This window comes from Amblyomma maculatum, chromosome 5, assembly GCF_055883805.1.
Source record: "Amblyomma maculatum isolate TAMU_Amacu chromosome 5, ASM5588380v1, whole genome shotgun sequence".
NCBI classification, from domain to species: Eukaryota; Metazoa; Arthropoda; class Arachnida; order Ixodida; family Ixodidae; genus Amblyomma; species Amblyomma maculatum.
The window spans coordinates 114,681,957-114,754,045 of NC_139348.1; the positions used below are offsets into that span (position 1 = coordinate 114,681,957).

At 43.1% G+C, this 72,089-nt stretch overlaps 1 long non-coding RNA gene across 1 annotated transcript; it reads right to left on the reverse strand.

Annotated features, from left to right (window-relative positions):
• Positions 1-226: 226 nt before the first annotated feature.
• On the reverse strand, positions 227-26,810 carry LOC146189266 (uncharacterized). Its single transcript, XR_014707279.1, has 4 exons — positions 26,771-26,810; positions 22,855-22,896; positions 11,150-11,191; positions 227-405 (listed from the first exon to the last, which is right to left on the reverse strand). It is a non-coding gene; the product is annotated as an uncharacterized LOC146189266 (long non-coding RNA).
• Between the last annotated feature and the right edge of the window lie 45,279 nt (positions 26,811-72,089).

Below are 72,089 nucleotides of genomic sequence, written 5' to 3' on the forward strand. Positions count from 1 at the left end.
TAAGAAATTGTATTTCACAAAATGGCATCTTTTTTTTTGGAGGACTGTGGATTCTAATGTTTTTGCAATTAACGATGTAGTGTTTCGTGGGCCAACCGAGAAAAACGCTTCTAGAATTTAATCTGTTCAAATTGTGAGTAGTTTCTCTGACATTTCGAGAAGTGCCCGCGGGAAGAATTTACAGACATTCTTCAGTTAATCACAATTTTTATTGTCTATTTATTTTTTATTCGTCAGGATCGTAAGGATCGCATTCGTCCCGAGTGACACAACGGCTTCCTCTACTCATTCGGACCATGTAGTGGCCTTTGGCGGAGCAGTAGCAGGAATTGTCTCCGTTCAAAACGCACTCGCGCTCGCCATTTGGGCACTCGCACTTTTCACAGTCATCCATATCCATCTCTCCTGAAAAAGCAAGGCACGTAAAAGAAGCAGTAAATGACAGCATAGTGTTCAATACTTTCACACTCCATTAACATGACGAGGTTCATAAAGTAGGTTGTCATTACTTGGGCGATATCTATACGGAACTGCTCGTAAAATGTAGAGAAGCAATGCGTAAAATATTCGTGCTTATCAGACACACTTAGCATTGCTCTTTTCATCTGCTGTGATCTGAAAATATTAGACCACAACTAGGATTCAGATAATATGACGCTTTTTGTCCTTTCAGCGCTTATACTTTTGCGCGCGATAAACATAGGAACCTTAGTAGCGGCACAATTTATAACCATTAAAAATAATTATTTGCCTCTTTAGGGAACATTATAAATGACGTTATGTGTCGCCTAAAGGATAAATGCATTTTGAACAACGAAATAGCCTTTGTATAAAAACAAAAATTCGATTAGACACCTCAAAATATTTCCTTTTTAAGACGACAATGTCGCATTGACATAATTTAGTGTAAGAGTCGGCACACCGCTGCGACTCAGTAGCCAGGGAGCTCATACGCTGTACCAGATGATATGGGTTCTATCTCTGCCATGACGACCGCGCCACGATGAAGTCGTGAAGCAAGACGCCTCTGCACTTAGTGATGTCAATGATCAGTAAACGATACCAAAATCCGCCTAAAGATTTGCAAAGCTTTACTAATGCGTCTATCATAGCCTGAGTTGCTTTGTGATGGTAACCTCGTGAAACAATAAGGCAAACCTTATTATATGCATTTGTAATGCTTACATTATACAGGGCACTTAATGCAAGCCCCGTGTAACTGGCGTCAAGAGTGGATACTATATAGGTGAGAAGAGGTCGAGAACGATAGAATACAGTACTACATGCAGCAGTTAGCTTCATGCAAAACCGTCTCTCACAGCTCTGCACAGACCTGAGCGCCAACCGGTATTAACACCTAGAAGCAAAAGGAACATCGCGGTTGATTCACACAACCCCAGTAACCCCCGTCCGGACGAGGGGAATTGAAGACACCACCAACTAAAACTGATCTTTCCGGATATTGCTTTCGAAAATTAAATACCTATACGAGTTTTCCGCGAGAGGTAGAGCCACTGCCTAGTCTAACTAAATTTCACTGACACTGCAAATATCTCCGGATATGGGTACACCAAATTTCCAGAGCAAGGTGTACCTGAACAAAGTGTGCATCAACATACCCCGCCGCCTTTCCCGCAGGGGTATCCTTGTGCACACGTCGGTTGATAATTGAAAGATACGTATCCGCTGAAACCTGGAACGGCTGTCAAAGCACTTGTCTCCTTCAGTAACAGGGCTAATACCTAGAACTTGTCCATACGAAGACGTCATTTGAGATCTCCATCCTTCGAGGAGAGCCATCTACAGTTCCCCTGAAGCGCACCGCTATAACATCTGTAGCCGCAAACTTGGTAATGAGCCCGGGTGTCAAAAAATATAGATGTCACGTTGGATAACTAAGTGACTATAAACTACAGTAAGAGCTTGGAAGATTTATAGGCAGGGCAGCAGAAGACTTGCGGGAATGAGGGAACAATATAAGAGTATGGGACGTAATTGAATGTGAGTTAGCTTTGATATTACTGGCCTGGGGTTTCGCTACTCGCCTGCGACAAGGAAACAGCTCAAAATGTTGGTGCTTCACATAGACCTTCGCTAAAATAGGGGTAAGCAATGCTGTGATGACGGCTAGTTGGTTTTCCATTATAAGTAGGCGCGCTAAACATTGACCCAAGACGGTTTACTAAAAGAAGTAATTTGGTTGTCAACTTCCGTCACGTCATCATGCGGAGCTTCCGTTATGTTCTTCATGTTTGTATACTGTTTGTGGCTATGTTTTGCACTCACCTAAACAGAGCAAGCCATGACATTGAGAGTGCCTCTGGTTTGTTTGGAACATATTTTCTGAACGAACCTTTTGCCTCAAACTATAATCTTCGTTATTATCGACTATTTCTTATATATAAAGTATAGGCGAAGGACATATTTCAATATAAAGTTGATATTGCTAGTAATGAAACCTATACAGCTAGAAGCATGGCGAAATGGCGGATATGTGCATACTTGAAGGCATTATGCTTTAATTCAAAAGGTACAAAAACTACCAGCACCATTTCTAATCAACGTTATTTCTCTCATCCACGAAATAAATGTCTGCTTTCATATTTTTTTGTTACGCAGGAAGTATAAGTAAAAAAAAAAGAATAAATATACTCTTGCCAACTTCATCAATTGTTTATTAAAATGAGATTGTGAATGTTTGACGATATACTTTTATGTTCATATTGTATTCTTTTTTGTTTGTTTTACAGCTGTAGCAGATACTCTTGGGTTTGTTGGCAAATTATGTGCTATTTTACAGCGGAGACGGGAATTAAAAGAATAACAGAAGATGAAGTTCATGTTTGGAGCTCTGCTGTTGTTGCGATTGAAATTCATGGCATTTCAATGCAATAAAATAAATTAGTTGATTTAGAAAATAGTCAAGCTTTCACATTTCTCACCTTCCATAATTGCGCGATAAAGGTAACGGTAACCATAAAATCTATGAATACCTCGAGCATAGCTATGCCAGCGATGGGAAAGGGAATTGTTTTCTTGCGTCAAACGATAATTGGAGATCACCATCATTTCACGATCAGAGAGTTAACGATAATAAACTGAGAATAGGCAAGACACCATTTAGACGGTGAGGCGAGAATAGTTAGGAAGCAAGGTAAATGGCAGTCACTTAAGGTGATAGAGGTAATAGCTGTTGGTGAGTGAGAGTTTAAATAAGCGGTTGTCGTGAACAATCTGTGCGGTATATATCTAGTAGCAGTCAAAATATACCCGCAGGTGCCACAGGGCAGTGCAAGTTGTAGGATATTAAATAAATCTTTGCCACGCGGTGGTTGTAGGTGCGCTAATATCGGAGAAAATTCATTAGCGCGAAGCAAAAAACATCAATTTCCCTCAACCAAGAAGAATTGTTTTCTTTCGAAACTCGAATATGCTTGAGTTGTTTGGGACCCGTTTACTAAACACAATATCACCCATTTAGAAAAGGTACAAAGAAAAGCTGTGAGATTCATTTACTCTAAATTTTCTCCGTATGACTCACCCTCTGAATTAATGCAGGTTAATGGTATTGAACGTCTTGAGCAACGAAGAAAAAATTTACGCTTGCAATTTCTTTCCGCGCTTTGGAATCGAGACCTAGCTATTAACCCTTCACCCTATCTGTCGCTTTTATCATCAAGGCATACGCGCCACCATCATCCTAATTCGCTGACGCCGTATTTCACACGAACTGATTTATTCAAGTTTCCATTTTTTCGTCGCACAGTAACCGACTGAAACGATTCATTATTGCCTTTCTCCACACTTTGATGTTTATTACTTTTGTTATTATTGTTTTTTGCTATCTTTCCACCCTGCTTGGACCGGTACAAGGTTGGCAGTATTGAATAAATAAATAAATAAATAAAAAGAGAAAGAAAGAAAGAAAGAAAGAAAGAGTGACGAAATTATTATATTGATGTTCGTGCCCGAAAAACATTAAGCAAAAACTGCACCGAAATATTTCGCCTTCGTAAACTTTGAAGACGTTTCTTAGTCAGCAAAATGTTCAGCACCAGTCCTAGCAATGAGTGCTAGCAACCATTGCTCTCAGGCTACCCTTAGGAGACCGAAGAGAGATATTAGGAGGAATGTCAGCTCGTGGCTATATATATTCATCCGCAGAATCTGGACTCACAATGAACAGTACAATGGTTAGATTTTCAACCAGCCACTATAAGGGTCATTGAAAAAGACACCTCAGGAAACCTATTGTTCATAAGTATTGGCTTAATTTCTGCGTTCAAAAAGGCCTGTGAATTTTGGTAATAAGCTTACATTGTAAATATTAATATTTCCCTTTCCCTTGCAATTTCAGTTTATTACCTTAAAGGCGGCCAAGAGTTGGGGTATTACATAAGGAGTGGGTAACACATAAGCCTACAGGAAAAATACTTAGAAAGTAAAAACGTTACAATTTATGCCGTTAATGATAACAGCTACACGACTGAAAATGTGGATGGACTAATGATTACGACAGCATGATGTGGAAGGGCGATCCGGTTCAGGCCTGATGGGGGGAATGATGCGGCAAATCTCGTAGTACGGGAACGTGGCCGGGCAACTTGTAGGGTATAACAGATGCGTAGCGAAATGCTTGCTGGAGGATTTGTGTAGCGTGTGAGATAAGGTGAACTTTAAAAGACATGTGAGACAAGTAAGCACTTGCGAATCGATGGCTACAAGCCAGGATTGGTAAACCGGACTCCCTTGTGAGGATAATATGCTGATGTTGTGCAAGGGTCACGAATGAATCAATCTCGTTCTCCGATTCTGAAAGCATTGTAAGGAATTCTTTAGCTACATATGCCTAGGGCACCAGATGGGCGAGGTATATTCCAGCTTAAACGACACAAATTATTTCATCATCATCATCATCATCAGCTTGATTATACCCACTGCAGGGCGAAGGCCTCTCCCATATTTCTCCACTTAACGCGGTTCTGTGCTAGCTGCATCCACTTGACCCCTGTGAACTTCTTAATCTCATCCACCCACCTAACTTTCTGCCGCCCCCTGCTACACTTTCCTTCCCTTGGAATCCAATTTGTTACCCTCAGCGACCATCGGTTATCCTCTCTTCGCACTACATGTCCTGCCCATGTCCATTTCTTCTTCTTAATTTCTACTAGATGTCGGTAACTAGTAAACAAATTATTTGCAATCTAGTAAATATAGATTTCGTCGTGAACGTCACAGATGGTGTTTTAAGAAGAGAAAACTTCTGTTAGGAGATCATATTTTTCTAGTGATATGCACGTTCCATGTTAGATCGTTTCTCAGTGTTACGTACAGATATTTTAAAATTCAGGTAAAGCAACCCTAACATATGTGTTTATATGGGGAAACAAGTAAGGGTGATGCTTGCGACTAAATGATACCAGTTTCATATTTTGGAGTTAAGTTCTATTACACATTTCTTGCACCACTCTTGTATATATTTAAGTCGTTTTCAAGAGGTATGTGATAACACAGGTTATGAATTGTGCGACAGATAACAGTCATTGGCAAACATAAAGATGTGATTGGAGACATACCTGGTTATCTCATTAGTACATATTAAGGATAGAAGAAAACCAATGACTGACATTTGGGGGGCGCCTCATGTTACTGGTAGAAACTAGAAGCTACTAGAGGCTGCGTTGTTACATCGCATACATCTTGGGTTTTTGTGGTTTATATTTTCAGATTAACTCTGATAGCTGGTCAATATTGCACACATCATTGCATACGATGAAAATATTTTCCTACCAATATAGATGGCCTTCACACATCGGCTATATCTTGGCGTAAATTGGTCAATGTCGTAGTATTGTACCCATGTTGTAATTATATCTCGATATTGCCTGACGAGCTACGACGGCTGGCCAACATGTACACATCATAGCATAGGTTGGCGAATATTATTCTCCCATCGGCGATGACGTGTGAACATAGAATAATACTGAATAGAATAATTCATAATGTCAAGCCAGAGGAGTTGGCTTCACAACATTGCATACATCATGCGATCTTTGTCTCATTTCTCTCACCCTCCTTCGAGCTCTATGCCTGCTCTTCCGACAAATATGGCAACTTCAAATTCAAATTCAAATGTGGCAAATCTAGGAAGACATCGCGATCAGGTGGCACCTTTGTTCTTGTTACTTTAACTTGTTTTTCTTTTGTGTTTATGTTTTAGATTTCCACTGGTATTCTTTCAAATGTATGAGACTGCTCTTGCTATGATTTACTGACTGCTATTGCTATGATTAGTCTATGATATTTTGTTACATTTGTTTCAAGAGTTTAGTCATATATGATTAGTCATGTTATTTGCTGCTTCCTGTTACCGCCAGGGTTGAGAGTGATTAAGGATTGTACACACGGCGGGTCGAGGAGTTTTGAATTTGTTCCTTTTCTTCCATTAACAGTTGGAAGCACGTGCCTGGGGTGTGGTATTCTTTATTTTGTTGTCGGCTTTGCTCCATGGTGCGTAATGGAGTTGGTTTCGCCACCAATGCTCTCCACAAGCCGCCACTATAAAACTCGAAAGCTATATTGTGTCCAATTGAAGTGACCAAAAAGAATGCGAAAAATAACGGTGATCTACGGTGCACGATCAGATAAAAGAGCCACGTCAATGATAGCCTGAAAAAGTTTTGCACAAAAGAAAATTATCTATCTTTTGCGTTTCGCTCAGTGACCTTAAATCGTGCTAATATACATGGCGAAGACAATCCAGAGCTGTCATTGCGTAGAGCTCAAGCGCCAAGAAGTGCGATGCTTAGAGCACATCTAACCACCAACCACTATTCTTCTATTTTGGTGAGGCTGGACACTTCTTCCGTCACTGTCCGTGCAGTCGTTTCGGTCTGCGTGGTTTCACCTGCAACGCCCCATGATCCCGGCCTTGCAAGCGACCAGAGGATATCGATCAGACCAGAAGACATATGTAACTCTCCCCCTCACCGTCCAACATCGATTTGCGCAACCGGGCCGCGCTTAAGTGCAAGGAAGGTCCCCAGCCCTCGCAGGGGAAACTACAGACATCAGTGCGTGCTGGTGGGGTTACTTAATGGCGAAAAGACAAAAATCCCCAGCCGACGCCAACGAGATACAGCACCGCTTTTACCATGACGCACCCTATAAAGACGACCGCAACGGTCACAGGTTTGGGTTTTAAACTGACACCGCTGCTGTGTATGGTGACAGCATCGATGACAACACGATCAGAGTTCAATCCGGCAACTCCGAACAGTGAATTGACAACGGTGTGCCATGGCCGTGACCTCAATAAACGACAGAGCCAAGATCGGGCACCAAGGCCCACGTGCAATGCTAGGACGCGAACAAACGGCCTTGAACATGCTGTTGACGGTCGCACAGTCAACGCTCTAGTAGACACCAGAGTCGACTATTCAGTCGTGAGTGGACAATTTCCTTCCAATCTAAGGAAAGTAACGACGGGATGGCCCGCTTGTTCACACCGCTGATGGTAACTTCATTACTCTGTTGGGACGATGCAAGACAAGAGTAACAGTGAGTAGACACACTCATCTTACGAGATTTGTGGTCCTGAAGCAGTGCTTCGGCGGCGTTATTTTGGGCATGGACTTTCTAAATGAACATATGACGATCATCAAACTCCGATTCAAGCTTATCAAGTGTTCAACGGGCAAAGGTATACCTTCTACACAACGACCTCAACTCGACGTAGCTTAAACGTTGACGTAGCTTAAAAGGCTTAAGTACCTTTAATTGGGAATCGTCGCATAATGCCGCTGTCAGAAACTCAACCGCCGCTTACTGTCCCATCCTCTACTTGGGAAAATAGAAAAAACGCAGAGACAGAAACATATATGACGGGAGCAGCGTTGGAAAACATAGATGGACAGGAAACAGCTACCGTATACGCTAGCCGTTCCCCTTCGAAAGCTGATGCAAACTATTCGACGACGGAGAAAGTATGTCTTGCCATTATTTGACAATATTAAAATTTCGCCCCTATTTGTACGGACGACCATACAAGATTGTAAGTGATCACCATGCTCTGTGTTGGCTCGCCAACTAAACCGATGCGTCCGGCCGCCTTGCGCAGTAGAGCGTGCGTGTTCAAGAATTCAATATCACAGTCGCCTGCATATCTGGCCGCAAGTATTCCGATGAAAATTCCTTGCACGAGCTCGCGTTGACGGGCTGCCGAAAGGCGACGACGAAGACCGTTTCTTTGACCGTTAAACGAAAGCAGGTTTGCACAGCTGCAGTGATTGCCTCTTCAGTTCAAAGATTTAGCTCATTGTCTCAAAGAAAACATCGCTTCTCCTCCTGTTGTGTTAACGCGTAATTTATCATTATTGATCATGAACAATGACGTCGTCGTGAAGACCTTCACAGGCAACAGACCCGCGAAGCTTCTTGTTGTGCACAAAAACCTCAGACAAGATTATGCAGGAACTGCACGATGAGCCGACAGCAGAGCATCTTAGGTTTGGCGCACATTGCACAAGATACGAGAGATATATTACTGGCTACAGTCACTTCCCGACATTGCTCATTGAGTGAAAACGTGCCACGGGTGTCAGCGACGCAAGGCGCAACCAGTAAGACCACTGGTCTACTGAGCCCAATACCGCTCACGAATAAGCTTTTTCAATAAGTTGAGATGGATCTGCTCGACCTCTTCCCAACTTCATCAGAGGGGAACAAAAAGATTATCGCGGTAACAGATTACATGACCCGCCACGCCGAAGCGAAAGCAGTGCCCAACGGTACCGCAGCAGAAGTTGCTAAGATTTGCGTCGTGCTAATTCTCCTGCGACACGGCTCTCCTGAAGTGCTCATCATGGACAGACGAACTGCATTTACTTCGTAGCCCAGGAACGCCATCTTGCCTTGCAGTCAAAGGAGCCACCGGAGGACAACTTCTTACCATCCCTAGACCAACATACTTAAGGAGCGCCTCAACAAAACGATCACCGACATCATCGTCATGTACGTACATTGACGCCGCACACAATCCCTGGGACTCCATGCTGTCGTACGTGATCTTCTCGTATGACACGGCAGAGCAGGATATAACCAGAGCAACCCCGCCCCCCCCCCCCTTAAAGCTGGTATACGGCTGGGAGCCTACGTCAACGCTCGATGCAAAGCCGCCGCAAACAACCGGCGACGAGAACCAGGACCTCGCCTCCATCATTCAGCGTGAGGAGGAAGTCCGATGGCTTGACCGGCTGCGAAAAAGAACCAGCAACACACTGACGCCCGACGATACACCTTGCGACAATGCGACCCAGAGTACAGGCCGGGTGACCAAGTGTAGGTTTGGATGCCATTGATACAACTTGTGACAATGCGACCCAGAGTACAGGCCGGGTGACCAAGTGTAGGTTTGGATGCCATTGATACAACTTGTGACAATGCGACCCAGAGTACAGGCCGGGTGACCAAGTGTAGGTTTGGATGCCATTGATACAACTTGTGACAATGCGACCCAGAGTACAGGCCGGGTGACCAAGTGTAGGTTTGGATGCCATTGATACAACTTGTGACAATGCGACCCAGAGTACAGGCCGGGTGACCAAGTGTAGGTTTGGATGCCATTGATACAACTTGTGACAATGCGACCCAGAGTACAGGCCGGGTGACCAAGTGTAGGTTTGGATGCCATTGATACAACTTGTGACAATGCGACCCAGAGTACAGGCCGGGTGACCAAGTGTAGGTTTGGATGCCATTGATACAACTTGTGACAATGCGACCCAGAGTACAGGCCGGGTGACCAAGTGTAGGTTTGGATGCCATTACGCCGCTGGGGATTGAGTTAAAAGGTCTTGTGGCGATACTTCGGACCATACCGTGTCCTTGGATGCAGCATCGGATAGCTTGGCTGCGAGGTAATCCTCGACGGCAAGTCTACATCCCAACTGCGCCGGATGCACCCAGAAGCCGTCCATGCAGTGCGCCTCAAACCTTATTACGCTCTCTAAAGTTATTTTAATATGTAATGTTTTGTTTACCTTGCGTAGTCATTGCATTGTTGCCTTTGTATGGGGGAGTAATGTCACAAAACATTCAAATCTTCATTGATTGTTTTTTGACAGCCGCCGGCACGCGGATTAATTCTTTATACCTTGTCTATTCCAGCTCGTTGTCGCGAGAGGCAGCTTTATAAAATATTTTGTCGCGCAAAATGCACCGAAATTTGTCTTCAATATTCCGGTCACTCCCGTCTTTTTTTTAAATGTTCTAGGTTCGGCTAGTCACCATCTGCTGCTTTGTCTAGATGTTTCCTCGCAGTCTTTGAATTGAATCTTTGTCGGTGGGACGGAAATAGTAATTCGACCACCAGCGAGGTAGTTTGCTGCAATACCCGCAGCCGAGTTGTTCAGTTATTTTGAGGGACAAGCCAGCCCAATATCGATTTGACTTCAGTGCGACTACGCCTGTCTTCTGTTTTACTGCTCACAGCACTGTCACCATCAACGTGACAATATTAGCCATGAAAAAAAATATTTATACACTTTTCAGTCCATTCAAGAAACTAAATGAGGCAATCGACATAGTAGAGTATAATTCATTACTAAAGAAGCTAACGCAAATAGGTACGAGAAGATGCATTTATATATTTTTTTTCAAATTAGTTTCTCTTCTCGTTTTTTCTCATACTCTGCTTTTATATTTTTTCATAATGATTTTATAATTTTTAAAAATCTATCTGGCCGAAAAACGGGCGCGCAGCTAGAGCATTGGTAATGAGAATTTCTGTTAAATAACGTCGATGTGCCCCAAGGAAGCATACAAAAACCAATACTTTTCAATATATAATCGTACATTTAGGATCTGGGCCAGACACTGCTTAACATTCTCCGCATTGATAAAGCTCCAATTTCGTCTGAATTAAATAAACATATATGGGGATGGCAAAGCTTCAAAGTGGCAATGTCAGTCACTATTCTGGTTTGCAAACTGTTCCTTTGTTCATAAACTGCCAGACCACTACACTAATATGCTTAAAATTCGTCGTGCGAGGCTTTCATATATTGAAACACAAATCTGTGCCTCAATTTCTGCTAAAATAATTTGCGAAACAGTGTTATTTAAAGCAGTGCTTAATTTTGTTACGCACCTTTTTCCATATCTGGAGGCTGTCGCTGCCGCGATGTGTCGACTGCGAGGAAAACGTTTCGTCAAATTTATAATAACAATATTGTAATCTATAATTACGTTTGATAACTACTTATCTGCGACATGTCACCATCAAAAAACATTTCAGAATACTGCGGCACCTGCATTGGAGGAATGCATAAGCATTGGACGTCGACCTTATCTCATTGGCTAATTAATTGATTGCGCCGCGTGTACCAATTTTTTTCCCAAGCAATATTTGTTCATCCTGTATCTAGTGCTATCTTTTATTTTCTTATAACTTGTTTCATACAAACGTAATACCACGGACACGCTTCTGGTCACATGACGTTGAAAACATAGCCACGTTACGCTTACACAGTAAAAGTGATTTACCACATAGTAGAGTTCATAAAATCATAACCTATGCCACCAAAACTTGAACGAACCGAGTTATAGGAACAACAGTGAATACTAGGACACTTCAGGTTATCAGTTATTGAAGGCAAAATTACTTGGAGAATTTTAAGGTATTGATAGCTACCATGCAATAAACTGAATAATGCAGAAAAAGAACATCGAGTCATTACAAACTCTGTAGAGAAACCAATGCTGACTAAGCAATAAGCACTTTAAATATCTTTCTGTTAAAACTAGGCTTTAAATTTGCCATCTAAAATGGGGCTTGTATGGAAGTAGTGTTCTTCTTGGCTTTCTAATATGAGATGTTTATTTCCTTTTTTTACACTGGTAAAACAAATTTATCTTTATGAGTATGTGTGGGTTATTTTTTTTTCTTTTACGTCATGTGATTTTATTTATTATATATATTCCTTTATATCATGCGCAAAATATGTATGCCTGGTCCAGAAACAAGTCCCGCGTGATTAGATAGACTTGTGTACAACTCTATACAAATTGCTGAAGAAATAATTGTTGATTGATTCATTGACTGACTGATTATTAGCCCGAATGTACCGCACGACTCTTATATAAAAAACAAGTGACAGAAAAATTAAGTACAGCTCAAGAAATGACATGAAAATAGCACGGATAATAGGCAGTGCGGTAACCTGTAGTAGTGCACGCAGTTTGTATTTCAGTCATGTTATGAAACGGCTAGCGAGGTTTCTACTCGAAACGAGTCATCTAAAGCAACTATGGCCATGCATTCTTCTGAATCCATTGGGGTACAAATAAAATGCATTTGTGGCCGAAGAGAGTAACAGATTTACTGAGACTGCAATGTGCGACCACAGAGTCCAAAAAAAAAAACACTGCCGATTGTTATTTGAAAGAACACCCGCCTTAAACTAATATAATATGCAGAGTCAAGCTCTTCGCATTTTTTTGTTTGTGAGGCAATCCATATAGTTCAAAATTATCCGATTTTATGGTAGGTTATAAAATTGAAGCGGTTTCGTGTACAGGTCACAAAAAAATACGGGAACATGCATTTAAGAATTCTCTTACAGCATAATTAAATACCACCTGCCACATGATGATTGAGGAGCCAAACAAACGCTCTCCCGCATTCTATGCTCAGAATTAACGCTAGAAGAAATTTATGACAGAAAGCTGCTGCCCCGGCAATACACAATATTAGGATAACATCTTGTTGCTAGCTTACTCGTCGATTCGCATTTGCAGCTTCTGCACCTTAACACTTCTTCGTCAACTTTTGCATGCCGCAGGTTTGTGAACTGCGCAATTGCACTGTATGATTGCAAGGCAAGCTGTTACGGCAAAGCGTGGTTTTTTGTATACATATGTGATCCATTGACAATAACGGCTATATTTGTATCTATTTGCCATAAAGGTGATACCCAACGAAGCATCTAGTGATGTGAAGATGCTCTATAAGACCTTGAGGTGGATTTATATCTGGTCATGGCATTTTGATGGCTCTTCCGAATTTCAAAAAAGCACGTAGTTACTCGCATGCCTGTTTTCTTTGCTACGAAAGTGACTTGGCGGCGCGCGATATAGACTTACAGGAGTTCGCAATCTGAGGCGGCAGGATCACAGCAATGCATATAGTTGCCCAGGTATCGAAAATAATCATGACATCCAATCGTTCTTTATGAAACTGTTCAGTAACTATTTTATGCAAATAAGGACACCACCGAAGTGAGTGTCCAGTAGGCGATAGCGTTTGCAATGCTTCAGACGGCATTCTTAGCGCAAAAAAAAAAAAAAACACACACCCACACGAGAGAAAAGAAGGGACACGGGACAAGCGCTTGTCCCGTGTCCCTCCTTTCTCTCGTGTGGGTGTGTGTGTGTGTGTTTTTTTTTGCGCTAAGAATGCCGTCTGAAGCTGAAAACCATCTAGCCCGTCTAAAAGTTCTTTTAAGCGTTGCAATGGCACTTCAGAAGGCTGTTGACCTCAAGGATATATGCCACGTAGCCCTCCTAAGTGTTATTCAGATATACCTCATGAAGAAAAAAACTTATGGCTTTATTGCGGTGCTCTGCTCTGGTGCTCTGCTTATCCTGGTGAGGGTCTGATGCTCGGCTGCACATGGAATAAAATTATTATATCGAAAGATTTTGTGCGATGTGAACAACAGCGTTTCTTCAAGAAATAAATGTACCTCCTAAAGGCAATTTCTCGCGTTTAAGCTTAAGGTTTTATTTTTTTACAATACGTGCCTAGTCACAAAGCATAACTCGCTTCCGGCTTTAAAAAGACAGACTTAAACGTGAGCTTTACAAAATAATTTCGGAACTTTTTCACACATTTTAATCGTCTCTCCAAACCTGTGTTGTCAAACCGCATTTTTATTTTGCATGTAAAAAGTGAAGGGTAGAAAATGCTATTCCGTTCTAATGTGCTTGAATGGTAAAATTCAAGAATGAGTGGAAGACTAAGTAATTATAAAAGCGTGCACTAAAATTCCTGGGCTGAAGAGGCGCCGAACGAAACAATCTCCTCAAAAGTAGGTGGCTGTTCGTGTTATTGAAACTTCGTTTTTTGTTTTGTGGAAGTGTGGTCTTTCCAGTTGTGATGTATGGATGCGAGAGTTGGACTGTGAAAAAGGCTGACCGCCGAAGAATTGACGCGTTTGAATTGTGGTGCTGGCGAAGACTCTTGAGAGTTCCTTGGACTGCCAGAAGATCCAATCAGTCGATATTGTCGACCATAAACCCTGACTGCTCATTGGAGGGTCAAATTCTAAAGTTAAAGCTCAGCTACTTTGGTCATCTGATGAGAAGAGAGGAGTCGCTGGAGAAAGATTTGATGTTGGGAAAGGTAGAGGGTCGCCGGAGAAGGGGTAGGCAGCGAACGCGATGGTTAGATGGCATCCTCGAGGCACTGCAGATGAAGTTATGTGATGTTAAGAAGATAGTGAGAGACCGGAAAGCGTGTGCGTGACATGGTCCATAGGGTCACGAAGAGTCGGACACGACTGAACGCCTGAACTGAACTGTGTCCTATGATGGTAATACAAAACATAAGCATTAACGAAAATCGTTTTAACCGTTCTGAAGAAGATCAATTGTGTCACCACTATGCCACAGAGAAGATTTTATTTGCTCATCGGATTACGTCATTGCTAAAATGTCACCGGCCAGTGAAGACCAGACGAAAGGTTGGAGAAACGAATTTCTATTTAAGCAGAATAGCGTATACAAAGAAATATACACATCGGCTGCTTATTAGAGAGCAGACGGGCTCCTTAGGTTTAGATCAAACTAATCGTTGGCGTTCCCTCTCGCTGTCTATGCATAGCTGACAAGAAACGCGCGCGCTTTCTCTCTCAGAAGTGCAGCCAACTCAGAGTATGCAGATGCTGTAGCATACTGCTGTGACTGCTCGAGAAAAGCTATTCACAACCTTACAGGTAGTCATTTCTTTGTGTGCAACCTGATACAGGAGAATAAAATTTGGATTTCATTCGCGCTGTTGAGGAATTTAAGAAAAAAAGATAATCATATGCAATCTTTGTAATGAATGTTAAGAAGGAAACACGATCCCACAAGAAGGATACGGTTTGCACATTAATGCTTAAACTGTGAACCTAAATGATATTGCATAGTTGCTCAATTTTTAAAGACAATTAACAGCGTAAACTTTTCCGCTTTTTTGCGCGCGAATAGCTATTTTGATGTCGGGGCAATATCAGGAACCTGCTCACAGTGAATCATTTGAAGCCGGTGAATACGCCTGTAGCAAGCAGTACCCGACGGATATTTTTATATCTAGCTGATTGTCTGCATACATCCTTGAGAGCATCAAATTTGTTTTCATTGATATAATTTATCTAGTCACCATGAAGGAGATTCTGAAGTTCTACACTGTAATCTGCTTGGGCTACTATTGTTTCTTGTATATTTACTAGACTCTCGTGCGTTGAAGTGTACATTTTTGTTTTGCTAAGTTGTTCAAAAATGCATCATTTCTGAGATATGAGTTCTAAGAAAAGTCAGAAAGTGCGCACTCTGCACCCATGCATTTGGGTTTTTTAGAAGTGTGCGATAGAAAGGGTGAACATTGATTAGCTCACAACTTTCTCAAGGCTTGCTCTGTGTGTTTTTTGTTGTACGTGCTTTTACATTTTTCTTGCTCGGCAATAAAAGTATTTATAATTTCGATGCGTACACGGGTTCTGTGGTCCTATCGCATGCATAAAGATATTTCGGATTTTTCTGGAAGCATAGAGGCCAATAGATGGGGACATGCGGAAGACTCATGCGGAAACAAATGCTGTAACTAGGGCTGCAAAGTGTTCTGTATACAAACTTCGGATTGCCTAGACTGTATAAACATATTTTATTCACTTCAAAAATCTCAACGCTCTTCACGGCTCTGACGAGGCAAGGCATTTTAATTATACGGTCGTTGCAATGGCTGACTCAACTAAAATTGGCCTTTTTGCAGACAAGCGCCTTTGCTTTCATGAGCTTAAGTCATTGCAATCGATTACTCCTGAGCGCGTCTCGTTGCATTCATGTATGGTATAACAGGCGCATGAATCCTAATATTTAAAAAATATTAATATGAGAATCCGAAGCAAGCGAACGAAACACATCAATTCCAGTGTAACAATTCATCCCAAAACTAACTTAAGCCAGCGATAATAAACTATTTGTTGTCAATAAAACTTCCTGATCAGACTGATGCCGGTGGTTCCAACATATGGGCGTAACCGTATTAAAAAGTTCTTTTCTATATGAAAAAAATGAATTGCCTGTTAACTTATTATGCAATATTCTAAAGACCCAAGCATGAATATGCTTCCCATTTAAAGACCCTTACTCGAAGTTAACATTCTGCACTTGAAATTATAAACGCTCTTTCACATTATATTATCTAAATATCGTGCTATGGACATCCCAGCTGAAATCTTAACGCAACATAAAATCCCAACACAGAAGGCCAAATTAGTGTTTTCAACTTTGTCGTAATGCACGTACCTCGCACTGCAGACATTTGTTTTAGGTCTCTTATGGAGAAATCGTATGAAATATTGATATTTAATACCCTGCTTCTTCATTCTTTATCAGAATCCTTTAGAATTCCTGTCGCCTTTGAAGAAACGCCTACCAGCATCAGACCTGCTTTAATAGCTGGTTCATCATACATACCGCATTTTAATTTATCCTACTCCCGCTTTTATTTTATTTTTCAGGACACGGAATGACCGGATCCAGGTCGAGAAATTCAAACCAAAGGTAGCATTATTTCACTCTTTGTTCAATTAATTTCTTCCCCATCGTCTTCCTGCCCCCTCAGTGGTTTTCCTTCTTCGGAAGCAAAATGACCGCACAGCCCAGACTAAGGTAACTCATCTAGTGGAATTATTGGCTCGGCTTGAGAACTCAGGCTCCCCCTCAGTTCTTCCTTCAGAGGTTTTTCTTATTTTTGTAGCGTAGCTACATTGGCCGCAAATTCGCATTTTCGATATGGCGGTGGCCGCGCCGCGGCGGGGGCCGAGCCGTGGTCGCATCGCTCCTACATCACATCTGACGAGGTACATCATTGGTGTAGTTCTAATTACTGATGGCGTTTTAGTCACTAACATGTGCTAATTAATGACTAACTAGTCACTAAGCAGCACTAATGACTGGCCACATCCAGACAACGTAACTAAGCGATTCATGCATGTACGAAGCTGACCCAGACAGGTGTTCGATCCAGGCGTTAGTGCGGCGCCTTTCATTTGCCCCTTCCTGGAACGCTGCGCCACAAAGCAAGCAGAATAAGACCCAGATGCCTATTAGGCGTTAGAAACAAATTTACAGGATAGAAAAGGCACAGTATCTGTCACAATTCTACGCGGACACATGTACCACACAGTAAAAGAAGGGAGGAAGGTAGGAGTGAAAAAAGAGAGGGCGATAGAGGAGCCGTAGTGGAGGGCTATGATCCACCGCGCTATAATGGCTTACGCCTTATCGCAATTCAGTGATCCAAAGTGCCCTCCAGAATTTTTATTGCGAGAGCAATATTACGCTGGGTTGTAGGACAACTGCTTACTGATTTATTTATATTTACTGATTTATTTATAGGAAGGGAAAGGCGCAATAACTGTCTCACTTGTTTTCTGTGGACACCGCAACCGCACCGTAAGAGGGGAGGAAGATGGGAGAGAGAAAGAGGAGCCGTAGTGGAGGGCTACGGAGTAATTTCGACCACCTGGGGATCTTTAACGTGCGCTGACATCGCACAGCACACGGACGCCTCTTCGTTTCCCCTCCATCTAAACGCAGCCCCCGAGGTCGGGTTCGGACCCGGGTACTCCGGCACAGTAGTCGGGCGTCTTACCACTGCACCACCCCGGCGGGGCGGACAACTGCTTACTATCTCCAGACCAACATACTTACGGAGCCCCTCAACAAAACAAACACAAACATCATCGCCATGTACATCGCCGCTTACTATCCCCAGACCAACATACTTACGCAGCCCCGCAACAAAACAAACACAGACATCATCGCCATGTACATAGTCCCGCCGGGGTGGTGCAGTGGTAAGACGCCCGACTACTGTGCCGGAGTTCCCGGGTTCGAACCCGACCGCGGCGGCTGCGTTTCGATGGAGGCGAAATAAAGTGGCGTCTGTGTGCTGTGCGATGTCAGCGCACGTAAAAGATCCCCAGGTGGCCGAAATTACTCCGTAGCCCTCCACTACGGCCCCTCTTTCTCTCTTTCCACTTTCATTCCCACCTTCCTCCCTTCCCTTACGGCGCGGTTCGGGTGTCCACAGAGCAAGTGTGACAGTTACTGCGCCTTTCCCTTCATGTGAACCAAAAAACGAAAACCAAAATCATGTACATCGACGCCATACACAATACACGGGACTCCCCGGCGTACGTAATATTCTCGTATACTACGGCTGTGCAGGAGACAACCGGAACACCCCCCCCCCCTTAAATCTTCTATACGGCAGGGAGACCACGACGACGGTCGGTGCAATGCTGCCGCAAAAAAAAAAAAAAAAAAAACGGCGAGGAGAACCAGGACCTCGCCTCCAACCTTATAGGGCTGCGCAAAAGGTCCAGCAACATACTGACGACCGACGATACAACTTGTGACGCCGCGACGCAGAGTGCAGGCCCGGAGACCAAGTTCGGGCTTGGACGCCGTTACGCTGTCTGTTACGTATAAGGTATTTACTAAGGTAATCGCTAATAGAATCAGGACAACCTTCAGGTTGTCCTGATCAGTCCTGATAGAATCAGGACTTAAATCAAGCAAACGATCAAGCAGGTTTTCGGAAACGGTACTCTACTATTGATAATATCCATGCCATCAACCAGGTGATAGAAAATGCATTCGGGAGGTACGGGGTTCGATCCCCAGTGCCACCGGGTACCCACCGGTTTCCAATGGGTACAAGATTTCCCCCGGCCTGGTGCTCGGCTCATCTGGGGTGAAATGCTTGGGAAAAGGGGCCATGAACCAAAATGTTGGTTCAAGAAATGTAAAAAAAAGGGCCACATAATGGGCTTTTGCCGCGCGAGGCGGACTTATTGTTGTCCGATGGCGGTACGGATCAATGCCACATCGGCGCAACTATTTGGGCCGTGACCCCTTTTCCCAAGCATTTCACCCCAGAAGAGCCGAGCACCAGGCCTGGGGAAAGCTTGTACTCATTCAAAAACCGAGGTGTAACCGGTCGCACCAGGGATCGAACCCGGTACCACCCGAATTCCCGAATACGATGCTCTACCACAAGGCCACCGCTTTTTCGTTGTTTTTTTTCTGACATGGTATTTATAATACAGAAAGGGTTATGTACGCAGACTATTTACAATTCCCTCAGCCATTGCTGAGATGCACAACAGAAGACACAACTTTTTAAAAGGCAGGCAAAGATAAGCACCGTGTCACCAGCGGAAACCAATCAGGTTGAAAGTCAATTTCATCATAAGTGTCCTTCAGTTGCAGCATCATTCTGCTAAAATGGAGTCTAGGTGGAACAACAGGTTCAGCGTTACGATCCGAAATGCGTGTCTTCCACAAGCTATGAAGTCCAATAAGGAAAAACTTGTCATATGGTTCGTAATCAGATGTTGTAACAGCAAGATACCGCACACAGTACGAATTTAGAACAGTTTTTCTTTAGAGTTCTTTGCAGCACATCCCAAAAAACAATTGCGGCTTTGCAAATAATGAAACAGTGCTAAATTGTTTCAGGCACATCACACAGACGGCAGTTTACTGAAGATACAAAAATATTTTTCCTATGGAGTCATGTGTTAACGGGTAGAGCTTCGGTGCGTAATTTAAAGCAAAATGTTTTCGTGCAAGGAGAAATCTGCATTTTGCGCACCCTTTTTAACACTGCATGACCCTTAAAACAAAGTATAAAGAACGATACAGTGGTGGCGGAAAAAGCATTGCTACCAAATTCTTGTATAGTATCTTGCGCGAAACAGAATATAAGCACTCATTCGAGAATCGTACTGTCAAAAACCTTACCGAAGCATAAACTTCCTGCATAAATCCTAGTAACTGCGGGCGGTCAGTAAAATCTGAAGAAACCACTAAGTCGGGAAGCAGATTCATGAAATTAACTTGTAGAAATGCTCTAATAATCGGATCTGAACAATCAAGAAAAAAGAAGAAACGGGCAACTAACTACCTTACATACAGATGCACTAAGCCGAGCCCCCCTACACAAAAGGACTGAATAGGTTATGACGTCGAATCGGTTCAAAATTGGATGACCAAATAAACGTCGCAAATATTCGGTGAAAACGCTGGATGTAATGCCTAGCACAGTGGAGGACCTGAAGCACATAATAAAGTTTTGTCGCCAAAAACATGTTGCAGGCCTGAGCCCGACCGAATATTGAAAGCCGATAGGGGACAAATGTATTAGCATAACGCTGGACTACTGGAACGCGCTCTTTCCAGTAATTTGAACTTGACTTAAATGCATGCAGTGGAACGGCTAGGTATTTAGGGGGCACACATGACCATTCAACTCCTGCATATGGGGGTGGTCTTGAGCCCCACGAACCAAACCAAAGGCCGGAACTCTTGGAGTGATTCATCTGAGCACCAGAAACAACACCAAATTCTTCTATGCTGGATATACCTTTTTCTATGCTTGGTTTGTCAGCGCAGAAAAACGCAAGATCATCCGCATATGCAAGCACTTTCACCTCATTTCCAAGGACAGGGAAGCCATGGATACTACTGTTATGTAAAACACTCTGGCAAAGTGGTTCCAAGTAAAAAGCAAAAAGCAGTGGAGACATCGGACAGCCTTGCTTCACAGAAGAGTTGATTGGTATGGGGCTTGATAGGTGGCCATTTACAATTAGGCGAGTCGAACAATTTCTGCAGCAAAGTTGCACCCCAGCCCTTATACATAGCATTCATTGATTACGAAAAACATTTGACTCAGTTGAAACATCGGTGGTGATGCAGGCACTAAGGAAACAGGGGGCAGACGAGCCGCACGTGAAAGTGCTGGAAGATATGTATGGTGGCTGCACAGCAACCATAGTCATGCATAAAGAAAGTACCTAAATTCCCATAAAGAAAGTTGTTAGGCAAGGAAACACGATCTCCCCAGTATTATTCACAGCTTGCTTAGAGGAAGTATTCAGAGACTTAGATTGGGAGCAGTTAGGGATAAGGGTAGATGGAGAATACCTCAGTAATCTGCGATTTGCTGATTACATTGCCTTGCTAAGTAATTCACGAGATGAACTGTATATAAAGATTGGTGACCTAGACAGGAAAAGTAGAAAGGTAGGATTGAAAATCATAATGCAGAAGACTAAGGTGATGTTCAACAGCCTCCGGAAGGAACAGCAGTTTACTTTAGGTAGCGAAGCACTGGAAGTAGTAGGTGAATATGTCTATTTAGGACAGGTAGTAACCAGAGATCCGGACAATGAAAAGGAAATAATAAGAAGAATAACATTGGGATGGAGCGCATTTGGCAAGCACTCGCAGATTATGACTAGCAGCGTACCGGTATCGCTCAAGAGGAAAGTTTACAACAGTTGCATCTTACCTGTACTCACCTATGGGGCTGAAACATGGAGGCTAACCAAGAGAGTTCTACTTAAGTTGAGGACACTTCAGAGGGCTATGGAGCAAAATATGGTAGGGAGAACATTAAGAGATAGGAAGCGTACATAGTGGGTCAGAGAAATAACTCAAGTTACTGATATTTTAGTGGAAATCAAGAAGAAGAAATGGGCATGGGCAGGACATGTATTGCGAAGAGAGGGTAACCGATGGCCGCTTAGTGTAACAAACTGGATTCCAAAGGAAGGAAAGCGTACCAGGGGGCGGCAGAAAGTTAGGTGGGCGGAGATCAAATATGCATATTTGCTCCTACTCGTATTCGCGAGACGTAGCTCTATCACATTAGTTGTCGCTCAAGATGAGCCGAAAGGTGTCTGCAATATTCCGATCACTTGCGTATTTTTCTGCAGTGTGCTAGGTTAATGTGACAGTCACCATTTGGTGTTTTGTGTAGATGTTTCCTCGTCACCTTTAAATTGATTTTTATGTCGGTGGGACGGCATTCGCAATTCGACGACCAGCGAGCTCTTTTGTTGCAATAGCCGCCGCCGAGTTGTTCAGTTATCTGAGGGGACAAGTCAGCCCAATATCGAGTTAATTTCAGTGCGACTACACCTGTCTTCTGTTTTGGCTGCCTAAGAAACTATTTATGAATTTTTCTGTCTATTTATTAAAGTGAACGAGGCAACTGACACGATAGAGCGTAATTAATTACTAAGGAAGCTAACGCAAATATGTTTGAGAAGACGCTTTTATAAGTTTTGTCATAATCTTTCTGAGCGATGAAAGCGCGCTCAACTAGAGCATGGGTAATGAGAACTTCTGTTAATTAATGTCAATGCACCCTGCGGAAGCATACAAGCACCACTGTTTTTCAATATATACTCGCCCATTTCGATTATGGGCAGCTACAGCTAAACGTTCTCCGCACTGATAAAGCTCCAACTTCGCTTAAAATACATAAACATTGAAAATGAGGACAAAGCTTCAAAGGGGTAATGTCAGTCACTATTCTGGTTTCGTAACTGTTTATTTTTTCATAAACCGCCATAACATTACACAAATATGCTTAAAAATCCTCGTAGGACGCTTTCATATATAAGAACACAGTTCTGTGTCTCTGTTTCTGCCAAAATGAATTGCGAACCATTGTATTTGGAGCCACTGGTTAATTATGTAGCAATCTAGCATAATCATGTTACGCACCTTTTTCCAAACTTTCTGGCTTTCGCGGTCTTGATGTGTAGCCTGCAAGACACACGTTCAGAAAAAGTTAGAATAACAATAGATAAAGCTTTAGCGTAATACATATATACGTTTGATAAACAATTATAGGGGACATGTCGCCATATTAAACAGTTGCGAAAATTGCAGCACCCGCATTGGGGGAATGCCTAAGCATTTTTGCGGAAGAAAAGGCTCCCGGCAAACTATGACGTAACACCCTATGGAGCTCGGGCACCACGTGACTCCCTTTGGACGTCGAGTTTATATCATTGGCCATTAAATGTCTAATTAGCTAATTAGGTTTGAATCAATAGGTGATTGCACCTCATGTACCAAATGTTTCCCAAGCGATATTTTTTCATCCTCTATCTAGCGCAATCTTTCATTGTCTTATAACTTGTTTCATTCGAACGTAATACCACGGATTCACTTCTGCTCATACGATGTTGAAAACAGTGCCCTTTAATGCTTACACTTAAAAGGGATTTACCCCGTAGTAGAATTTTAAAAGCATAATCTATGCAACCAAAACTTGAATGAACCGAGATATAGGAACAATAATGAATACTAGGAACACTTCAGGTTATCAGTTATTCAAGTTATTATTACTTAGATGATTTTAAGGTATTAGTAAAATGTTACAGCTGCCGTACGATAAACTGAAAATTACAAAAAAAACATGGAGTGATTATAAACTCTGGGCAGAATCCAATACTGATTAAGCTCAAGGCACTTTAATTAGATTTCTTTAAAATCTAGGGTCTAAAATTTCCACCTAAATTGGGGCTTGTATGGAAGTACTGTTCTACTTGGTCTTCTTATATGAGAGCTTCAATTTACTTTTTTTTAACGATCATAAATTTCATATATTTTGTTTATGTGTGGGTTGGGGAGGGGGGGGGGTTTCTTCTTTTCATTTAAGTTGTGTGAATTTCATTAATGTATATTGCTTTATATCATACTCAAAGACGCCGAACCTGGTACCTGGTTCAGAAACAAGCCCCGCATGTTTAGATAGACAGGTATATAATTGTAGGAATTGAACGACGGCGAAACACGGAAACGGACACAGATAAGAAAGGGACACCACATGCGCATGTGGTGTCCCTTTACGGTTACCATTCTAAGCACGGTTACCATTCTAAATAATAAGCAACGGGGTAGGCCGCAGTTGTGCGCGCAGTTAATATTTCAATCATGTGACAACACGGCCAGCGAGGTTTCTACCCGTATCGAGTCTTATAAAGTCCCTAGGACCATGCAGTCTCCTGAATCCATTAGGTTGCAAATAAAATGCATTTGCGGCCGAAGAAAGGGTAACATAGATATACTGAGACTGTAATCTGAGATTACTCAGTCTTTGGGAATAGAATTGCGCATCCACCTTGCAACAGATAAAAAAATGCCTTCCGATTATTATTTCAAAAAACAACTGTCTTAACCTATATTAATGTGTACAGTGAAGTTATTTTTTTGTTATTTGTGAGACATTACGATTATCGCTAAATTATCCGATTTTACGGTTTTTTGCACAGTTAACAAAAAGAATGAGAACATGTACCTAAGAGTTCTCGTACCACATAAGTAAATACTATCTGTCACATGATGTTTGAGGAGCCAAACAAATGCTCTTCCGCATTACATGTTCAGTAATAACGCTAGGAGAAATTGATGACCATAAACCTGCTTCCACGGAAATACATTATATTAGGATAACTTCTTGTTGCTAGCTTACTCGTCAATTCGCATTTGCAGCTTCAGCACCAAAAGACTTCTGCGTTCCGTTTATAAGGTATAAAATCCAGCATTATAGCAACTGAGACGGAAACGAGAAATATGGTTTAACTTTTGCATGCCGCAGGTTTGCGAACTGCGCAATTAAACTGTATTATTTCTAGACATGCGGTTACGGTCAAGAGAACATGCCACAGGCAAAGCGAAGTATTTTGTATACTCCTGTGATCCATTGACCATAACGGCTGTATTTGTATCTATTTGTGATAATGGCGATGCCCAAGGAAACATTTTGTCATGTGAAGGTGCTCTATAAAACCTTGATTTGGATTTATATCTGGTCGTGAAACTTGATAGCTCTTCCAAATTTCACAAAGCATGTACTTATTGCACGCCTGTTTTCTTCAAAGGTGACTTCGCGGCGCTCAATATAGACTTACAGGAGTTCGCAATCTGAAGAGGCAGGACGACAGCAATACATATAGTTGCCCAGGTTTCGAAAATCACCATGACTTCCAATCGTTCTGCGTTAAACGGTTTAGTAACTACTTTGTGGTGACAGCGTTGCAATGTAACTTTAGACGGCTGTTCGCATAATGAAAATATGCCACGTAGCCCTCCTAAGTGTTATTCAGATATACTTCATGAACAAATAAACCTATGGCTTTGTTTATGTAGGGTTTATAATACCAAACGGCCTGGTCTTCTGCAGCACTTGGAATAAAATAGTTCTCTCGAAAGCTATCGTGAGAGAGAAAAATTAGCGTTTCTTCGGGAAATAAATGTAGCTTCGTAGGGGCAATTACTCGCATTTACGCTACAGATTTTCTTTTGTTTTTTGAAAACGTGCCGAGTCACAAAGCATAAGTCATTTCTGGCTTTAGAAAGACTGACAATAAAGTGATCTTTAAAATATAGTGTCGGAAATGTTTTACTTATTTAATTTGTCTCTCAAAAACTGTGTAGTGAAACAGATGTACAAGGTGAAGGGCACAAAACGCTATTCCGTTCTGATGTGCTCGAAAGTTATAGTTCGAGATTGAGCGGAATACTCAATAAGAACATAAGTGTGCACTAAAATCCCCGGCCCGAAGAGGCGCCAAAAGAAAAAATCACTTCAAAAGAATGCGCCTGCTCGAGTTAATAGAACTTAGTTTTTTTTTTTTTTTTTTGTGGTAGTCTGTGTCCTGTGATGGTAATACAAAATAAAAACGAGAATCGTTTTTCCGCTGTGAAGAGGATCAATTGCGCCATCACTACACCACACAGATGATTTTTTGTTTTGCTCATGGGATTACGTTATTAATAAAAAGTGATCGCCCAGTGAAGACCAGACAAAAGGTTCGAGAAACGAATTTCTATTAGGTCAGAGTAGCGCGTAGAAAGAAATATACATTCCGGCAGCTTGTTAGGAAGCAGATGTGCTCCTCAGGGTTAGAACAACCAAATCGTTGCAGTTCCCTCTGGATGTATATGCCAAGCTGACGACGAATGTGCGTGCTTTAAGTCTAAGAAGTGCAGCAAACTCGAAGAATACAGCGCAGTAGCATGCTGCTGTGACTGCTCTAGAAAATATATTCACTAGAGTCTCACAAGTAGCGATCACTTTGTGTGCGGCCGGCTGTAGGAGAACCAATTTTGAATTTCATTTGTGCTGCTGCAGATTTTTAAACACGGTCAAGCCTATGGAATTATTAATATGAATGTTAGGAATGGAAACACGATCCCTCAAGAATGATACAGTTTATACGATCAGGCTTAAGCTGAGATTCTACATGATATTGCATATTTGCTCAAGTTTTAAAGTTATAAATACTGCAGGATTCACTCTAACGTCTTTAATCTTTCCAGGGACGATGCTTTCAAGGAACACAGACGTGACTTGCTGTTGAGTAGGTTCAGATTGTCTGTTGGCGTCTGTGGCACAAACCATGTAATGTCACCTAGTCACTGAACGCACTTATGTAGTGACTCTAATATAAGCGGCTATGAGCATAAAAACAATCTGCGATCCAGCTGACAGCAATAAAAATACTTTCCCGAGCGCGAAGTGCAGCCTGGCTAAAGGCATTCTGAAATACGTACATTTTGCCACCCGCTCGACAGAAACGAGCAAAAAAAATTACTTTTTACAGAAGTTAAAAACTCAAGGAATGTTTACTCAGCCGGACACAAACAGTGGATGATCAGTAAGGAACCTGTTACGTTTGCAACAATGACGTGCACTAAGCAGTAGTGGCTTTTTATAGAAGGCAGGCAGATGTATCAGAGTAGTTGAAAAGTTGAGTCGGAGATCAGTTAGTTACACATAACGTTACGAAAATATGCATTTCGTCTCTATCCTTTTTCGCTTGCAGACAATGACTTCGAAGTGCGCTCCGCGTTTATACATGTAAGGATTCATTTGTGAGGAAGGTTACGCTACCATAAATCATGAATCGAGCCGTTTTACACAGCAAGAATGCCTCTGGGAATACATTCTCGGCTGGGTGGCGGCGTGGTGATGATCGGACATAGACGCTCACAACACAATTATGTCTAGGGTAGGGCAGTTCAGTAATGGTTTGTTGTAGCATCAGGAAACTTAAAAATGGTGTATAGATGTAGGTGTGCAAGTCGATACTCAAAAGACTGAAGCAGTTAATTTGCTCAACTTATCCTTGTGCTGAAAAGAGAGTCGGGCCGGTTGGTTCATACTGAGCCAAATGATTGAGTGTGGTTTATAATAAGACGGAAGAAAAAGAAGAATTGATGTCTTTCATCCCTTCCTATCTGCTAGAGTTAGAGATGGGTCGCTCCAGAGCGAGCCGGATCTTCGAAGCCGCTCCTTTCAAAGAGCTGGTGAGCCATTTGGCTCCACAAAACCGGAGCCGGATCCGCCGGAGCCGTAAGATCAGGAGCGGTTGGAGCCGTCGGATCTTTTGGAGAGCTGGTTGCTGGTTCTCTCGTTCAGTGAACATTTCCGATACATGCGGGTGCAACTTCGCGCCATCTATCAGCGATGCGAGAAAGTAACCTCCTGCCCTTTCTCGCAATATTCGCAATAATGTCCTCGCCCTCGGCTGTCTTTTGAGCGGAGTGCGCCGTTCTTTTGGAGAGCGAGTGAGGTGGATCTTTTGTTTTTGTTATATGGATGGAGATCTGCTAGATGGCTGGAATGGCTGTTGTTTTGAAACGCCGGTTCTCGTTCGATGAGCCTTGTCTGTCGGAGCCGGGTGAAGTTTTTCGAAACGCAAAGCGAACAAGCAACTATACCTCCCTACCTTGTCAGTGTCACAACCAACCCATTGCCTTCGGATCTTCCCGCGGGTACCTCGGGCGCACTTTCCTTTTTTTTTTTGTTTTGCAGTTTTGTGGTTTCATTTCATGCCGACGTGTGGGGAACGGTACTTGTACTCGTCCGCTGTATAAAGTGGTCCGCGGCAATCCCTTTGTCTCAGTATGCATAATATAGTGTGCCACCCGATGCCACTGAAAGGGGGAGTTTAAAGAAGCCTTATAATTGGCACAGAATTTCGCAGTTCGTTGCCTTGCTGCTCGTCGAGCGATGACTCACAACACTAATTGGTCGTACGTTGTTCGCTGGTGCAACGACACCATTTGAAGACGAAGCCATGCTCCGCAGAGGAGAAAAGCAGAGCGAAGTGGTCCAAATGTTCTGCGTTTTTTCGTAGCACCTTCCTCAGTCGTCTGAAGAGGCAGAGATCGCAACTGCAATCACAACCGCAGGCAGATACTGATGCTAAATGCCACCGCTTGCTGTATCACGTGACGGCCAGAATTGATTTTACTTTTTTATTTTATTATATACATATATCCGGCCCCTCCTGAGCGACAAACTCAACTCTCAGATGTAAGTGAGCCAGTGAGTCATTCAAGTGAGCCGGCTGACTTTAGTGAGTGGAGCCACTCCGATCCGCTTACTAAAGTGAGCCGTCTTGCCCATTTCTAGCTAGTGTTGTTGAGTCGTTTGAGGATTGTCTTTCTGTGACCTTTACAAGTGATTATGAGGTCGCGAAGTTGAATACTGGAGGCTGTCTTTAACCTTGCTGCTCTATCCTTTACTTTCCCTTTTACAGATGAGACACCAAGCCAATTCATACAAATTTGTGATTCCTAGCTGGTGGTGGTAATACTATGCAGTTATAGCACGTCGCCTTCATTCACATAAAAAACAATATGAAGGTGATTTTGATTGCCAGTTCACTGTCATCTACATGGCAGGCAACACATCAACGTTGTGCACACAGCCTCGGTATCTATGGGATGCCTGTCACTTTCAGAAACAATAAAATCTTTGAAAAAAAAAAAAAGAAAATGACGCCATTAGATTTCACTTTCAACGCTGCTTCATAGTAACCTTGATATGTCCAGAAGTTGTTGCTCAGCGTGATTGTGAAATAAAAATTTGTACCTTATGAAAGGAAACAAGCAGTTTTCTACTAATGTTGAAAATATACTGTATGTAAATCAAAATTTTGAAATAGAGGAATGTGTGCCACTCGCATATAATTATAAAGTAAACATTAGTTGAAAGCTCCAACTTTAAACTTTCATATTAGAAGAACCTATACAGCCCTCAATAATGCAAGCATTAAACCGTTGCCTTACATTCTCGATAATTCCGACATTTTCTTGTACGGCTCCCACAGTTTTTTGAACAGGGTTTTATAGGCTTTTATATTATTTTGACAGTTCGTAGTGTTCACTTTGTAAAGCGACTCCAACAATATTTTATTCATGTATTTTCCACACAGACAGCTGTGTGTGATCATGCTGCCTCGGCACTGCATTTACTTTCTTCGCCCACTGGTATATTTCGCTTGTATGCGCAAACCTACACTAGCTGCTTACTAGTAGCTTTTTGCCTGGTGTCAAACCCTGCAGTAGGTATCTGAATGGTAAAGTAATACTTTATGTTCTCATTATTTTTTATGTGCTGGTCGAGTGTGAGATTACTTTGTGATAGGCATTCTAACAGATGGCACATGTGCGTTTTATCTTGTATGCTTAGCTTAAATTGACGAGTCCACTGGGAAATGACCCAGATACGGCATCTTTCTTTCACATGATAGAAAGCCAAAAGGAAAACCGAAACTAGCGGAATGAAAAAGCGGTGTCCATGCGTTATCACAGTTGCTCTCAATGGGAAGAATGAGTTACCTCCTAATTTTCTTTATATGGCTGTACGCTGGCACCTGGCTTTCAGTTGACACATGGAGAAGATGTCATCAGTGTGACAAGCGCAAATGTTTCTAACCTATGCTGAGTTTATCGCCATATATTTACGTACATTTGCCAGCTTTCCACAAGTATGTGCCATAGCACAGACCGCAAGTGTCTGAATAGGTTTCTAGCTCCTTTTTTTGCCATGTATAGCTGCCGCACGCTCGAGCAGACTGACGCATTTTATTCCATGCTCGACCTCGACTCAACAAAAATAGCGCACAGGCTGAAGCGAATCATTCCAACGATACCGAATAATGCCAACAACGTACTCGGACGAAGTATGTATGAGAGCACGCGAAAGTTTCATAATACTCCTCCATAATATCCTGTGCATAGCTGTGCTGAAACGTTAGTTATTGTTTCATCGTGCGGGCAGGCTGCTTAATGCGCCTAAAAGTGCTAGCGCTGACGTTACAGGCTGGTACTCCTAGTTAAACAAGAAACATGTAAACGTCAATAGAGCATAAAGAAATGCTTCTGCCAGCCGACAGATGTACGCTTTGCCTCATGACCTTTTGCAGGATAGAAATATTCGTGCGCAGTTTGTGTCGCGATTTGTAGTCTTTCGCCACTTAGTAGCAGATATACGATTTGACATCTTACATGCTTCTGTGATAGCGGAGCAAGGGTAAACGCTTGGAAATTGATTGATTAGGGAATGGGCGCATTTCAGCGTGGAAAACTTATATGCTCCTAGGTTGCTGCAGTAGCCAGGAAGCTATAAACAGATTGGAGATGTGGCTGTCTGGAACACCCGCAAGCAAACTGTGCGTATGAGGTTGTCATCGTGCGAGAAAATGGGAAACAATTCCTAGAATTGGATGTCGTAAGGTCTATGTCTTTTCGAATGCAACTGCATTCTCTGAAACAAGAATACGTGCGCGTTTAATGTTGAGATGGTGGCAGACGTGAGTTTACTGGGCGGAATGCCGTCAATAGAAACAGAAGTAAAAACATGTTTTGAAGCTTCTATCTTATCACAGAGTGCTGCTTTGGCAGAGTGTCTTTGTATCATCTTATCAGTAAGGTTTGTTTTTCCGAACGACTAGGAACAAATGCATAATGACTTTTCATAGGCGTTGGACATCTGGCTTGGTTTGTGGAGTTTAACGTCCCAAAGCGACTCAGACTATGAGAGACGCCGTAGTGGACGACTCCGGAAATTTCGACCACGTGGGGTTCTTTAACGTGCACTAACATCGCACAGCACACGGGCGCCTTGCTTTTCGCCTCCAGCGAAAAGCGGCCGCCGAGGCCGAGATTCGATCCCGCGTCTTTGGGAACAGTAGTCGAGCTCCGTAACCCCTGCGCCACCCTGGCGGAGTAACCCGTTGAACATCTAGTCAAGCCTAAATACTTCTCCAAACTAGACATCCGGTCCGCCGTGGTGGTGCAGTTGATATATGGCGCATGACAGCTGCTCCCAAAGACTCATATCAAATCTCAGGCGGGGCAGTCGTTTTTCCTTGCCTCCTTGAAACCAAATTAATTATACCAGGAGCTAAACTGAAACTTGCAACATCATTCATGACGGATCCAAAAGACCATATATCAGGGGAAAGCAGGGCTGATACTCCCAGTTTATTTTAGAGGATAGATGCCTGCTCAGTATGTGTGTAAACATGGTATTGTGTCATGCCGTTTTTTTAAAGATAATGCCGACATCACTTTTTAACATCAGCATAAATTAGTCAACTTTTCTTTACCTGCCGTGTATGTTTTATCCTTCATTGGGGACGAAAAACGATACGATTTTATTTACAAAATTTTTAGTGCTTAATTTCTGGTTTCACTCGGAGGACAGCCTTGTTCGTTCCCATAACAGGTCTCAGTATGAATGCGTCTGCACGAGCTCAACTGTTTCACAAGCCTCCAGACTCTACGTAAGTCAGGCACAGGCTTCAAATAGCACAGGCTTTTCAAATAGCGTGCTTTCCTCTTGGCAAGCGACGTTGATGCCTCCTGGAACCGAAAAGGGCTCGCGTCGTTCAGGCACAATTGCTTTCAAACAGTTTCGGAACGGAAGCTGCACTTGTCGCATGCAAAGCTCAAGTTCACGTAGTTACACCCTAGTGACCTTGAAAACATGCTCGTAATAGCTTGATTCTCGCGCTCGGCAGGTGCACCAAACCGCGTCACTCGCCGCTGGCGGGCTGTGCGGAGTGGCTCGCCTCCCATCGTGGTTGCACATAACCACGTAAATGGCCGTTTACCACGACCGTTGCTTGGTGCTTCGCAGAGATATGAAAGGACCGGTTGCAGGTACCAGTCGATGGGCTTTCAATCTAAAACGCCCAGCAGTATATGAAAAAGTAACTGAATAAAAATATGCTGTGACCTTGAACTAATTAAGATTAGGAGCCCACCCAAAAGTTAAGTAAGTACTGCGCCTTCTTTTTCTCAAAAACGAAAGAAAATAAGAAATATGAAGATCATTTCGCGTAATAAAAAGGTGATGTTCGAGGGGGCTATAGCTTTAACTTCAATGCGAAGCTTTAGTGTACACTAATAGAAATGTCAAGTCATGTATAGAAAAGCTAAATCATACATAACTATGCTTAATACACCTTTCGCTCGAAACACAAGGTTCAAGATTTCTGCGGTTTAACGTCCCAAAGCGACTCTGGCTATGAGAGAAAAGGTTTAAGCTGTGCTTAAACCTCACAATTGCTGTAGCGAAAGCTACACTAAGCTAGTCAGCGGCGAAATTCGAGTAAGCGTCGCTAGTCCCAACTGCTCATCATGCAATTAGTTACTGCCAGCCAAAGAAGGGAAGAAAAGAAAAAGAGAAAAATAATGAAGAGGGAGGGAAAGAAGAAGACGGTGGTCCATTGGAGCAAGAATCGGAAGACACTAAGAAGAAGAATACAGAAGAATGGAAGAAGACAGGAAGAGAGAGAATAGGGAGAAGAAGAAGGAGTCGGTCAAATGAAGCAAGAAGAGCTTGGAAATCCTTCCTTGAAAGCACAAACCCTGAAGACCAAAATAAAGCCATCCGCCTGGCAGCTGAGGCCGCAAAAGATCAAAGTATTCTCACGCTCTTTCGGGTCTGCGTACCTGAGTAGGGAGCCTCCTGCATTGGTGGAAATAAAGTTTACAATGAAACAACCAATCAATTAATCAATGAAGAAGTTTCGGAAGACGCCAAGCAGACATGTCGAACAACCGATCACACCATACGCTTTGCAGCTAATGCATTGGCGACGATAACGTTCGAGTCGGACTTTGTGAACAATCCGTCTGGTAGATTTCGCTACGCATATTAAGGCTTAACATAGTTTAGCAGCCATCAATATTTTACTACGTCTCTTGATAGCGCCATATCATAAAAAGATTGTTATGTATTTCTCCGGAGAAACCTTGATTATATATGTACGACAAAATGTATCTCTAAAGCTTTTTTCAATAATATGCAATACGTATAGCCTATTTCTTTCCCTCTCCTCCCCTCTTGCATTGGTTACTGCAATGTAACAAAATATAACTACAGTGGACGAAACGTCTTCTCACCAGTGGAAGATTTCGTACCCCATAAATGATGGACAAGATCTCTGATATACTGGCTGGATGCGCAACCCTTTAGCTGTATAATTGTGATAAAGGCTCTCGTTATCAGTGGTAAAAAATCTCACATTAATTTCAATGTCTCTGTTGTCGCCTGTGGTACAGAATTCTTATCATGGAACCGTGTGCCACCTTGCATTCTTTTTTTTTTAAACTTATCAATGGTTATCAGAGAAATGACTCAAAATGACTCACACAATGAGAGAAGGCTTTGCTGACGGCTCCACTTATTTTCATTTTCGACCCCCTCGGGTTCTTTGACGGGCACTGGCATCGCGCAGCAGACGTATTCTAAACTCTTCTACGTGCGGCTAGAAGTGTATCCGATTTTGTTAATACAGAGTGATCCATTGCGAAGCGCCAGTGTTCTACTGGGTGTGTTATTTCATAGTTAAATGTTGCCGCCAGAATTTATTTTTGCCGATGTTCTTGAAGAGAAAGGCTGAGCCTGTTTCCTCTGGACGTAAACGCCTTTGCTTAGAGATATCGACTCTAGTGCAAATTGCACAGTCCGCTAAAAATTGAACACTCCGTTCTTTATATTATTCCTCCCCTCGATTGTTCGAGGTCGGGTCGAATTTCAGGCCGACGGTTAGACAGCACAAAGAGAAGGACGATGCACTCCGATCAACGTTCAAACCCTGACTTTTGATGTACAAAACAAAAGCTGGTACGCCATACAACACTCTGCGTCAGAGCTCTCTTAGCGCCACTTTTAAAGCCGGTGTCTCCGTGCTTCCTCTCTTCTTCGTTTAATAAAAACCCAGAATAGCGCCTCTTCGCCTTGTTGAATAATCAGGGTCGAAATATTCGGGAAAGGTATGCTGAGAAATAACCCGACCCTTTACACGCGTGAGGCTACGCTCCTCTGCAAGCTCTCACAAAACGGTCTAGAAGTTTTTAGAAACCATTCCACTGTATAGGGACGATATTCTTCTACCGTACCACGTTTCCGCATTGACATTCGAGCATCACAGCTAAAATGAAATCCCTCGTAGGCACTTAATTGCTGCCGCAACGCTATATGTACTGTTTGCTGATTTTGTCTTTGAGGGTCAAAAAGAATGTTACGTGACACGTTTCGCTGTTCATGAGCTCACCTTATATCTTGAGCGCCACAATTTCCCAAACAATTAAAATGGCCGAAAATAGCTGCAGAAATCGACCACCAAAGATAAACATTTTTTCTTGCGCTTCATGTTTTTTTTTTTGTTGCAGTTTTAATTGCTTGATCTACTGAACTGCAGATCTTGGGTATGTGCACAAGGCCTGCTGCATTTCAGGATGTGGAAAAATGCCTTCGACAAGCGTCATTGCAGGGCATGTTTGGGAAGATAATGGTTAAAAGGCGATTGGAATTGCAAATAATAGAAAAGAATGCCTGAGCCCAGATTGAAATTTTTGAATATATGTGCACGATTCTCTCAAATATTAGCCGGCAACAATGACAACTCCCAAAAGCCATATATCACGCCCAAAATGTCCGCAATGCATTTAGGTGAATGCTCTTTCCAACCCAATTATTCAAAACTGCAAACTGATTTCAAAACGCAAAGAACATTATTCTCCTCTCCCCCTAATGAATAGAAGCTAAACACGAAAAAGCCTAGATGTGTTCTTAAAAAGATGCAGGAAAATTTGTGGCTTCTTTGCGAAGAAAGAGACTTTATCGGCGAAGCCTAAACGTCAGTACACAAGAAAAGTTCTTTGCACAAACCTTCGTAGTTACCAGTTTTGCAACTAACTCGAGGTGGGTGTTTTCTAAGAATTAAAAAGAAAACTATAGGAGACTTAGATTTGACTTAAAGGGCAGTCGCATATTCGTAAAAGAAGTGGGACATCTGGGGGTCAGGTACAGCAATAGGCGCTGCTAAGTCGTTCACGTTGGGTACTTTTGCTATAGATTTCTTGCGGTGGCTATATGATGTGTCTATTCGCTTCCCTTTTTTACAGATAGTACAAATGCACACTACATGTCGATATGACTAAATCGACGCCTCATTAACATAGAAGCCTAGACACGAAAATGTGCTTTTTTTTACGTGATATGATTTCGATCAAAGAGACCCGAAACGAACGGCTTGTCGCTCTTGATGAAGCAGCTAACAGGCATGGAATGTAGTAGGCCGAAGTATTTATAATACCCGCTGCCTACACTTGTGAAACATTTCGACAACAAATCCGTTTTGCACATGTAGTTGGGATCACCGAAGAAATATTTTCAATCTTATACTTTATATGAAGCAGCGCCATTTCATCGAAGTTGAATTGGAGAGCAGTTCGGAAGGCGGCGCCATTTTGGATCGACGTGCTCAGACTTATCACTAATAAAAGGATGACCACAACATGACACCAGTGGCATAATTAGGTTTGTATATTGCGCGCACTCCACAGCACTGCTTCTTGATAATCCTCCTTCCTTACTGTCGCCGAAAGTTCAAATCCAGTACCTTGACGAGAGCATTCTGCCGTGTTCGACATGCTCACTCATCCAAGCTCCTATACGTCCGCTGAATGAAAAAACGTCTCAGCGGATGTTTTCCGTCTTTTATGCAGTGATGGGTAGGTAAGCGAATAGAAATAGTTTGGATACATGCTATTTCGACGTGAGAAAATGTCGTTTTCCATTTCAACCGCTCTTCTCTACAGACAAAGCACACTGTTCGTAGCCTAATCTTGGCATGTATGGCGAAACGAGTTACACGAGATTTCCTGAGCATCACCTGTAATTATATAGATGCCAACCATTTTCAAAGCAGTGAAAGGTCAAACTGTTTAGGTAGACTCAGTAATCTCACGGCGCAAGTGCCGGAAGCGGTGGCCACAACTATCACGTCCTGCTAACATTGCAATGTTCTACAGCTATTTTGAGAGTCTCTCATAGCAGTCAAAAATGTCGTTGCACTTGATATGAGAAAGCTAATGGAAAGTCTCGTTCACTGACTCGCCGTCGTAAAAAACATGTCTGCGTCCTCAAGCTAAAGGTGAATGAACAGTTGTTGTTGCTGTGGCTGTAGGAAGAAGGAAAAGAAAATGTATGGGCCTGCTACTGGCTCTGTAACTGAGCCACCTCTGCTGCCTCGTGTGGACAGAACAGAAAATAAAGAAAGAAAAAGAAGAGGGAGAAAAATACGCGCACAGAAACTGTGGGAAATTAAGTTTTACCAAACCAAACCAACCAGCATATTATATAATGATATACACAAAAACACCGTTTGCCGACGACAAGGTTACTTTTTCATCCTACATTTGTGCGCAGCTCATTACCTTTCCGATATATTGATCCAAAGAATTCCAACAAGACATATATGTATAATTACACACAACAGTTTATGTTTCACACATATTTCATACCAACTAGTTCCTCTTCCGCGAGTGATATCTACAGGGCCTTTTCTTTCCTGTGAACAACTTAATTGGCTTAAGCTTTGATGGAGGAGAAACGAAGAGGCGTCCGTGTGCTGTGCGATGTTAGTGGACATTGGAGATCCCAAGGTGGTCGAAATTACTACAGAACCCTCTACTACGGCATCCTTTCACTCTCCGTTTTCACTCCAATCTTCTTAAATTTATTTACGCGCGGTTAACGTGTCTACCGAGCAGATGTGCCGGAAAATACGCCTTTCCTCTTCTGTGAATAAATTATTATTTTTATTGGTTTCTATTAGCTAATTCAACCACATAAACCATTGTGTCACTTGCACATCTTTCACTTCACGCTAATCCTATGGTACCATCCTTTTAGGATGCGGTGCTGGTTACGATGGACAACAACGGCGATGCCGACGGCGATGCCATGGAAAGCAGGAATAGGCGACAGAGCTGCGCTCTAAAATTCCATGTGCACTGTGGAATCTACACTGCAGAATTGTAAAAGCCTAAGCGCTGTTGATGCACACGGCGCATCACGTCGCCCTCAATATTCTCAACTAAATGTACTCTCATTATCATTGCTAACATCATCATTGTCATTGTCATTAATTGCAGCATCATCGTTATCGCTGCTAATATCCTCACGGTAATTAAGAGCTATGGTGTGCGTTTCACAATCCTGAACGTGGAGTAAACTCTTCCCGTTACCATCATCATCATGATCATCAACCTGACTATACCCACTGCAGGGCGAAGGCCTCTCTCATATTTCTCCACTTAACCCGGTTCTGTGCTAGATGCATCCACTTGACCCCTGCGAACTTCTTGACCTCATCCGCCCACCAAACTTTCTGCCGCCCCCTGCTACGCTTTCCTTTCCTTGGAATCCAGTTTGTTACCCTAAGCGACCATCGGTTATCCTCTCTTCGCACAACATGTCCTGCCCATGCCCATTTCTTCTTAATTTCCACTAGAATGTTGGTAACCTGAGCTATTTCTCTGACCCACTCTGCACGCTTCCTATCTCTTAATGTTACCCCTACCATTTTTCGTTCCATAGCCCTCTGAGTTGTCCTCAACTTAAGTAGAACTCTCTTGGTTAGCCTCCACGTTTCAGCCCCATAGGTGAGTACAGGTAAGATGCAAATGTTATATACTTTCCTCTTTAGCGATACCGGTACGCTGCTAGTCATAATCTTCCCGTTCCAGGCCTACTCAAATCAATCGCCGGTGATTGATGCTTTAAATCGGGGATTTTGACGCGTTGGATTCATTTTCATGTGCACCTAGTCCACTCAATGTTTCTTTTTTTGCGAAGTTTTATTGCCCCAGGGCATAAAAGGAATGTTATGATGGATGAAGGGTGTGGTCAAATAAATGAAAAAAGGTTGGCTGATGCAATGAAATCGAGGAGTGAACGATGATGCGGTCACAGCATATGACTGCGGATTATGGGGGAAGAGGCCAGCTGCCACCAGGTGCCGGATCCGCGTTGACTTCAACGCTGGACAATTCCACAGTAGGTGATGGATGTCAGCTTCTATATTTCTAGACTTGCAGATGGGGTACCCAGGGTGTGGATATAAATACCGAAATTGTGGCCACTTTTGGATCACTGCTGGTGTTAGGGCCACCCCAACTCTAATCCTCGGAAGCGCCACCTCCTCTGCACGGGTTAGACCGCGGGGGAGGCTTACCGTACACGGAAGTATAAGAGCACGTGTACGGTGCCGGAGGTGCTCCTTTCTTGTTAAAAGCAGGGTGGCATTGTCCAATGTTATGAGGTTTGGCGATGTCGAGGTTGATTTTGAAAGGCGGGTAGCAGAATCCACTTGTCATTTGAGCACATAAAAGGTCACGCGGAGTCCATTCAATACGAATTGGATTTGGTATGCGAGCCGCTAGACTGTGTATGTTCTGGCAGATTTCCGGGCTACTACTAACGCGTCTAAGTAGCTTTGTCACCTAGAGGGCATCTGTATGTATGATAATACGGGCCGTGGGAAGCATGGGAATGGCGGTCACAGAGCGAAGCACCTCTTGCACTGCAAGCAGTTCCGCACAAAAAGAAGATGGAGGTTCCGGTAATTGAAATGTTGACGTCTTGTTCAATGAAGATTTGCTAGGACAGTAGACTGCTCTTATCACTTCACAGGCTTTGATGCTTGCGTCGACGTAAATTATAATGGAAACATGTGGCAAGCGGGCGTCTTGTTCCATAATTCGGTCGCGAAGTGACGACGCCGTTTCCTGTGTTCTTGGTCGGCGTAAATCAGTTGGCTTGTTATCGCTCAGCTGTACAAAACGCCAAGGAGGAAGAACTGGCAGTGGCGGTGGTAGTGGTGAATGTGTCGAAGCATAAGCCTTCAGAGCGCACGTTGCGTGAATGTGGCCTTAAGCTTGCGTGCATCACGTCGTTGCTGCACCAGTTCATCTATTGTGTTTAGTTGTGCGTTTTCTTGGAGCGCCACGATTGGTGTAATGCGAGGGAGGCAGGTGATGACCCTCATTGCCTCTCGATTTATTGCCTCAAGTCGATCCCATTGTGCCCTTGTCAAATGCTGAAAATGGGCTTGATAAACAAGGCGCGGTTGCACAACTGCCCGCACCAACTGTCTCGCAACATCTGAGCGAGCGCCGCCCATTTTTGGAGCAATGCGTCTAATCAGACCCAGTGTCTTTAACGCCTGTTTTTTAGCGCCAGACAGCCATGTAGTTCAGTTCCTGACTCATGAATTATTAAGCCCAATATTTTTACTGTTGAACTTTCCTGAAGTGGGGTTCCGGATAGATGTAGACGAATAGGTGTTGCCGGTAGTTTACGGCGGCCCCAGCGGTTGGCGACTGATATGAACGTAGTTCTACTGGTGGAAAGTTCAAGGCCAATGGAAGATGCATATGTGCACGTAATATCTAAAGCTGATTGCAGGGCCGATGATTGAGTCAGTAGGTCGTTGTGTGTGCTCCACACCGTGATGTCATCAGCGTATATTAAGAATTTAACATCAGAAATTTCATGTAACCGCCATGCAAGTGAGATAAACGCAATAGTAAATAATGCTGGTGACAACACAGATCCCTGGGGTACGCCGCGAAGAGGGACAAATGATCCTATGGCCTCGCTACTGAGGCGTATTGCAAATTGTCTACTTTCAAGGAAAGATTTTACAAAATTGCGCACTCTAAGTGGTAAATGGAGCATGTCAATTGAATCCAGAAATGCAGCATGACTGATATTATCGTAAGCCTTTTCTACATCCATGGCGAGGACGGTGCGTACATTGTGGCTGCGTGTTGATGATAATACTGAGGACGCCAAGACAGCCAATCCGTCTTCTGTGCCTATAGATGGTCGAAAGCCAATCTGGGCCGGATGGTAGAAACCGTGATGTTCAAGCCACCACGAGATTCGTGTGGCGAGCATTTTCTCAGCAAGCTTGCAAATTGTTGCCGTTAAGGAAATAGGTCGAAAGTTGCTTAGGTCTGTTGGTGCTCTCCCCGGCTTTTGAATAGGGATCACAATAGCCGATTTCCAGCTGTCTGGTACATCGCCGTCTAGCCATACATTGTTAATGGTGTCAAGGAGTTGAGGAAGTGCATCACCACTGAGGTTCTTGTAAACCTCGTACGTAATGGAGTCCGGACCGGGCGCTGTCTTTCGGTTGGCTTCATCTATAGCTGCAAGCAATTCGGGCATGGAGATTGGGATCGCGATTCCCTCGGTGTCGGCAGCAGATGGCAGCTTATCGACATGGGCTGGCATGCCCCACAAATAAGTTCTTGCAACTGGTGCAGACAACACGTCGTACTTGGGGGAAAACTTGCGCGCTGCTTGTCTTGCGAAATCATTCGGAGACAAGTTTGCTGCAAAGCATGCTGTGGCCACTGAATCAGGACGACGACAACCGTGCTCCATGGCATGGAAAGTTCGCCAAAGATGGGCATTCGATGACTGTGTGGAGAACTGAGGTGCCATTGTCGCCGTGAGAGATCACGCTCATACCTTCGAGAAGTAGCAGTAATTTAATTTAGTCTTGTACGTGCATGCGCAGAAGTTAGGTCTCTGGTTGCAGTCAATTCCGCTTGTCGACGAGCAGCCCACAAGTTGAGCAGAGTCACATCCGGTGTTGGTCGACCAACCTCCACACAGGTAATGGTTGTAGCCTCATTTAGTGCGCTTTTTTGCGGTCTAGAAGCGATGGTGCCGACTCCACAGAGTGATATTGAAGAATGGCGCGGAAAACTGTACACTTGCGGCGTAATCGCCGGGCCTGTGATGGATAGAGACCGATGACAATAGGATGATGGTCACTGCCCCAGGAGTCCGGCTCTAAGTTCCACGAGGGGGTGCCGGTTCCTGACCACCACGTAAGATCTGGAGCGTATGTTCCACTCCTAGCTCCTAGTATGAAGCACAGTCCTTGTTGGTGTATCTGGATGGTTCAGGAGAATAAATAGCGCATCGCAGTAATAGATAGAATGCTAATGGCTTAAAGCGGGCTCAGTCCAAGCTACACAGACGGCTTGCTGCTTGCTCAGCGAAGCATAATGCTTTTTCTATACACTAAATAATTATAGAACTAGCTTTAAGTACCGCACACTCAATGTAAGAGACGTTGTACTCACCACTTTATAACTAAACTTGCCCTTGATGGGTCATGCTCGCGTCCTTTGGCTGGAGATGAGTTCGCAAGTTTTAGAAAAGTGTATAGTGAGCTGCTAGATGCTCATACCAGTAAAACTTATACCTATCTCAAATTACTGCAAAGCAATGCACTTGAGGTCTTCTATGGAGGACACTGTACTGTTTGTACAACATTGTGAGTATTTAAAATCGTCCTATTGTTTTTCTGTCGAAGACCTTAATGCTCAGGGTAACCGTTGAGATGCAAATACTTTATTAAGGTATAGTATCATTACTTCATTCATTTGTTTATTATCTCCATAAGAACATAAGGAAATAATCCGTTTGTTCCACACTTATAGTTACGTTCGGAGCAGCTGGACTGCACAAAAGTTACGGCTGCGGAGATGAAATAAATGCGTCTTTAAAGAAAGAGACATCTGTAAATGTAAATAAATAAAAAATAGATACAAAAAGAGAAGATGTGCACCGAAAACTATTTTCGAAATTGCTCAGCCGAGAGTCAGCTTTCTACCACAGAAAATAAAACCTCAGCTAAGGGTCCAAACGTGCTTCTTAATATTTCGCTTTAATGATCAAATAAATAAAATTTGGCTAAGAAAATAGATGAAATACAGGCAGTCGTTGTAATGTAGATGGTATCCAAAAAATTCAATTTCTTATTGACGCTTGTTCTATATAGTACATTTAGTTTTGAAGGAAACAATTTAAGTGATGCCGACCAGCACTTTTGGCACGCGGAAAGTGTTGCAGAAGTCAATCGCAGTTAAACCCTGGTTAAACCAATTATGAGGTGTGAAGACACCGTTTTTCGTAATCTCACATAATTTTGCTTGGCAGTTTACCACTCAGAATTTCATGCATAGTTTCGCAAAGTTAACGTCCTTACTGCGCTGCATATAATTGGAGATGTGGAGATTCTCGTTTCATCGTTTTGAATTTCCACCACAACCTAATGTAAAACTTGACTACCCGAAGGATACTAAATTGGAATCAAAAAGTTGAGACGTCATCTTGAATGCTGTACGAAAGCGGTTGCGTCAATATTTTGATACAAATGATGAGAAATCTGCTGACGCTTGAAAATTTCTGCCAGACCGCTAAAAAGGCGCGCAAGGTGAGAAAAAGGAGACGAGCATTATTATTGCCGTTGTCCCACTGACAATTCGGTGACGTCACATTAGTACGGCTACGGATGATATAGGCTGGCACCAGATTAGCCGTGAGAACGATTGATGCATAAGCAAGATTTAGGGCGAATGCCTTTCTAGGCTCACGGAACGAAATCCCGTGCCCGAGAGCTGTGCGCACGATCTCTGCTCTGATATGTCATTTTTCAATCATTATCATGACGCTGCCAGAAAAATATAAATCCCATCTCAACTGGGAATGTAACCTCCATCCCTTGGATCATCAGCCGAACGCTTGAAACAGTTGCGCGCCCGGGATCATGAAACGTACATCAAAATTCTTGTCTACCGTGAGAATGATAATAGCGATGACAAATACGCTGCAATTACGGATAATGACAATAGCGACAGTAGCAATTATAATGAAGGTGCATTCAGTTGATAAGGATAATGAGAGCAAACGTGATACATCATGTGCATTCAACCATTCGGCTTTTGCATTTTGCAGTGTAGATTGCACAGTGATCTCAAACGTTTTCTCGTCTATGAGTATTGTATGAGCTCTTTCGCAGTAGCATTCATTCCAAGATAATTTTTGTAGCTGTTCAAAATATGCGATTGGAATTCATTCATTTCAGTTCAATGACGGCTGCAGTAAAATTGAAAGCTATGCCTTGGGGAGGAAATTTAAAGTATAAAATATTATAGTCACGATGTTATATTCAAATGAGAAGCGAAGGAAAGTTCCGCAGTGTGCACTCCAAATATGATGCGTAAATGAGGTTTTGTGGCTTTGGAGATTGCTGAAAAAGCGGAGTAATAGACAACTGCAAGGCAGCTGTCATGAGAAGAATTGGATGGCCAGCTGACTTAAAACAGGTAGCTTATGACCAAGGAAGCTGCAGCTTGAAATGTATGTTCTGATTCAACACGGACGGTGGCTAATGTTCTAAATAGACAATAAGTTGTTGCATTATTGATATATGCATTTTATCTTCGTTTTAGAATCTTCTTGTGTTTCGCCTTCCAGGTTTACTGTCTACGACACCTGATATAAACCTATAATGCACATGGACAACTGTCATTTACGATTGCTTTGGGCTGTCCTCGCAAGCAGATGTTTTTATTCCAGTGGCTGGGGTATGCATTCTAAATATAAGCTCGAAACAAGCCAGATGAAATAGCTTTTAACCTTTTCGTGTAGTGTCAATACCGTGACCTTCGGCGCTGATAAAATGCAGTACATAGAGATGTGAAAAGCCGCAAGCCTAGTTTTTAAAATAAATATGTCTAGTACTGAGTGCACGGTTTCAATTGTAGATTTTCCGGCGGTTATTCAAAGTTGACTAGAGGCTCTTCTGTCGCTTTTGATCCTGTTGAAAAACCAAAACTGAGGGGTTGCATAATACAGGTAAAGAAATTAAGTAATCATTCTATACTCATACTATAAACTTTAACTTATTCGAAAATATACACGGATTGGCAGTTTATCCATTGCTCCTCACGGTATTCTCAGATATATAGGGGGGGGGGGGGGGGGGGGCTACAATTTACAGCTTTTAGTTTAGTCATATGACACAAGTTCTAAGTGTCCCTTAATTTCACTTTATGCGGTAACAAGTTTTCTAAATACTTACTTCCGGACAGTCCAGGTCAGAAACCCTTGAATACGGTTCCGACAGCAAGGGTTGCTACCATTTCTGTAAGTAGTAGTAAGTAATTTCTGATCAAAGAACCCGAAAATACGGAATTAAAAAAAAATGTTTTCCAGCCCTGGTATCTGAAGCAATTGAACTGAGGCGGCGGAAGTAAAGAAATAGTATGTAAGAGGGAGAGGAAACAAATGCGGCGAGCTACAGGAAGAAAGGGCAGGGTTTGTAAAAATAAAAGGTATGTACATTATGTTTCAGGGGAGCAGTATGATGATTAAGGCCCACTCGTAAATTGTCTTAGTTCATTCTAGCACTCGGCACAGCAGGATGGCCTCCACACGGGCAATGGCACTGAACCAAATTTTTTGGCGGACACCTCCCTTGGAGCTTGAGGGTGCGAAAGAACGACGCAGCGAAAGCGCATATACAGAATATATCATAGTCTCCTGCGACATTATAAATCCAAAATCATATTTTAAAGGTAGGTTCGGAATTTTTAATAACATCTAGCAATTTGTTCCGTAAAACAGCAAGTTATTTAGCAGTGCCACTTATTTCTGCCTACATTTAACGAATTCGGTTCCCTGCGTGGACATCCAGACTTTTGTCATGTCTGCAATTGCTCCTTCTCATTATTTGGTCAATGCTATATTTACGGGTCTGTAAATATGCTCCGCCTCGTAAAGCTGGACTATTCTCATTACCTCACACACTACATCAGCTTTTACAATAAAAACGAAGTTTATCATAAGATTTAGTGGAAACAAATATATGTATTTTTATAAAGCATAGATGAACATTTTTATTAAGGAAATGTTTTTAAACTTCCTAATTTGTGGTTGCACCCTGCCACCTATATACGACTCCATTAGTAGAATAATGAACAATTCAATAATTTGCGTTGGAACCACAGATATGTTTACAAAGCATTCTATATTTTTGTCAAGCTTTACTAGAACATGATCAGTCTAGCTTCTGACTACATCCTGCAGAGGTTGATTTATTCTGAAACCACATACTTGGGCGCACTAATCAGGCTCTCGACGACGCTTTCAAATCGCTGCATAAGGTAAATTCACGGTTATCTCAGACGCAAGTTAGCTGTCTGTTCCTACTCTTTATATACATAAGTTGTATTGTTGGTCTTGAATGGATAAACCAGCACATATCATCATCATCATCATCATCAGCCTGATTATACCCACTGCAGGGCGAAGGCCTCTCCCATATTTCTCCACTTAACCCGGTTCTGTGCTAGCTGCATCCACTTGACCCCTGCGAACTTCTTAATCTCATCCGCCCACCTAACTTTCTGCCGCCCCCTGCTACGCTTTCCTTCCCTTGGAATCCAGTTTGTTACCCTCAGCGACCATCGGTTATCCTCTCTTCGCACTACATGTCCTGCCCATGTCCATTTCTTCTTCTTAATTTCCACTAGAATGTCGGTAACTTGAGTTATTTCTCTGACCCACTCTGCACGCTTTCTATCTCTTAATGTACACAGCACATATGTAGAAGACTAATTTACAGAAACGTGAAAAATAATCAAGAATTTGTAATCTCGTAACGACCTGAACAAAGTTGTTGATGTTTCCCAAAAACGGGGCAGCCATTTGCACAATGCCCAGCAAGACCTGCCTTAATGGCACTCTAGTGCTTGCCGCTAAAGTGACTCGGCAACATGGATGGCCAACACCGTGACACAGTTCATCTAGATAAATAGTGAGCGCAGTAAGCTAACCTTCACTTCTTTCATCTGTATAGAACCATCATCATCGTCGATCGCCTCTGCTCGCAGCATCTCACGCTGTATGCCAGGTTATCCTGGAAGAGCAGATGTTTGTTGAAATGATGTCTTACAAGCGGCTAAGGTTCGATTCGTATCCGCAACTTCTCGCATAGACTCACCTACCATCCTTCCTGGAGCTCCGTTCTGGCCTTCGCCTGAGTCAGCATTCACCGCTATGGATTAGAAGAATGGTGCTCGCTCAGCCCTGGTGTCTCCAGCTACTGCTGCGGCTCCCCATGCTTGGACCATCCCCAACCGCCAATGCAATTCCCCAAATTTTGCCGACCTTCGCGGTGAAGATCTCGACGACTGGCGCTTAACCGCTGGGATGACCCCCACAAACTGCTCAACGTTGCCTTTTACTTGGCCGACACCACGAAACCCTGATTCCTGAATCGTGAGGACGACATCGATGAGACTGGCGGACGTTTCCGTCACAAGAACTTTTTCGGCACTTGTGCTGGTCGCTCAGAACAGGCCAAAAAAAACTCGCCGCTCGTCCACAGCTGCCAGGTTTGTCTTATGCATCGTACCCTGAGGACATTCTAGCCCTTTGCCGCCATGTTAATACTACTATGCCTGAGTCTGAGTGTGTTCGCCACATGCTTAATGGCATCACGACTGTCGCTTTCTACGTTTTGCTGGCGCAGAATCTATCTTCCCTGTCTGACATTACATTGACCTGTCAACGTCTGGACGAGCTTCAGCCACGCCGCCTCATGCAAGACCCCACTAATGGCGGCGCCCTCATAAGTACCATTCTCCGAGAGGAGCTCAAAGGCTGCCCAGCCCAGCAACTAGATTTCCAACTCTCCCGCCAGCTACCGCGGATTTGCGAAGCATTATCAAAGAGTAACTGTCCACTTTCAGCAGCGCTGTGACATCTGCTAAGCCTACCATTGCATTTCGGTCGCCAACCTATGCCTTGAATGCTTCACGCCCACTCTCCCTGACTCCTCCGACTAGTCCAGCAGCCAAGTGCGGTCACGTCGCTGCCATGCCATCAAGTCATCTACTACCCCGACATGTTCCAGCCTTGCGCTCCTCCCGTTCTGTGGCTAGGTGGCCACTTTTTCCTTTTTTGTCGCCGCGGCCAACAAACTAGCAACGGGGTTATGACCCCTTAGAACATACCCCGTGCGCCAGACTGACGATTTTACATTGCCCTTATCCGACGTTTCTCAGCGTTCTTCGCCGCATCTGGACTTCTCCTATGTTGCTAGCCCTCGCACCCTTTCGACGTCGATCCCCTTCACCTTTTCGCCGCACGTCACCGCTTCATCCTACCTCGCAACGCTTCGCACCTAGAGCAGAAAAATGTCCGAAGCAGGTCTTGGAGAGAAAGATGCTTCGAGTACAAATTCTCAAATTCCGCCTGTGTGATCGTTGAATATGCTATCAGTAAATATTGATGGACTGTGTTGAGGCCATTATCAACATGGGCGGCGTTTATTACGACACATTTCACCCTCTGTTCTGGCCATTGCCAAGTTATTACTCTGTACATCGGTCCATCACTTCGTGGAGCTAATGGCACTCACATCAAATCCGCCGTCCAATATATCTAATTTATTGTGTTCACCACATGCGTTCAATCACTGAACTTCGGGTGGGATTTCTTTTCGTTGGCGTCCTCCGTGATCTCGTGCCGCAAGCGCCTCCTCTATCTTCAGGACCCCGATGTAATACCTACGTCTGTTTGTCCACCACCTCGTGTGATCAAACTAGTTGATTTCGTTCTGTTCCCTGGACTCGAGCAGCTACGGATTGAGGCATTTGCCTATGCTCTCGACGGCGAAGCTGTGTTTATACCCCCTCTATGATGCACCTCCGATAGATTAGCTCTTGCCTAGTGCCTAACCTGCTCCAACTGTGCTTGCGCGTCTGTTACGTCTCTAATACAACTGGCTAGCCATTTGTACTAACAAAAGGCGCCACTGCTGGCTTTATATCTGGCGACGACCCTGTCCCCCTTAACGCACTTTCCCATGCACTTTTGCCTGCTGCCAAGTAACGAGTTCTGAATTCCTCCTCTACGCTTGGACCCAGATCACCCTGATCTCACATACGAACAGTCAAGAGCTCTGCTAGACGTCCTCTTGCAATATTTAATTTAATCCAGAGCCATCCACTGAGCCATCTGCATCCGAAATACTCAAAGTCATCCAAGCTCGCCAGTTCGGGCAGTTAACTGTGCTCAAAGAGCTATCATGAATCAAATCATCTCTCACCGACCACAAAAATGGAATTGGTGAAGTACACAAGCGCTTTTCTAATATCGAAGAGGACTGTGCTCCTTCTCTTCAATAAAATAGGAAGTAGATGTTATCAAATCTACATCAGTTGAATGTAAGGCAGAAACGTCCTCGTTATCTACTCGCCTGGACGATGCCTAAACCGAGCACGAAGACATTATCTGGTGTTTTATGGTTTGGAAGCTTCTAATAACGATTCATGGCAGAACAGTGAAAAATAAACATCGAGCACTACAGCCAATATCTTGATGAATGTATCGAGCCTCGTGACATCGAGAGCAACCATCGTCTTGACAGTTTTTTTTTTTTCACGAAAGAAACAACCTATCATTGTCAAATTGAAACATTTTAAAGAGAAGCAGCATGGGCTGTCGTTAATCAACAAGTTTTAAAATATTGGCTACAGAGTCTGCCAGAAATATTCTCTAAACCCTCGTCTTGCGTGTATATATCGGAATGCGGTGAATGTCATAACCTCACCTTTAAACAACGATAATACACGCTAATCTCCGAACAGAAGTCATACATATTCGACCCCAATAGTAATACGGCAACTGAGATCAATCCCTAGCAACCACTTCAACATAATCGCTCAGTAAAACAGCCTCTGCCCTTCCAGTTATCATTCTTGTATACAAACATCCATAATATAATGCCAAATCGCAATGCATTATGTAACCTGATTGAGTCATGCAGCACTACTATAGTCTTAATAACCGAAACCTGCTTTACACCTACAATTAACGACACTGAGGTATTACCCTAGAATATAAATCTTGATATATTCAGAATGGATCATAGTGATGATAGGGGAGGAGGAGTCCTTATTGCTGCTGATCATTTATTAAGTTGTTTCCAATGGAACATTTTACGCCCATTATAAATTATCTGGCTTTCCTGTGACGCATCGTATCCACGTGTTTTGATTGGTGTTTGTTATATTCTCCCAATTAATTACTCTTCATTCAATTGTTTGTTTCACGACACCTTGTCCACAATAATCAGAAAGGTCATTCCAGTCTTCGAGAAAGATAACCGATCTTCACACCTGAACCATAGGGCAATCTTATTAACCACTGTTTGTTGTAAAATCATGAAGCATATAATATATTCGCACACTTGGCAGTTTCTATAATCAACTAAATTCTTACATCCTATCCAGCCTGGCGTCCTTAACGTCTTTGCATTGACACTCATCTTGTTCTCTTTCTTCACTATACATACATGCCTTGATTTCAACATTCCCACACATTCTATTTTCCTTGAATCCGAAAAACCATTTCATAATGTCCCTCATAGACTCCTAATACTTAAACTCCCACTCCTAATCCTTCTACGTATACACCACTCCCAATGTGCATAAAATAAAAGTATATATGTGTAGTATAAGAAAAATAATAGTATATATCTGTAGAAAAAATTATTAACATGCGATAAAAAGATCTGGATAATAACATGCAATAATGCCACTCGAAGCATTAGAATATGGTGGACAGATAAATTTTCTCCTTTTTGTTGCTTGACTGAAAATGATTGAATAGCGGGATTTGAAAATGGATCCAGCGTCTCTAGAAAAGGTAACAAAATTAAGTTTTGCTTTCAAGAAACAGAAATAAAAATTAGCCGGGTTCAATGATGCTGAACCCACTGTGTAGCCAAATGTTCAGCGACGGGCGACCGAGCGTTGCATCGAACACAACCAGCATTCCGTTGAAGGCATCAACGTTCACCGGCATTTCAGAATCAATTTACTATTATGCTTCGAGCACACGATGCCTGTGTGCTATAACATGGAGAAAATTAAACATGCTGTAAAGAACGGGGGAAGCCTTAAAGCGGTAAAGAAGAAATTGGGCATAGGCAAAAACCAGATGTATGCTATAAGGGACAAGGCGGGCAAAGTCATCACGAATATGGACAAGATAGTCAAAGTAGCCGAGGAGTTCTATACAGATCTCTACAGCAGCCAAAGTAGTCAGGATCGTAACGAGATTGGATGCAGGGAAAAACAGTCAGACGTTCCACCAGTGACGAAAGACGAGGTCAAGATAGCATTAGAAACTATGAAAGGGGGGAAATCAGCTGGAGAGGATGAGATAACTACAGATTTGCTAAAGGACGGGGGGGATATCGTGCTAGAGAAACTGGCCACTCTGTATAGCAGTGCCTGGTGTCATCGGCGGTACCAGAACCATGGAAGAATGCAAACATTATCCTCATTCATAAGAAAGGGGACTCTAAGGACCTTAAAAATTACAGACCAATCAGCTTACTGTCTGTTACGTATAAGGTATTTACTAAGGTAATCGCTAATAGAATCAGGACAACCTTAGACTGCAATCAAGCAAAGAATCAATCCATACCATCAATCAGGTGATAGAAAAATGCTCGGAATATCATCAGCCTTTATACATAGCATTCACTGATTACGAAAAAGCATTTGACTCAGTTGAGACATCGGCGGTGATGCAGGCATTTCGAAATCAGGGGGTAGACAAGCCATACGTGAAAGTGCTGGAAGATATATATAGTGGCAGCACAGCAACCATAGTTCTGCATAAAGAAAGTAACAAAATTTCTATAAAGAAAGGGTGTAGGCAAGGAGACACCATCTCCCCAGTACTATTCACAGCTTGCTTAGAGGAGGTATTCAGAGACTTGGAATGGGAGCAGTTAGGGATAAGGGTAGATAGAGAATACCTCAGTAATCTGCGATTTGCTGATGGCATTGCCTTGCTAAGCAACTGGGGGGATGAACTGCAAATTATGATTGATGACCTAGACAGGAAAAGTAGAGAGGTAGGCTTGAAAATTAATATGCAGAAGACTAAGGTAATGTTCAACAGCCTCGGGAAGGAACAGCAGTTTACATTAGGTAGCAAAGTACTGGAAGTAGTAGGCGATTATGTCTATTTAGGACAGGTAGTAACCGCAGATCCGGACCATGAAAAGAAAATAACAAGAAGGATAAGATTGGGATGGAGCGCATTTGGCAAGCACTCGCAAATTATGACTAGCAGCTTACCGGCATCGCTCAAGAGGATAGTATACAGTTGCATCTTACCTGTACTCACCTATGGGGCTGAAACGTGGAGGCTAACCAAGAGAGTTCTACTTAAGTTGAGGACAACCCAGAGGGCTATGGAACGAAAAATGGTAGGGGTAACATTAAGTGATTGGAAGCGTGCAGAGTGGGCCAGAGAAATAACTCAAGTTACCGACATTCTAGTGGAAATTAAGAAGAAGAAATGGGCATAGGCAGGACATGTAGTGCGAAGAGAGGATAACCGATGGTCGCTTAGGGTAACAAACTGGATTCCAAGAGAAGGAAAGCGTAGCAGGGGGCGGCAGAAAGTTAGGTGGGTGGATGAGGTTAAGAAGTTCGCGGGGGTCGAGTGGATGCAGCTAGCACAGAACCGGGTTAAGTGGAGAAATATGGGAGAGGCCTTCGTCCTGCAGTGGGTATAGTCAGGCTGATGATGATGATGACGACGACGACGATGATGATGATGATGACACGATGCCGGCAGACGCTTTCCTGCTCCACTCGGTCAGCTGTCCGCGGCAGTGCGCGCCTGCACAATGAGGAAACTAGTCCTTCTCTGCGCGCCGGCGCGCGCGTCTGCTGGGATGCCTCTACTCTCCTCCTTTTCCTCTATAGCGAGCACAGCCAGCGGCAAAACATGCTGCGCACCTGCAAGGAAAACCGGTCTTAGCACATGCATACTACCGCTCTTTTTCAGGCCCCAAAACGCATGAAGGGTAGCGTAAAGTAGCATTCGCTAATAAAAAAGCAAATATACCTGAAATTTTAGAATAATGGCCTCGCTTTTCATCAACAGGTATGAACAACTTATCACTACTAGTCGGTACCTTGTTTGGGGCTTGCAATGTCAGAGCATAATACTCAGAGCAATATAGGTGATATTTATGTCAGTCGCGGCCATCAAGAATTCGGGCACAACGCTCCATTACTGTACTCATTCAACCACCCATTTAGGGATACTGTTCGTCGAAGGCGCATGCAGGCCTGATTTCAGTGGATGTTTTCTATTCCCAAATATGTCTTAGATATTAAAATACGTGTATCGCTGCTTGTTATTCACCTTAGACGCTAAATATTTTTTAACAATTTCGTTTCTTCCTCGATCTCTCTGTGGTTAGCGAATTTCAACCATCTCTAAGCGATTATATAATGCATATAGTACATGAGCCAAAAAAAAGGTATAATTTCCGAACAGGCTGAGTGACTTCGCCAGAGTGCGCATGCCATAAGCGAACGCTCCGCGAGCACTACATTGTACTATACATTAGCTCGCAGACAGGCCGTCAATTGTTTTTGCAATGAGTCGCCAGTGCGTGTTGTTTGCATTTGTTGTTACACGGATGAAGCGCAGGGCTGGCGTTTATGCTTTTTGGGTTGTTGTTGTTGTTTTCTCCGCCTTCCCATCCCAGCAGCCCGCGACGCTGCAATACCCAATCAGTTTCGCCACCCCTCTCTGCCCTTTCTCCATCTTCACCGTCTCCTGAGAACGCTCTCTCCAGAAGAATTCTCTCTCTCCGATTACGTAAGAACAAATACGTGGCTTTGTGCCCCTTTCTAGGTATTGTGGACTGTAACCTTTATTCACACTCCACATACTCATCCTTCCAAACACCCCATCCCCTTCTATATCTAGTCTTCCTATTCTATTTTACCCTGTTATTTCTATCTTGAATTTTTGCTTTTTTTCCTAGTTTTCGTTGCCATCTTTTATTTCTTATTCCACACTTGGGCCTTTCGCAGTTGTGACCTGGATTACAACATTCGATACTACGTCTTGGTGCTCTCCATCTTCCTTCGCTTCCAATGTTGTCGGTCATTCAGGATTACCCTCATGGATTACTCAAACATCCATGTGTTTATTGCCACGCGCACTCACGCCCGTATCATTCGCCACACCTGCCAATGAAGTGTCGGTTGCTCCGGCGCCCTCCGACAGCTGCTCGATGAAGCTTCCAAAATTTGCGATGAACTCGAAGCTGCACACCAGATGATGAGTATCACACAGAGGCTATCTTCATAGAAGTATGCTATTGATCTCCGTACCTCTCAATGGAGCATCTCATCACTTCAGACTGACATAGTTGAACGCTTTTTTGACGCCTGCACTGCTGATGCTCATGTTTCGTTTATCTAACTATTTACAGCGATCCGGCCAACTCTTTCATGCCATCCCCATGAATACTCAAACTAAGTTTGTGCAAGAAAAGATTATCCAGATTTTAGGAAAGGGTACCCGACTATCAATCATATTCATACCATAAATCAGGTGATATTAAATGCTTTGAGTATAACCAGCCCTCATACATAATATTCAATGATAATGAAGAGCATTTAACCAAGTAAAACATTGGCGATCAAGCAGTCATTGTGAAATCAGGGTGTAGACGAGGAGCATGTGAATCTATTGAAAGTTATATGTAGTGGCTGCACAGCAACCATTCTTTTGCACGAAACTAAAATCTCGTAAACAAAGGGAATATGCATTGAGACACGATTTCCCCAGTACTCTTAACAGCTTGTTTATCGGAAGTATTCAGCGATTTTGAATGGGAGCAGTTAGAAATAAGAGTTAATGGAGAATGCCTCATTAATCAGCGACTCGCTGATGACATTATCTTGCTAAATAGCTGAGGGGATGGACAGCAAAAAATTGTTGCCTTAAAAAGGAAACCAAGAAGGTGAACCTGAAATCGATATGCAGTAGACTAAAGTAACGGTCAACAGCCTAGGAAAGGAAAAGAAGGTTGCAAGAGGTTGAGAAATACTGGAAAGCGTAGATAATTATGTCTGCTTAAGAACGGTAGTAACAGTTGATACGGATCATAAAATAACTAGGAGAATAAGATTGAGATGCAGTACATTCGGCAAATACTCAATGATTATGACCCGCAGCTTACCGTGTCGCTCAAGAGGAAAATATATAACAGCTGCAACTTACCTCTACTCATAATGGGTTTACTGAAATGGTTTACTGAAGTGGCTGAAAACGCAAAGGGCCATGCAACGAAATGTGGTATGCGCGATGTTAAGAGATAAGAAGTGCGCTGTGTGGGTCAGAAAAATACATCGAGTTTATGACATTCTAGTGGAAATCATCAAGATGAAATGGGTATGGGCAGGGTATGGAGTATGTAGGGAGAGAACCGACCATCGCTTAACGTAAGAACAGGGATTCCGAGGGGAGGAATCCTAGCAGGGTGTGGTAGAAAGTTAGGTGAAAGGATGAGGTTAAGAAATTCGCAGGCTTTAGTGGATGGAGATTCACATGACCGGGGTAATTGGAGGAATTTGGCAGAGGTTTGCCCTGCAGGGGGTATAGTCAGGCTGACGATCGCCTACCTAGACATCCGAGCATGTTTGCTGCTTAAGCGATTAAAAATGATAAAAACAAATATTTCGAAGCTCCTTCAATTGACACCATTTAAAAACACCCCATGCTGTTTCACGCAAACGCAAGCGATAGGCCATGGTATTTTGTCTTATGCGACGCTAGCTTTGCAAAACCTGATTGAAGATACTTGAACGGGTGCACACTAATAATATCGGAGAACGCGTGCAGAAAATGCTGCGTTGGGATAACGGTTTTATGGCGGATTTTAAGGCAGTAAACAACAAGAGCCTATACGGCTGTTCCCTCGAGAACAAAGCATTGCATTTCCTGATGATAAAGTGCGTAAATACCACTATCGCTCTCTTTTAATAAAAATGTCGAAATGTTTGCATGCCATTTCTAGAAAACTCGATTTTACAATGAGGATCAGCGTATCCAAGACCTCCAAGTGCGTTTGCAAACTATGTTTCGGAAAAGCACATGCTAAAGACCCGAAGAGTGCGGCGGCGTCAACGAGATTTTCGCGTTTTGGTGTGGTCCGGCGGCTTTGTGTGTTGGCGGCAAAGATAACACTAAACCAGCCTAAAGTGAGCCCCATCTCTGAGCGATATACCAGCTTGGTTCAACAAGGTTGACGACTGGGCAAGTTAGAATGGGTTCATATTTAACGAGCTTGGTGTAAATGACGGCCTGGTACGAGCAGTGGTCGACAGGTTGCACGCGCATCTTTGATGCGAGCTGCTTAGTTTGGTGTTAGTCTTCTCAGAGCCGTAACGGCCCTCAGAAAACTTCGTAGACTGCTGCCTGCCGCTAAAAGTTTAGGAGAAATGTAACCGAGTTCAACGAGGATGTTTGTTGGGATTGTTTCCAAATATATTGTTATTTCTGGTGCCAGTCTTGTAAAGATATCGGCCTAATTAAAATGGGAGGTTGGAGGTGCATCTTGGATTTTTCGGCTCTTAGCCTCCCGCTATCCTTTCCGGCATCGTGGTGCTGAAAAAAGGGATTCTTAGAATGCAATGAATATGTTTATATACTTATTTCAAAACAATGTATTTCTATCACGCTACAGGGCATACTCGCCTGAGTTAACGAAAGTGGCTTAAATGACATTACTGCGCGTGACTGCGGCTGATAGAGAATATTACTACGGTTTGGCGTCGGTCAAGAGAGCAATGGCGGCTGCGGAAGCAAATGGGGTCCCGTACTAAAGACTCCGCCTTGAGTCTGTGAGGGCAAGGGCACTAAGCCTGACTACAGAGAAGCATTCATGTAACTCTTCCTTTTTAATAAACGTTTTTACCGCCACCTACTCTTAGGTATATGGTACTGCGGCTCCATGCCTGCTTGTGTTTTATTGCATCAAAAAAGTCATTTTGCAGCGTATAATATATATATATATATATATATATATATATATATATATATATATATATATATATATATATATATATATATATATATATATATATATATATATATATATTGTTACGATGCACGTCGAGATGTTAGGAGGCGATAGTACGTCGTAGCCGCAACAGTTCACCGTCAAGGACACACTCACAGGAGAACCAGACGTAGCTGCAGCGTCGTCTTTCTCCACTAGCCCAGCACTTCGTGATCGTCTCTTTCACTGCGTACCGTAACAATACCCCCCCCCCCCCCGCGGAAGAAGCACAGTCACGGTGTGTAGACTGCACAGGTGAGCGCGAGATATAAGGTTTGAGACGGGCGACATGCACGACTTCTGGATGATGGTTTGCAGGGGAGTGGCGGTTCACAGGGATAATCTCGTACGTCACGTCGGTAAGTTGCCGCAAGACCTGGTAAGGGCCCACGTAGCGGGGCAGAAGCTTCTCGCACATGCCTACACGTCGAGCAGGGAGCCAGAGGAGTACGAGGGAGCCAGGAGGGTAGTAGGTGTCACGGTGCTGGAGATCGTAACGGTGCTTTTGAGAACGCTGGGACGCACGAAGCCGGTCTCGAGCAATATGACGGGCGGCATCAGCACGGGCGATGGCATCAGAAGTGTAACTGCAGGAGGAATCGTCAAGAGGCAGTAAGGTGTCGAAGGGAAGTGAAGGGTCTCGGCCGAAGAGTAGATAAAAGGGAGAGTGTCCGGCGGTATCATGCCGTGAGGAGTTATAAGCGAATGTTATGAAAGGTAAAGAGATGTCCCAGTCACGGTGATGGTCAGAAACATACATTGACAGCATATCGGTCAGGGTACGATTGAGGCGCTCAGTAAGACCGTTCGTTTATGGATGGTAGGCCGTTGTGAATTTGCGGCGTGTAGCGCATGAGCGCAGAAGGTCATTAACAACTTTAGAAAGGAAGCAGCGACCGCTATCGGTGAGCAGTTGACGAGGAGCACCATGAAGCAAGATGACGTCATGCAAAAGAAAGTCTGCAACGTCGGAGGCACAGCTGGTTGGGATAGTTCTGGTTTGGCATACCGGGTGGCGTAATCGGTCGCTACGGCAATCCATTTGTTCCCTGAAGTGGATGTGGGAAATGGCCCAAGCAGGTCGAGACCAACTCGCGAAAAGGGCTCAGTTGGAACTGCGAGTGGTTGCAGGGGCCCACTAGGGTGAAGAGACGGGGTCTTCCTGCGCTGGCACAGCTCACAGGCGGCGACGTAGCGACGAATAGAGCGGTAGAGGCCAGGCCAGTAGAACCGCCGTCGAACATTGTCGTATGGGCGGGACACTCCTAGGTGCCCTGCTGTTGGAGCATCATGAAGGTGCGCAAGAACAGCAGAGCGTAGATGTGTCGGGACAACAAGCAAAAGGTCTACACCATCTGGGCGCATATTTCGTCGGTATAATGTGTTATTAAGCAGCACAAACATACTGATGGGCGGATCGGTGCTGTCGTTGCGCAGGTGATCATTAATGGGGCGCAGGGAAGGATCACGACTCTGTTCGACGCCGATGTGGAGAAAGTTCAAAATGGACAAAACGCAGTCGTCAGCAGTATTGTCAGGAAGTTCAGGAGGGTCAACGGGGTGGCGGGACAAGCAGTCGGCGTCTTGATGTAGGCGGCCTGACTTGTACACAACAGTAAACGTGTATTCTTGTAATCGCAAGGCCCAGCGACCTAAGCGGCCAGTAGGGTCCTTAAGTGATGACAACCAACACAAGGCATGATGGTCCGTCAGTACTCTGAAGGGCCGCCCAAACAAATAAGGGCGGAATTTGGTCAACGCCCAAACAAGTGCAAGGCATTCGCGCTCCGTAATGGAATAATTGCGCTCGGACTGAAATAGAAAGCGGCTGGCATAGGCAATCACACGAGAGTGGCCGTGCTGGTACTGGGCAAGGATGGCGCCAATACCATGTCCGCTAGCGTCGGTGCGCAGTTCTGTAGGCGCAGACGGGTCGAAGTGCGCCAGTACAGGAGGAGCGGTGACCGCGGGAATGAGCGTTGTGAAGGCCTGAGCTTGTTCACGGCTTCACGAGAAATTCACGTTTTTCTGCAAAAGGGAGGTAAGGAGACGTGCTAGGTCAGCGAAGTTCCGAATGAAGCGACGGAAGTAGGAGCAGAGCCCGAGAAAACTTCGCACATCACTTGTATTACGTGGTGTAGGGAACTCGCGGACTGCACGAACTTTATCAGGGTCGGGCTGCACACCATTTTCGTCAACCAAATGTCCCAGGATTTTGATCTGGCGGCGGCCGAAGCTGCATTTTTTTGCGTTGAGTTGAAGACCGGCGCGGCGAAAGACTGCCAGTATCGTAGAAAGCCGTTCAATGTGACTTGTGAACGTGGGAGAGAAAACGACAACGTCATCTAAGTAGAATAAGCACGTTGTCCACTTGAAGCCACGGAGAACCGAGTCCATCATGCGCTCAAAGGTCGCAGGAGCGTTACAGAGGCCAAATGGCATGACCTTGAATTAGTATAGTCCGTCAGGGATGACAAATGCGGTTTTCTCTCAATCCCGTTCGTCGACAGCTATTTGCCAGTAGCCGGAACGCATGTCGATCGAGGAAAAATAGCTGGCACCATGCAAGCAGTCGAGGGCGTCGTCAATTCTCGGGAGCGGATAAACGTCGTTTTTAGTGATCTGTTTGAGGTGGCGGTAATCTACACAGAATCTCCAAGTTCGATCTATCTTTTTCACTAAAACGACAGGAGACGCCCAGGGACTGCCAGAAGGCTCAATAATATTATTTGTCAACATCTTGTCGACCTCCTTCAGTATCACGTGGCGCTCAGCAAGAGAGACTAGATAAGGCTTTTTGTGAATAGGGCTGGCATCACCAGTATTGATGCGATGGGTAACGACAGATGTCTGGGCGAAAGGTCGGTCGCCAAAATAAAAAATGTCGCTGTACGAAAACAAAAGGTCGGAGAGAGAACTGGCTTGCTGAGGTGTAAAATCCGGTGCTATCATGGGAGTAAAAAGGGTCGAACGAGAAGCTGATACGGGGGGTTCAGACAGAGGCACAGGCTTGAGGGCAAAAACTTCGCAGTCAGTCAAAGGGAGCAAGTCAGTGAGTGCAATGCCATGGGGTAAAACTTGGACAGAGCTTCTAAAGTTAAGGACGGGATGATAGGTTCTGTTATCCGTGACGGTCAGGACAGTGTGAGGGTGTATGAGGTTACGGTGGAGAACAACATCGGTGATTGGACAAGTGACATATGTACCATCAGGAATAGCAGGAAACGGGGCCAAAGGAACATACATGGCAGCTTCGGGCGGTAGGCGAACAAACTCGACGGAGCAGAGGCGTGGCTTGATATCTGTGCGGTCGGAGCAGAAAGGCAGGTCTAAGCGAAGGAGGCCACTTGAACAATCAATCTGGGCAGAGTGCGCCGTTAAAAAGTCGACGCCGAGGATCACATCGTGAGGGCAGCGGTCGATTACATTGAAGAGCACAGGGGTAGTTCGACCACAAATACTCACGCGCGCAGTGCAAAGTCCCACGACGGTAGCGACGCCTCCGTCGGCGACACGAACGGCTGATGAAGAGGCGGGTGTGACAACTTTTTTGAGTCGGCGGCGAAACGAAGAGCTGAGGACGAAAATTTGGGCACCAGTGTCAATGAGGGCGGTAACAGGCACACCATCTACACAGATATCTAGAAGATTTCGGCGATGAGCGAGGGTCAGCAGAGGATTTTCGGGCCGGGTCGTCAACGCAGCTTCACCTCCGGGAGCTGCATTGATCAGTTTTCCGGGAGCGGGCCAGAGAAGTGAGGGGACGAGGAACGGTGAGGTAGGGGCGAGCGGGAACGGCGGGTCTGGGGAGACGGCGATCGGCTGGACATGCGCGGGGATGGCGAGTTAAATTCACGAGAGGGCGTATCACGGAGAGAGGTTGGGTATGTTCCGTAGGCGGCGCTGCGATCATGATAGTAGCGAGGTCGAGGTGGCGGAACCTAACGGCTGCGGCAATAGCGAGAAATGTGGCCGGCACGTGAGCAGTTGAAGCAGATGGGTCGGTTGTCCAAGGTCCGCCATTCTTCTGGGTTGCGGTAGCGTCGGGTAGATTCAGGGTATCTCGTCGGGAAGGGCGCAGTCGGAGACCACCGGAACGGTGGGCTGGACAGATGGCTGTGAGGACGGCTGACCAGAACTAAGGCTTACGCTCGCATTAAGGCCCACGTTCGCGAATTCTTGGCGAACGACAGCTTGGATCAGTGCTATAGTAGCATCCGCCGGCTGAGGTGTGAATCCGACGAGGGCCATTGCCTCCAGCTCTCTGCGAACGATCCTGGTCTAGTTTATTGGTTTATTGTGATTTTAAAATTCAATCCAATTTTCTAAAATCCAATTTTATGATGATGTTGGCTTCATATATCTGCTGGAATAGGATGTGTCATTCAGTTCATATCACTTTCAATTATTTGTTTTCAAATACATACAATAAATACGGTTCATTCCCCTATGATCCCAAAACTGCAAGAAAATAATTTTATATGTGTTCTGCTCACGACCTTTTTATACTCATTTAGATGGCGTCTACAGTCTGTCAAAATTGTAGAGCCCAAGGAGTCTGCTTCTGATCCACTTCGTGAGGTTTGTAATGAATTTCCAGTGTTTCGAATCTGTTGATGGTAAGAGGTTTGGTCCTACCCTCTCCAATGAGAAGGACCTCCCCTATTGCTACATCAGTGCCACTACACTTTTCAGAAGCACACCACCTAGGCTCTATACTTGTGACAAAGTCTATACGTCATCGGATGTGGAACTGCAATGTACACCACTACCGTACATTTTTTCTTCGGTATTCGGACAGAGACAAGGTAAAAGGTCTGACACATTATGACGGTTATAAGGGGCAAGCGCATTTCGGGCCAGCTAGTCTAGCTGATGGAAACTAGAAAATTCAAATTTGAGTGGTTTTAAAAGCATTAGCTTCCCTTTTGATACTGTAATCTTAGAGCCAATTATCGTATTAAAACACTAGGGCTAGTTAATACATTTGACAGCATTTTCCTAATTCATTTATGTTCTTAAAGCTTGTGTTACTCAAATTCCATCAATAATGTTTTTCTTACGGTCACTTTAAAGTAAATATTGCTACTTTGGCTTAAAATCAAGCTGAATTGAATTCCATTGTGCTGTGTTTAACTATTAGGGACTGTGAAGAAATAATCTTGATTGGTCTTGCAGACATTTTTGTTGAATATTGCTTGGTTTGAATAGCACTGGAATAAAATATACCAATGACAAAATTTTACACAATCATTTTGTTCTGAATCATGGGATGTTGCACAATCAAAATCTATTCGAAAAAATGCACAATTTTGGAAAACCAGATAAAGGCAGAAAGCTGTAATAAAATCATACGTAAAAAACTGGTACAACGCCGTATTTCCTCCTTAAAAAAATATACATTGGCTATATGTAAATTTATTTAGTGTTAACTCTAACCGGAAAGTAAAATGACACGAGAGATTTAAGAATATCCTAAAAAGAACCTATGTGTTAGATATATTTTGACTATTAATTTATGATGTCGGGTAAAGCAGTGTTATTCAGACGATCTTTTGTAGGGTGTTAACTAACAGTATAACATGTGTAAACAATCTTCCTTTGCGAACTTCTTGAAGGAACAACCAAATACTTAGAACAAGTAACTATACAAGGTACCTGTGCCGTGAATGAACACCGAGATAAATATAATTCTTAAACAATACTTTCAATTAAATTAAAAAATGCCATCACATCTGACTATTTCTTGTTCTAACGCTGTTTCAAAAGTATTGGTCATCTGTAGGTGAGCCTGATAGGAAAACGAATTGAGAAGTTAATATTTGCAGTGTGATACTTTGAACTGATCGAATTTAGAGCTGTTGTTTGGAGAGTAACTGTATGTTAGTTGGTAGCAAAATGCAATAGCGAACATTTCCGATGTTATCCTCAAGCTGCTGAGCAGGTAACTCTAATGATTTCACAAAGGTACAGCAATCCGCACACAGCAATATTCCAAAGTATATATTATTGGAAAGAGATTTCATCTCAGAGAAAAGTGGTGACGATCGGCGCTCCGCCCCATAGGAACAGGTTTCCAAACTCGGACCGGTGTATCTTACTTGACTGCGGAAAGTGGTTCCTCTCTAGCTGTATGGCTGAGCAACAATTAATACAGAAGGCTGAGCACCGTCTTATACGAAATATACTACAACATGATAGTTTTGGAAATATAGGAAAAACCGATGTCATAATCAGTTCAGTACAGTTCAGTCGTTCAGTCGTGTCCGACTCTTCGTGACCCTATGGACCACATCACGCCACGATTTTCGGTCTCTCACTATATTCCTAGAATCACATAATTTCATCTGCAGCGCTTGATACCATAAAATACACCTCAAAAAAGAATACACTTCTATGGCCACCACACTACCAGCCCATCTTCTTAATGAATTTTCATACCCAATTCTTATTCTCTTCAAAGAGGATAGCGTTGTAGAAGTGGAAACGAAGTCACAATCAGAGATAATGTTCATGAGAATTTTAACCTACGTGTAATTAAGGAAACTGAGAACTTCCACTCTTACTGGTGTTTTTGCCTGCAATCGAATGATGATTGGGAAGCTATTAGATCTATTCCTCTCAGATGCGGTCGAAAACGTATGCTCCTGACCACTACTTCCCATTACAGCTGACAACAGCATGATAATAGGCAGACTGCTGTATGAATAATTTAATATTCTGAAATACAATATTGACTTTGAATTTTGCGATGATGCTGGCTTCATATGTCGGCTAGAATTGTGTTCTTCCTTCTGGTCATATCACGTTTTATTATTTTTCAATTATGTCCATTGTATAAGTACAATATATTCCCTTGCTATCCCCAAACAGTAAAAATTGATTTCATATGTGCTCTGAATTCGACCGTTCCTTTTTCAATTCGATGGTCTGTACATCACAAAATGTGAAATTACAAAGTACATCAGCGTTTTTCTCCAACAGTATTATTTCAATACCGATAATGCATACTGTCATACGTAGGTATTACAAGATGGGGCCCAATTTTCAGGTGCTGTACTATTCAGTGCGATATGCTAAAGAGAAGAAAAAGAGAAAAAATAACCTCGTCCACGTGTTAGGAAAATGCACTGGGAATTTCAGAATTGAAATCCGAGATGAACCTATATTGGTGTGTCACTATAGCGCTGTAGCAGTTGATCGCTCTGTAATGCTGAGGTAATTACTAACATTTCCGAAATGAACAGCCCCGAAGAGTAATGTTGTTAGGATGTCCTAGTTTGAGGCAACAAGTGTGTCGGTTTAAAGGAACAGTGAGATGGATATATATACAAGGGAAATTTTAGAATAAAATGCTGAGACAAATTGAAAAGCACCTGTATTAATTAGGTTCATGTGAATAGAACCCGCTTTCTGGATTCATACGAAAGGTGAAGCTTAATACTTAAAACTCTACGCACCAGTCAGCGTAATATCCATTACGTACAAAGTATTTAATAATGTAATCGCTAGCAGAATCAGGGCCACCTCAAACTTCAATCAAGCAAAGAATCAAGCAGATATCAATATGGAAAATGTATTTAAACCGGCAGAAACATCGGCGGTCATGAAGGCATTGCGAAAGGAGGGTGCAGACAAGCCGTAAAGAAAAGTACTGGCGGATATCAATAGTGGCGGCACAAGAAGCATAGTTTTGTATAAACAAAATAACAAAATTTCAATATAGAATGGTGTTAGGGAAGACGACATAATCTCCTCAGTACTATTCAGAGGTTGTTTATATGAACTTTTCAGACTTGGAAGGGGAGCAGTTAAGGATAAGGATTGGTAAAGAATACCTCATTACTCGGCAATTAGCAAATGACATTGTCTTGCTAAGTATCTCCAGGACCAAATTGCAAATAATGAATAATAACGTAGACTGGAAACAATTCGGCCTAGAATTTAATAAGGTGAATAACTAAGGTTATGTTCAACAGCCCCGGAATTAAAAGCAGTTTACAATAGGTGGTGTCCACTGGAAGTGGCAGGGAAACATATTTACTTAGAAGACGTAGAGAATGCAGATCCGGACTTTGAATGGGAATTCCCTGATAGAACGAGGTTGGAATTGAGCGCATTTGACTTGAACTCGCTTAATATGACTTGCAGCTTACCAATATTACTCAAAAAGAAATTCTATGACAGTTGAAATTCACCTGTACTCACCTATAGGGGTGTAACGTGAAGGCTAACGAAAAGCGTTCTAATTAAGCTGGGGACAATCCAGAGATTTTCTACGGGAGATGGCAGATGTAATGTTAGGATATAGAAAGCGTGCAGAATGGGTAAGAAAGATAACTCGAGTTAATAACATTCTGTTGGAAATAAAGGTGAATTGCATGGGAGTTGCATGTTTTATTAAGGGATGATTAATGATGGTCACTTTGGGTAACAAACTGGATCCCAAGGGAAGAAATGCTTAGCATGGCATGGTAGAAATTTAAGTGGGCGAATGAGGTCGAGTTCGCAGCGTTCAAGTGGGGACAGATATGGGAGAGACCTTCGTTCTGCTGTGTCTTTTTGATGATGAATTGGGTGATGATGATAGAAGGCTAATACTTATCTCAGCATTACAGAGTGATCAACTGCTACCGTGGTCTAGTCACACCAATATAGTTTCTTCTCAGTTTTCCATATTGAAATTCAAAGTGCATCAATCAAACATGTCGAATGCGCTACCGGCGTGGTTTATTCCATTCCCCTCTCATGCGGAATGAAGTATGTCGTCCAAACGGTCCGTTGCATACACCAAAGGCTAAATGTACATGCCAACAATTGCAAATCTATCGCGTATCCAGAAAAGCTGGCTACGCATTGTCAGCACTGCAAATTCCAGCCTCAATTTGAAAAAAAAAACGATGTTATTTCGCATTCTAATAAAAAACAGAAAGAGAAATCAAAGAAGCATTCCAAATATAATCCGTCAGTGCCGATATGTGTATCAGCAATGTATCTCTGTCGTTGTCTGCGAAAAAGGTTATCTTCTTAGGCTAACGCGATGAGTGGTGTAGCTGTATGCCTTTGATGCCTACGCTGATTGCCTTCCTCAGGTTTCCTCTTGTCGTTATGTTTGTGTGATGTATTTGCGGTATTGAAATATTACTGACAAAGAAAAACATTGATATACATTACAGTTCGTCATCCTATGAAGTACACACCATCTAAATGAGAAAGAACTGACCGTGCGTAGTACATAATTAGAAATATTTTATTGCTGTTTTGTGATGGTAAGGGAATACATGTCATTTTAGAATGGACTTCATGAGCCGAAAAGAGTAATTAAAATTAATATGAGCTGTACGACATATGCCAATCCAGGAGGTATATAAATCCGGCGTCCTCAAAAAACTGGATGTTGAATTTGTACTTCAAAATCATAATAAAATATTATTAAAGCAGTCTCACTATTATCATGCTCATGTCAGCTGTAATGTGGAGTGCAGATAGGAACATAAACTCTCATGGTAATGTGTATTTCCTGTAAGGCAGTTTTCAGCCTTTTGTATTGATCTTCGCTCAGCCGTGCAGAAAGAGAAGGAAAACTTTCTGCAGTCTAGAAAGATACGCCGGTCGATGTAGCACAGAACGTCAACGCATGTTTGTCTCATGAACTGTCCTTCCAAAATACTGTCGAATAATGCTTTATACAATATGTCCTGGATAATTATTTCGCTTAACAGCGCAGAAAATAAGCATACAAATAGAAATGTTAGCTAATGTAATTCGGCACCAACTAACATACTGTGGGCCTCCAAACACAGCTTAAAACGGACTTCAAACCATGAATTTTTAAATATTAACTTGTTAAGTTTTCCTCAGAGGCTTACTTAGAGGTGACCAGTGCTTTTGAAACTGCGATAAAACAAGAAAATATTTTTACATTTTGTAGAATGCAATATTTGAAATCATTTTTAACTCTGGATATACTCACGGCACAGCTACATGTTATATTAATAGGTCCCTCAAAATTGTTTTGTTCCTTTAAGAAGTCCGCGAAAGAAGATTGTTTATTCGTGTCATGCATTTCGTAAACACCATACTGTACGTATATAAAAGATCGTCAAAGTATCACTACTGTATTTTACATCATAAATAAATAGTCATTGTCATTTGAGACATTTTTAGATTATGCGTCTTATTTTGTTGTCCTTTTAAATTTAAAACTAAAAATGAGTATACACAACACATGACATATTTTCGTAACAATGAAATGTGATGTACCTTTTTCTGGAACTAAATGTTACTTACCCTTTTCTACATTAATCAGGTGCTCCGAAATTGTGTAGTTTTTCCCGATAATTCTCAATAAAACAATTTTGTGGGGCAAAATGTCGTGACTCACATCTCATATGTTTGTGTAAAAACAGATGTCTTGAGAGCGTGTACAGCCGTAATTAACCTCACCGACCGGCTTCGTTCGATTGCAGAGGCGCATCACTGCTTCCACGTACATCACTACGTCTTCATTTGGGAGCTGAATGCGGGTGGTCAATTCACGCTCGGCCCGTTCATGGTAGTCGCTGCTGGTGCCAGTCTCCAACACCTGGTGACGAAAGTTGTGCTGCGTCGGAACTCTCGCCTCACGGTTTTCATACCAGGTCCGAGCGGCATCTTTAAAGCTGAAGTAGATGTTCCGGATCTAACATTGTACTCCCAGCTGTTGAGACGCACGATGCGCTCGAACTGAGTACCCTTCGCGAAAGCGTTTCGGGCTCCGTGGGCTTCGCAGACTAACAAAAGAAGGAATGGAGGGAGTGCCATCTGACCTTGTGGTCGTGGGCAAAACAATTGGTGTGCTTTGTGGAGGTAGGACCCCAATTACGGCGACACGTAGTGGAGGCTGTGGTTGACAGAATGAACGGTTGTTCTCATAAGAAGCACCGAACTATGTGCTTCGTCTCTCCGAGCAAGAATAGAGCATCAGTCGAGAGTACCCAACGACCTCTACCTTATATCACAGGCCAGATGAAGCCCAGTCGTAGACGTTGAAAGGGACCGTAGGACGCATGAGGTCTAATCGCCCAGAACAGAGCTAGCACACCCTCACGTGAACGCGCCCACTTCGTCTTCGTCACGGCTTAGCGAGCAGGTTGCTCGAACGAGGTCCGGGGAAATATTGCAAGGAGATTATTCTTCACATAAAAGTGTAAAAGAAAAACAGTTATTTATCTCTAAAAACTAATTATCGCATAAAATTCGAACTCAGAGTACAATATTGCACTGTGAAACTGAATGCCTTTACATCTCAAGATAAATCTAGATTTTGAAAGGGGTTATTTGGCACGTGGGTCAAAATATCGGAAACAATCGGTAAGCTTTTCAACTGAAGATAAGCTGTCTATGCCGTACATTTTTCTTTGGTATTCCTACAGGGACCAGGTAAGGGTGTGACAAATTATGATGATTATAAGGAGCAAGCGTTTTCGGGCCAGCTAGATTATTTAAGGAAAATGAAAAATTCAAATTAGAGTAGCTTTAAAAGCATCAGCCTTAACTTTGGATGCCGTTAGCCGTGCTGCCGATTTTCATATTTAAAAACTAGTGTGAAGATATTACTTCTGCCAAAATTACTCGTAATTTATTGATCTTAAAGCGAATTAATATTTGCTGCTCGCAACTGTTACTCCCAAGATCCCAAAACGGCAATAAAATATTTCTAAATGTGTTCTGCAGACGGCCACTCCTGTCTCACTTAGATGGTGTGTAAGTCATAGGACGTGGAACTGTAAAGCACATGACTGTGTTTCGCTCTTAGTAATATTTCAATACCACAAATGTATAAGGCCAAATGCAGTTATTACAAGATGGGGCAAAATTCAGAGCCACAATTTACTTTTAGTTTCGTGCGATAAAGAGCAGAAAGCTCAGTAATTGCAGAATAACCTTGCCTACGCGTTAGAACAATGCACATGGAATTTCATTATGAAAAACCGTGATGAACTATATAAGTGTGTGACTAGACCGCTGTAGCAGTTGATCAATCTAAAGCTGAGATAATTATTAGCCTTTATCATCATCAGCATCATAATCAAAATCATGATTAAAAAGACTATGCAGAATGCAGGGCGAAGGCCTTTCCCATACCTGTATCGACTTGAACGCTGCGAACTCCTTGACTTCATTCGCCCCCTTGACTTTCTTCAATGCCATGCTAAGCATTTCTTTCTTTGGAACCCAGTTTGTTACTTGAAGCGACCGTCAGTTCCCCTCTCTAATAATACATGCACCTCCCATGCCATTCATCTTCATTTCCATTCCAATGTCATTAACTCGAGTTACCTATCTTGCCCACTCTGCACGCTTCCTATCTCCTAACATCACATCTGCCAATTTTCGTTGCATAGCTCTCTGCATTGTCCTCAGCTTAAGTAGAACCCTTTTCGTTGGCCACCCCGTTACAACCCTATAGGTGAGTGCAGGTAAAATTGAACAGATATTGAATTTTGTTTTCAGTGATTCCGGTAAGATGCAAGCCATATTGTACGAGTGCGGACCAAATGCGCTCAATCCCTACCTTGTTCTCGCACTTATTTCCCGTTCATGGTCTGCATGTGTGTTCTCTACGTCTCCTAACTAGATATGTTAGCCTGTCACTTCTAGTGCTCGCTACCGATTGCAAACTGCTATTCATTCCATGGGCTGTTGAACATTATCTTAGTGTTTCAGCGTATTGAATTTTAGGCCAGCTTTGTTTTTCCAGTCTACGTTATTAATAATTCTTTTTAAGTTTGATCCCGGAGATACTTAGCAAGGCAATATCATCTGCTAATCCCCGAATAATGAGGTATTATTTACCAATCCTTTTCCTTAACTGCTCCCATCCAAGTCTGAAAAGTTCATCTAAGCAAGCTGTGAATAGTACTGAGGAGACTGTGTCTCCTTCCCTAACACCTCTCTATATTGCAATTTTGCTATTTTGTTTCTACAAAACTATGGTTGTTCTCGAGCTACTATTGCTATCCGCCAGTACTTTTCCTTACGGCTTGTCTACACCCTTCTTTCGATATGTCTCTTGATTGCCGATATTTCTGCCTAGTCAAATGCATTTCCGTAATTGATATCTGCTTGATCCTTTGCTTGATTGAAGTCTAAAGTAGTCCTGATTCTGCTAGAAATTAGCTTATTAATACTTTTACGTTTGAATATTAAGCTGACTGGTGTGTAATGTTTCAAGTCCTCAGCATCCCCTTTCGTATGAATTACGAAAGGGGATGCTATTCACATTAACCTAATAAAACCAGCTAGTTTTCAATTTCCTTAGCATTTTTAGTGCGAAGGTGCTTTTCTATATATTCACCTCAATATTCATTCAAAGCGACACTCTCGTTGCCTCAAACTAGTACATCCTATCAACTTTACTTTTCGGGACCGTTCACTTCATAAATGCTAGTAATTACCTCCGCATTATAGAGCTGTCAAGTGCTACAGCGCTATAGTGACACACCAATATAGGTTCATCTCGGTTTTCGATTTTGAAACTCACAGTGCATTGTCCTAACACGTGGACGAGGTTATTCTAGTATTAGTGAGCTTTTTATCTCTTTAGCACACCGAACTAAATAGTACAACGTCTGAAATTAAGCCCCATTTTGTACTACCTCCGTATGACAGTATGATATAGTGGTATTGAAATATTACTGAGAGTAAAACAGTGATGTGCGTTGCAGTTTCACATCCTATGGTGTACAGATCATCGAAATGAAAAAAGAACGCTCGAATGCAGAGCACATATGAAAACAATTATATAGTGTTCGGGGATAGTAAAGGAATAGGTTGTATTTATACAATGAACATAAGTTGAAAACATAATTAAAGATGATATGATCTGAAGGAATAACACAATTCTAGCGGACATATGAAGTCAGCATCATCGCAAAATTCAACGTCAATATTGTATTTCAGAGTCATAATAAAATATTCATACAGTAGTCTGTCTATTATCATGCTGATGTCAGTTTTAATGGGAAGTAGTGGTCAGGAGCATAAGATTTCTTCCGCATCTGATAGAAATAGATCTAATAGCTGGGCAATCGTCATTGGATTGAAGGCAAAAAACACCAGTAAGAGTGGAAGCTCGCGGTTTCCTTAGCTACACGTAGGCTAAAATTGGCAAAAACAATCTGTTTGGTTGTGCCTTTCTTTCTGCTTCTACAACACAATCCTCTTTGAAGAAAATAAGAATTGGCTAAAGCATTTCATTAGGAAGATTGGCTGGTAATGTGGTGCCCATAGAAGTGTATCCTGTTTTGAGGTGTATATCATGACATTAATTTTTCCAATATTTCTAAAACCCTCATGTTGGAGTATATTTCCTATGAGGCGGTTTTCAGCCTTCTGTATTATTTGCTTCTCGTCAGTACAGCCAGACAGGAACGACTTTCTGCAATCAAGAAAGATACATCGGTCCGAGTTTCGAATCCTGTTCCCATGGGGCGGAAGGCTAATTGTCCCCACGTGTCTCTCAGATATGAACTCTCCTTCCAGTATTAAATACTTTCCAAATTGCTGCATGCGGATAAGGTTTTCAAAATCACTAGAGTTATCTACACAGCAGTATAAGGATAACATTGTAAATGTTCGCTAATGTAATTTGCTACCAACTAACATACCGTTACTCTCCAAACAATAGCTGTAATCTCGATCAGTTCAAAGTGTGACTCTGCAAGTATTAAGTTGTAATTAGTTTTCATATCAAGCTCACCTACAGATGACCAATATTTTTGAAACAGCGAAAGAAGAAGAAATACTCGGATGTGATGGCATTTTTTAATTTTGTAGAAAGTAATGTTTTGCAATTATATTTTCCTCGGTGTACACAATCGGCACTGATATGCTTTATGCTGGTGAGTTCTTAACTACTTGGTGGTTCCTTGAAGAGTTTCGCGAATGAAATTTGTTTTTCGTTCCATACAATCAGTAAATACTATATAAAAGATTGTCTAATAGCACTGCTTTACCTGACATGATAAATTAAATGTCAAAGTATATCATGCACTAGCTTCTCTTTTGAGACATTTTTAAATTGAACGTTTTTTTTTTACTGTCCGGCTAGAGTTAACATTAAATGAAATTACACTTAGCCAATACATATGATTGTAAGGAAGAAATATGGCGTTGTAAAACTTTTTGTATGTAAGATTTTGTTACAGCTTCCTACATTTATCTGATTTTCAAACATTGTGCAGTTTTCCTGAAAATTCTCAATACTAGATTTTGCGCTGTTTGATCGGCTCACTATAACCTCTAAATTCAAGTATACGAGAGAGAGAGAGAGAACAAACTTTATTTGTCAGTCATTTAGATTGTTGCGGTCTTGGGTTCTACTCAGCTGCTCCAGGTGGCCGGCCGTTGAAGGCTGTGAGCGACCTTTTGCGCTCTTGTCCAGACCCGGGGATGGATGTCCAGGTGCCGGCTGGTGAGAATAGCTTCCCATTAATCCATCGAGAGAGATGGTACTAGATCTGCCATAGGCGGATGCTCCGCGCAGTCCCAGATTATATAGTGTAGGTGGCCGGCTCACTGCGTTGTTGGCAGTACGGATTACAATGTCGGAAAAGATTTCGGCATACGTCGATGCGTTTGGCTTCGACCGCGTTTGCAGCAGCTGCCACTTAGCAGCCTATTGCCGGCTGAACGAAACGTGCGGAGGACACAGGCTCGCTCTCAGCTCCTTGTAGTAAGTGGTATGGCCTTATTCGTATCCAGTGCCTCACCAGGTCGGTCATCCCCCCCCCCACCCTCCCCTGCTCGGCTGACAAAACCTAGATAATATTGGTGAGTTGCCTCGTTCTCGTGACGCCCGAGTGAGCCAGGGCCAATACCAAAACCACTTCGTTCCTATCTTTTGGCAACGCGCTAAACATAGTGAATGTAGTGGCTGAGATACGACTTCCGTCAAAGTTGCGAAATACCATTTTTTAATCACTGAGAATGGTGCCGGTTCCGCTTTGAACAATTTCGTAGGGCTACTGAGGCCTC